General features: G+C 39.0%; 4 protein-coding genes across 5 annotated transcripts; all 4 read left to right on the top strand.

The window, feature by feature from the left end:
• Positions 1 to 6,794: 6,794 nt before the first annotated feature.
• On the top strand, positions 6,795 to 10,901 carry LOC110734186. Of its 2 annotated transcripts, none has more exons than XM_021914241.1 (3): positions 6,795 to 7,483; positions 7,697 to 7,776; positions 8,849 to 10,901. In XM_021914241.1, the coding sequence occupies exon 3, from the start codon at positions 8,886 to 8,888 to the stop codon at positions 10,626 to 10,628; it is 1,743 nt and encodes a 580-aa protein (XP_021769933.1). In that variant the 5' UTR covers positions 6,795 to 7,483; positions 7,697 to 7,776; positions 8,849 to 8,885; the 3' UTR covers positions 10,629 to 10,901. The 2 variants fall into 2 exon arrangements, with proteins under 2 accessions (XP_021769933.1, XP_021769941.1); XM_021914249.1 differs by having other exon boundaries at positions 6,795 to 7,237.
• A 4,570-nt stretch (positions 10,902 to 15,471) lies between these two features.
• On the top strand, positions 15,472 to 22,168 carry LOC110734202 (ribulose-phosphate 3-epimerase, cytoplasmic isoform-like). Its single transcript, XM_021914261.1, has 8 exons — positions 15,472 to 15,803; positions 17,065 to 17,069; positions 17,853 to 17,915; positions 18,018 to 18,124; positions 18,214 to 18,311; positions 18,422 to 18,514; positions 18,596 to 18,637; positions 21,702 to 22,168. Exons 1-8 carry the CDS (start codon positions 15,687 to 15,689, stop codon positions 21,849 to 21,851), a joined length of 675 nt encoding a protein of 224 aa, XP_021769953.1. The 5' UTR covers positions 15,472 to 15,686; the 3' UTR covers positions 21,852 to 22,168.
• Positions 22,169 to 31,062: 8,894 nt separating this feature from the next.
• LOC110734082 lies at positions 31,063 to 31,638 on the top strand. Its single transcript, XM_021914145.1, has one exon. The coding sequence runs from the start codon at positions 31,063 to 31,065 to the stop codon at positions 31,636 to 31,638; it is 576 nt and encodes a 191-aa protein (XP_021769837.1).
• A 3,068-nt stretch (positions 31,639 to 34,706) lies between these two features.
• On the top strand, positions 34,707 to 35,705 carry LOC110734087. The gene has a single exon (XM_021914149.1). The coding sequence runs from the start codon at positions 34,707 to 34,709 to the stop codon at positions 35,703 to 35,705; it is 999 nt and encodes a 332-aa protein (XP_021769841.1).
• The last annotated feature ends 36,384 nt before the right edge of the window (positions 35,706 to 72,089 follow it).

Raw genomic sequence — 72,089 nt, forward strand, 5'->3', positions numbered from 1 at the left:
CGGGTCACCACCGGCAAATCCGCCTGCTATGGTGTACACCGGTTCTTCATCAGTTTCGGCACTCACAGCAGGCCGGGGAGTCTTTTTCTTGGACTTCCCCGGATTTGCTTTTGAAGTCACTTTGGACTTCACATAGGACTTCAGTTGTCCTTGTCGGCCAGACGGTCGAGCTCCCGCTTGAGACTAAAGCAGTCGTTCGTGTCATGGCCAACATCCTCATGGAAATGGCAATGCTTGTTCTTATTCCGATTTTCAGTGGATCCTTTCATAGCAGTCGGCTTTTCAAGAGTTAGCCGATCCTTAATTTCCAAAAGGATGGAGCAACAGTCCTTGTGGAATTCGTACCTTGGGACGTACGGTTTCCACTTTTTTTCTTCTTCTGGGCCGGTTGATCAGAGTTATCAATGGCCCAGACTTGCTTTTTCTTTTTGCTCTCTTCTGGCTTAGGAGCCGGCTGAGCAGGCCGACTCTCTTTCTGCCGGTCGGACTTCTTATGGTTTGACTGCTTATTGGAGGAGCAGAGTTCGGTCGCCTGTATGTAGGCTTCCGCCTCTCGCAAGGCTCCTTGTAGGGTAAAGATTTGTTTGCGGACGAGTTCGTACTTAAAAGTAGACCCGTCCTTCAGACCCTTAAAGAAGTCTGTGAAGGCGACCTCATTAGACAGCCCATGAATCTGGATTCGGACCAGATTGAACCGCCTGACGTAGGATCGCAAACCTTCTCTATCTCCCTGCTGTACATTGCCCAAGTCAAGACTTGTCTTTTTGGCAGGGATGTTCATAGAGAAGTTTGATGCAAACAAGAACGCAAGCGTCTTGAAGCTATTTATGCAGCCAGCCGGCAGGTTGCCAAACCACTGCTGGGCTATGCCCTTCAGGGTGGCTGGAAAGCAACGACACCATGCGGCATCATCCAACCCCTGTAAATACATGAGGTGGGTGTATGCCAACAGGTGGTCCTCTAGGTTGGAGGTCCCGTCATAAGCTCCAACCAGAACGTTTTTAACTTTAGCCGGCTGCACGGCTTCAGTTATTTCTCTGGAGAAAGCAAAGGGTTGGTCTCCAAGGTGCTGCAGCCTAAGCTGCCAGTCCATCGGCTGATAGCCGTATGCCGCCTGTCCCCCCGTAGAGGGTAGGCTGCATGTAAGGTACAACTGGCGCTTGGTACAATGGTTGTGCCATGTACTGGGCGGACTGAATCACATGCGGCCCAGACTGAACCCTTTGGCTGCTTGCTGGGGTCTCATGTACAGACTGGGAACACCTCACAGAGGTATTCCGAAAGCTATCATGATAAGTCGACGTTGAAGCCGACTCTGATTGTTGGGTTCTCCTCTCCTCAATGTATTGCCGAGCGTCAGAGAACATTTTCTTGCTACCATCCGGCTGTATGTGCCGGATGGGTTTTCTTGCGCTCGTTTCTGGGAAACGGAGTCGATTGAGGTCAAATTGGGGCCGGGCCTTCTCCTTAGGAGCAGGATGAGGAGTCGGCTGACGGTCCCTGACCGACTTCTGTTTGCCAGCTTGGGCTGGCTTCTTGGCCGACTGCTCCTTTCTAGGAGTAGGCGACTTCTTTGAGGCGAGCTGCTTGATTTCACCCCTGAGGCTGCTCAGGAGTGACATTAGCTCATCCCGAGTGAAGGGAGTTGATCATGCCGCCTGGGAAGGATCAACCGGCCGCCCCGAGGGCTTCTTTGACTGACCAGCAGTTTTGCTTGGTCCTGCCTGAACATGGGGACGCTCTCGCCGTTCCTTACTGCGGATGCGTTTAGAGATGAGGGATCCATTTGGATCCACATAGGTTTCGACATCAGCGTCGTCACCTAAGTCATGGTCCGTTTGGACCAGTACATCATTTGGAGGCCGAATGGCCTCCGGATTTGGTACAGGTTCTTGTGAAGCCATTTCAGAGGTACTCTCCCCACAGACGGCGCCAAATGTTTCGGGGTTTTTGTCCCTCGGGAGAGTTACAACACTGAAACTGGATTCAACTGAGGACGCCTGTACCTGCAAAGCAAACAGACCTCCGGATGGTTGGGGGTCCGCCTCCGAAGATTAAGTCAGCATACGTTCGGAAATAAAACGTGCGGAAGTAAAGTTATCTGCTTGGATTCCAAGCTCAGGTAAAGTGAGATAAGTGACGTATTATCTCGTATTGCGTGTCAAAAATTCTCTCTCTGTCATAAATGACATAATGTCCCTATTTATAGGGTCCTTTTGAAAAGTGTGCCTTCCTAAGATCTGGTGACCTAGGAATTAGGTCACGCCGTTTTGCGGCGCCTCGTGATTTGGGCCTTAGAAGGCCGCCATCCCAGGGCCAATGCCTGAGTGACACGTGTCACTGTGCCCAAAAGGATTTTGAAGCACTTTTTGTGTGACACGTGTCGCCACCTGAATGGTCCCTGCTGGACCATCAGTCCACGTAGGACGGAGAAGAGTCCACCCTCCACGTGTCATCATTCCATAGGTCCAAATGACACCTATACGGAGGACACGTGGCGCTTTCTGATTGGGCCACCTGGCCGGGTATAAAATACCCAAATCAAAAGTAGTATATCAAATCTTGATTTTTTGAAACTCTACATGATGATCTGAAATAAGAAAGGAAAAAGGTTCAAATGTATGACATTATAACTCAATTCAAATTAATTGCAACGATTCAGGGTCTGTTCTCATACGTTGAAATTCAGTTTAGTTTAGTTCAGTTCAGTTCAGCTCCTAATTTCCTTCTCTTATAAAATATTCATTTCAGTTCAGTTCACTTCAGTTCAGTTCAGCTCAGCTTTGCTCAGCTCAATTCATTTCAGTTCAATCAATGAGAACAGACTCTCAATCTATCTAGTCGCCTTATTTGTATGCTAATTCTTAACATAAATAATTATCAAATAAGATGTCATTATACGGACTATTTATTTTTGTTTATATTGATGTGTACTTTTCAAATATGATACTTTCATAATTTTCTAACTTACTATATTAAAAATAATTAGTTATAAGTAAACAAAAATAACAAGATTTGATTTGATCTAATTCAATCATTTTTAATTCATAACGAACTGTGGTCATGCTAAAAAAGATTTGATTTGATCTAATTCAATCATTTTTAATTCATAACGAATTGTGGTCATAGCTAAAAATGATCGAATTGTTCATTATGAATAGCAAACTCCACCGTCATAACAAAATGAGAATGTAATAGAATTCCGAGATCCAAGTGTAGGGTAACCTGCGTGCTCATTTGGTAAAATTGGGTTAGAAAATCTTGCGAGAATCTGGTCCACATTAATATAATTGTGGACTTAAGGTTTATACATGTAATTGATATTATATTCAACATAGTGATCCCCCAATTTTAATATAGTAACCTTATTTTTAGCATATTAATCTTTTTAAAAACTTGTGTGACCTTCATTGTTATTATGAACTTAAAGTACGACATTATGTTGAACAAAAATTCTTAGGTGGACCTTTTTAAAAACTTGTGTGACCTTTAATGTTATTATGAAATTAAAGTACGACATTATGTTGAATAGTGACCTAGTTTTAACATAGTGATATTTATTATTCATATTGACCATTATATTAAAATTTCAGTAAAAAAATTAACCTCTTATAACTTTTATAATGTCACACCAACTTTTATTTCAATATAATAACCTTTTATTTCAACATAATAACCTTTATTTTAATATAGTGACTTTTTTTTATTAATAAAACAATCATATATATTGTCTTTAATATTGGAGGTTCACAATAAATTAGTGTGAACCAGGTCCATTAAGAATTTGTAAATTCGAGTCCTACAAAACAAAGAGAGTTAATGACCTGGGGGTGTTTCCTGAGAAAATCCCCTCCGACGGTCAAGTCAGTCAACCGTTTTAGAGAGAGAAGATTTGTAGAAAGTGTGGAGAAAATTCATTACCCGACTGGTCTTTATTAATCGGTATTTATGAAGGATGATATACTAGATTGATTAGGGTTGGGATTAGAGATTCCGGTCATCTTGTGATGTATTAGGCACTTTTGGGTCATATTAGGGTTTCTCGAGATGTGTGTCCTGGCCGATTCCGAAATATTCTCATTTTTGGGGTTATGCCAAGTGTATTTTGGTAAATTCATCCTTATATAAAACTGAGCCCATAGAGGGGGCCCAAACAGATGGGGAGAGAATAAATGCATCTAGTGATATAGAGTAGTATTGAAGAACATAGAAAAGAGAATACGTGAATTCACTGTTAATGGAGTAAAATTCCATCCATAACGCTGTTTTTTTTTCTATCAAACCCTTTAGTTAACTCCTCTTCTATCGAAGTACAAATATACCCTCAAACTATTTTGTGAAAATCCAATGCTTCCCATAAACTTAGATTTTTTTTTTATTTGTTTAAATAAGTTTAACTGAACATATTTAACATCACATTAATTTTTTGTCATAGATAATTCAAAACGGATGAAGTATGTTGCAAGCTAGGATACATGGACACTTTATCCAACTGTGACACCAACACTCGTTGGACACACGATAATACATTTCAGATCGTGTCCTACTATAATATGATTTATTGTGCTAATTGACACATCACCTTATCTTTTCAACCATTTTTTTAATGAGAAAATTTAGCAAAGTAAGATAGATAAAAGTAATAGTTTAATAATAGAGGTGCCTTCATATTAATTCATTGTTATACTACGTATGTGAAATTTTGAACTAAAAGAGTATTATGATATTGTTAATGTGATATATTGTGATCTAATGAGAGGATCGAATGACAATATACTGATATAGAATTAGAGAAGGAAAATTAAGAAATCAATTAGACAAGTGTTTTATACTTTTATGCCCATTGGTTATGTAATGTTGTAATATTTGCATTTATCTAACTAAAGTATAGGTCATATATATATATATCGTACGTAGTACGCACTACGTTTATTACAATAAGATTATATATTTTCTCAATACGGAGTAGAAGCTAATCTACAAGCTTCAACAATGAAATGCCCATATCAAATCAACTAATGAAACTTTTGCTATTTCCTTGAATTATTTATGACTAGATTATTAATCAATTAATACTATACTATAATTAAGAGTTAAGCTAAAATACGATCCCTCAACTTTAGTATTTATAGCATTTTGGTCCCTCATCTTTCAAACGAAGCAAATTGGTCCTTCAACCACCCATAACTTACTTTTTCGGTAGAAAAAAAGATGAGTCACCAAAGTTTAAGGACCAAAGTGCCCATGTGGCAAAATATAAAAATAATATTTTTAAAAAAAGTTTAGGGACCTATCCTAGTTAGCAAAAGTTTATGGACCATGATTCATTTTTTTTTTGGTCAGGTTTTATTTAAAAAGGAATAATCTTTTAACTGACATTATTTTTTTTTTCATCAACATTAATATTTTGGTTATGATTTGCATTAATAAAACTATAGAATTTTCGGGAAAAAAAAACTATAAGATTTTCCACCTTTTCTCACCCCACATCACCAACAACCTGCCACAAGCCCACAAACACACAACCCCATCTCCACCAGTCTGCAGCCTCACCACCGTCATTAATTAATCAACCACGCAACCCAAATCTCTGATTCGGCCGACCTATATTGCGCATGAATTTGTATAGAATTAATAAAATCAGGAGACCAAGATTTAACCACAAAATAAATCAAAGGCTGAAATACAAAGATGGTGATTGCTGATGATCGTTAATGAGGTGCAAAGTAGGGGATTGTTACCCCATTAGAGCAGCCAAACCAAAAGAGAAGAAGAGAGGGCTGACACCTTTTTTTTTTTCTTTTCCTATTTCCTTCTTTCTTTATTTTTCCTTTTTCTATTTCATTAATTTGAAGTATTTAATTTTTTTTGAAAAAAAGTCAAAGTATTTATATTTTTTAAGTCATATTTAATTTTCTTCTTTAATCCTTTAAAACATATACATACACATATATATATATATATATATATATATATATTTTATAAAAAAAACGTCATTTAATTTTTTAAAAAAGCAAAAAATTTGGGTAAGTCCATTTAACTTTTGCTTAGTTTTCTTTCATTTTAATCAAAGTTTGTACATAATAAATAATATATATTAGCAACTGATAAAAAAAAAAATTAATGATTTATAATCCCTAAACAAATGCTAATTAGGATAAGTCCCTTAACTTTTGCTTAGTTGGCACACACATTCCCAAACTTTGCTGACTCATAAGTTCCTCCACCAAAAATGGTGAGGCAAAGGTGGTAGAGGGACCAATTTGCCTCATTTGAAAGATGAGGGACCAAATATGCAACTAATGTCATAGTTCAGGGACCGTATTTTAGCTTATCTCCTATAATTAACTATGGATACTTCAATAAAACTTTCCAAGACCGGCACATGTTGATTATTATTAGTGTGATTTTTTTTTCCATTTTATTGATATGAATTTAACATACAAAAGTAATATTTTTTTTTTTGTATTAATTTTAAAAATAGTTATTTGAAATTACAATATAGTATTAATTTTAAAAATATTAATTGAAAATTACCATGCACAGAAATTAACCTAGTTGATCATATTATTACCTCCGTTACACATTATTTGCAACGATTTGACATAAAGTAGAGAGGAAAAATGTCTAATCGTTGCAAATAATATGTAACGGAGGTAGTAGTAAGCATGACATTTTGCTATTGGACATTTGGCCTATTGCCATATGTCACAAACTTTTATAGAAGCTAGTCATAATCAGCTGGACCCACAAAATCATGTTAAGCCCCCCTAACCCCTCAAAAGTATCACACTAGATTGCACCCCCAAAAAGTATCACAACAGATTTTAGATTGCAAAAAAAAAAAAAAAAAAAAAAAAAAAAAAAAAAAAAAAAAAAAAAACCTTCAAATCTTTCGCACTCAAAAGTCACAAACACTGTCATTCCCACCTTCCCCCTTTCAATACGGAGCAGTATATGCAACAAACAAACAACCAGATTCAAATCTTAAAAAGAGTTCAGAGTTCAAAAAACACGATAACCCATCAAATCACAATCTCAATTAATTGTAATCTAATAGGCTTTGGGTTATTGACGATAACCCATCCAATCACAATCTCCATTAGTCGTAATCTTATAGGCTTTGGATTATCGGGTATATACCGTATATCATCGGGCGTCCTGTCGTGTCGTGTCGGTCCCTCAAATTCAGTATTCATCCTCCATAGTTGGAATTGACCCAGCAACTGTACAAAAGGTTGCTTCCACGATCTCTTTCCTCTGCTTAGAATCCATCAAAACTTGCACTATTTACTCCAAATATACTACTTCTATATTTTTTCATACTCAAAAAAGTTTAAGCCTTTAAGCATTTTGAACGCATTCTTCCTTTCTTTCTAGTTTCTACCAATTTTTACACCCACCGCTTCCTTGCCGACCCTCAAAAAAATTTTTAAATTAGAAAATAGAAAAAGGGTTTTCTAATAGATTCTGAAGAAAATCGGTAGGTAGCTTTCTTTGTTTTTATTTTGTGCAAAAATATTTTTGTGGGGTTATAAAAAAAAATCTGGTTTATTAATATAAAGTTGGGTTTTCTATAAGTTTCAATTGATGGGTTGTTTTTTTATTTGCGTATGTATTTTCTGGGTTTATAGTAAATTTGTTTTTTTTTTTGTTTTTTGGTTTACTGATATTTCTAATTTTGCTGATTTTTTAGTTTGTGGAGTTGAAGAAGGCTGATTGTTTTTTCATCAACAAAAGTGAACTGGTGAAGTGTTTTTTTATTATAATATAAAGGTGAGATCTCTCTCTTTTTTTTTTTTTAATGATGATTTTTGGTTGAATATACTTGTAATTATTACTATGTGTTGAGCAATGATTTTGAAAATGAGAATGAAATTTAATAGAGAAATGTGATTGATGAACAATAATTGGGAATGTTTGTTTGCTTCTTTAAGCTCATTATGATTACTGATTAAATTAGTTTTGTTTCTATTTTTGTATCAGCAATGTGTTTTGATGTTTATTAATTTATACAGTAATTTGGTTACATGAAGTGAGGATTCATCATTAACTACAAATCAACAGTGAAATTATAGTTTCAGTAGAAATTTAAAGCTTGAATGCACATTGAATCATGATGAGATTTCTGATTCAATTCGCATTGCTGTATGACTTAGCTGACTCAGAATGTGGAAGGAGTCTAATTTTTATGATTATTATTTTTTCTTGGACGGTGTTGAGCGCTAAGCAAAGATTTTGATTACAGGTTGTCTAGTTTGAGGTGGTAAACACATTGATTGATTTCGGGATTGGTATATTGAATGCAGGTTGTCTAAGTTGAGATGGTAAACTAATTGCTTGATTCGGTATTGAATACTTGTGTACAGGTTGTCTAGTTGAGGCGGTAAACCCATTGTTAGATTTGGGATCAGATACTTGAATACAGGTTGTGTAGTTGAGGTGGTAAACCCACTGTTTGATTTGTGATTGGATAATTTAATGTATGTTGTCTAGAGGGGTAAAGAATGCCGTAAGCATCAACCTTGAAAACACATTTTCAGTTCTGTTAGATATGTTTTATTTCCTTTCTGAAGTTAAATCGGAGGCAGGGGCGATTATAATGCTCCGGTTTAACTGAATAATTAATGATCTTCACATACTTGGATGTCAATAGTTTTCTATGTGTTACATTCTTTCTCCATTTTTTAGTGATATTTTTGCCTTTTCCTCTTCACTTCCTGACTCTTGCTTTCTGAAAAATTTCTGATTCCTCTGTCTATGTAGTCAATGGATCTTTATTGTGATATTTGCTTGCACTTAAGAGTATGACTTGTGAATTTTCATTTTGTTTACACTTGTTTTTCAGATCATAGACTGTGAAGTTGTCTTGCCCTTCCTCTATAATGGCAGTGGAAAACGATGATGTTCCAGCTAGCAATGAAGCAAACAATAGCAATGAAGACAAATCACTAGATCACTCTACTGGAAAGCCTCGCACCACTAAGAAAGTTCCTCATTATCTTAGAGTGTCTACTGGTTCCTGCCATGATGCCTGCAAGCATGGGATTACCCACAATAAGCCAATTCGCCCTGAAAGGAGGAGAATGTCAGCACCACTTCCGCATGGAAAAAAGACAGTAAAGATTGAAATATATGTTGATAAAAAGGTTCAAAAAGCAGTTCAGTCTAACGACCTTGCACTTCCATCAGCCAAAGAGTCTGCTCCTGCTAACAATAAATTGATGAGAAATTTACAGTCATCTAGGAAATCCCCTGTCCATGATTCGTCAAAAGTAGCTAAGCTAGAAGCGAGATCATCTATCAAATCTTCTTCACCTGATGCTCCAAAAGTGGTCAAGAAGGTAGTTCCATCCTCTGGAAAGTCATCTTTGCCCAATGCCTTGAAAATCTCAAAGCATGAAGTTGCTTCAACTGCTAAAAAACCAGTTTCATCAAATCGGATACCTTTAAATCCTAGGGAAAGGAATGTTTCTGAGGGTCCTTTGAAACTGAACAGTTGGGCTAAGAAGCCATCACCTTCAACCAATACCATGAAGATCTCAAAGCCAGAAGTTGCCTCAGCTGCAAAAAAGAGTGTTTCATCAAAGCGGACTTCTATAAATTTTGAGGAAAGGAATGGTTCTGTAGGTTCTCCGAAGCCAAACGGTAGGGGTGAGAAGCCATCATCTTCCCTAAGCTCCTTAAGATTAAGGAGCAAGCAGACTAGTGAGACTAAAAGTGGTGCTAATCTAAGAACCTCTAGAGTTGCTGTCGTGAAGACTCAGGCTCCTTCAGCTGCCTCATTGTCTCTAAGGACTTCGAAAGTGGAGGTGAAAAAACTCTTGCATCCAACAACAGCTGGCGGAGGCCCTAAAGAACAGAACCGGAGAGGTCTAGCTTTTGTCAAGAATCAGATGTTAGCTAAGGTAGCTGAACCCAAGGAGCTTGCTGATGAGAAGGTTGAGGAGAAAACAGTGCATATGATTGAGACTGAGGATAATCCTTCAACTGCTCCTGATACAGGCCTCTTGATTCAATCTCCTTCTCCTTTGTCACCAGAGTCGCTTAATTCATCCTCCCAAGGAAATTCTCTCTCTTTCACTTCTCGTGAGGTTGATGACCGGTGTGAGTTGGATTCAGAGTATACTGATAGTGATGCTGAGGGCTCAGTCTCTAACTACAATAGCTCTGGTGATTCAAAAGCAGCTGATAGCTTAAAAGACGGAAAGGAACTGACACATGATTCTGAGGGTCGGGACCCTGCATCTTTAAAGCTGAAGTTTCGGAAGGCAAAGGTGGTTGAACAACAATCTGAAACCAACATTCCGAGAAGGCTACGATTTAGGAAAGGCAGGACCTTGGGTGATAAGCAAGATACTAATGGTAGGGCCCACCGGAACAGCTACAAGGAAAGGGCTGCTGAATGTAACAAAAAGGAGGCAGAAATTGGTGTGGCAAAGGTTAATTTGAAGCACCAAGAAATGGAGACTAAGAAAGATGAGCAAGTTTCATATAATAATGTGATCGAAGAAACTGCTAGTAAGCTTGTTGAGAAGAGGAAGAGTAAAGTAAAGGCTTTGGTGGGTGCTTTTGAAACGGTCATATCTCTCCAGGAACGCAAACCATCTGCTGCTGCTGATAGATGACACTTGACAACTTGACCATTTCTAATTAAATTTGTGTTACTGAGAGACTCATTGGTGCGAGTAACTAACAACGGTTTGAATGGGAAAGCTTGCAGGTTGCAGCCTCTATAAACTTTGATAGGTTAAAAATGTACTTCTGACTTTATTTTTAAGTCCCTTATGGACTTAGTTTGGAAGAGCCGATGACTTTTAGGCTTTTAGGAATGAAAATTGTAAATGAACTGATTTCTTAAATAAATAAATAATATGGTATGGTTGGTGATGGCTATGTAATTGCTGCTGTTCTGATATTCTTTCTGTTGCTAGGCATTTGTGTGGGATGTGTGATTCGAGATGAATAGATGATGATGCATTGCTAATGAGGTGGTTCAATGTTGTTGTTGTAGGGGGATTTGTGGGGCTCGTTCGTAAGGGAGAAGGAAGAGCCGGTGGTGGGTTGTGATGCTTGGGATGATGTGGGCTAGAAGCAAGTTGTATTGGAGCAATGCCGTGTTAATGCCTAGAGACCTAGAGTGCAGCTAGGAGATATAGTACTGCAGTCTGCAGTAGCTTAGTGTTGCTGGTGTGTGGTTGGTGCTTGTTGTGAAAGAGATGGCAGAAAGGCAAGGGTTTGAAACCCACAAGCAACAAATCTAAGCTTTTTTGGTAGCCTATGTCTATTGACTTCCTTGACCGAACTAGACTTTGAGTCACTCTGCTTGGACTTTGAGTAAACCTGGGCACGGGCCGGGTTGGCCCGCGTGCCGCCCGGCACGGCCCGAAGTCAAGCACGGCACGGCACGAAGTTCAACTTCCGTGCCACGGGCCGTGCCACAGACACGGTTGAGAATTCCCAGGCACGGCCCGGCACGAGCACGGGCATGGCCCGCCGTGCTGGCCCGCAGGCACGGCCCACGGGCCAACGGCTATAAAACGGCTAGTTTTTTTGCCAAAAATTCTATAAATACTCACCTCCATTTCATTCCCAAATCACAAAATCACAATCTCTTCTTCTTATCTCTTATATTCTCTAAATCTCTAATAATCCTTATTTTCTTAAATTCTCTAATTATTCTCTTAAATTCTCTAATTATTTTCCTAATATCGGAAAATTAAAAAGTTCGTAATCGTAATTAGTGGAGCGTTGAAGCACGGTTGTAAGATCTAAACTAATCTTAAATTTATTATTGTTTTATTGTTATTATTAGAATAATCTTGTTTAATTATTATTGTTGTTAATTGTTATTGTTGTTGTTATAATTGTTGTTATTAATTATTATTATTGTTACAATTGTTGTTATTATTTATTTTTGTTGTTATTGTTATTGTTATAGTTGTTGTTATTAATTAATATTATTGATATTTTTATTGTTAAAATTGTTGTTATTAATTATTATTATTATAGTTAACCACTTTTTATTAAAAAATTAATTGTTAATTATGGCATCGAACAACCCATCATCTAGGTCTAGGGGAAAGGCCGACTTATCCGTAGTAGTAGTTCTAGGGAACCACCAAATACAACGAGCCCCCAAATTACGAGTCAAACCAATGACCCCATTTACTTCCCCCCGGGCTATGAGCCATATAATACGTCGGGATTTCCAGCACCACCACTAAACCAATTTCCACTACCACCATACCAATTTCCACCTAATTATATCGGTAATCAACAAAACTATTGTTCTAGCCAAGGTAGCCAAGAAAGTACCCGAATTCCCTCCGGTTCTACCCCTTCTACTGCCACTCCCACTAGTCCCACTACTAACCATCACACACATCATGAATGGTTAACCGAAACTGAGATGCTACTTTTGAAAAACCGAAGGAGTGAGGTATGGCGTTATTTTGTCCTAAGTAAAGATGGTGAACAATGGGCAAAATGTAAAACATGTAATAGTGTATTCACGGCAGTTACCAAAAACGGGACGGGACACTTATCTAGACACATGAAAGCTTGTGCAAAACCAGCTAGTGATCCAACCCAGCCCAAAATTTCCCAATTCCATCCATACGGCTTTACATACAACTATGAGAGGGATAGGGATGAACTAGGAAAAATGATAGTACACGCCGAACAACCTTTTCTTTTCTCGGAAAGTGACGCATTCAACACCTACATTAACAAAGCACTACAACCCCAACATAAAAGAATCTCTAGGAAAACCGTTCGTTCCGCCGCAATGAAAAATTTCCTAGAGTACAAAGTCCGGTTACAAGCCGAATTGAGTAACCTTAACTGTAGAGTATCTTTAACAGCCGATTCTTGGGATAGTGGTTATAAATATCACTATTTATGTGTGACTTGCCATTGGGTAGATGATCAATGGATGTTACAAAAAAGAATAATACATTTCAAAATGCTGGAATACCCACACACCGGCATTAACATTGCTCACCATTTAATGCAAGCAATAGACGAATACAACCTTCGAGATAAAATGATGTCTATGACTTTTGATAATGCAACCTCTATGACATACACAGCTAATCTTATCAAACAAAACTTAACCAATGTACTATTAGACGGTGAAGCTCTTCATACTAGATGTGTTTGCCATGTACTTAACTTATGTGTACAGGATGGAGTTCGGGCAATTGGCCCATACTACAGCAAAATCAGATATGCTATTATGTCTATTAATAGCTCTAACATGAGATACCAAGAATGGAAGAGTTTTCTAAAACAACAAAAGATAAGGGTAATAAAAATTAGAACCGATTGCCCAACTAGGTGGAATTCCACCTATGACATGTTAACAAAGGCAATTGAGTACAAGGGCCCGTTAACATTATTTTACAACCAAAAATTTCCACAAAATGCTTTGTATGATGATGATTGGAAAAACTGTGAAAGATATATGCAATTTTTACAGTTATTATATAACATGACGTATTGTTTTTCTACTGTTTACAATCCTTGTGCTCAAAACTTTCTTTCTAATGCATGCTTACTCGCCCAACTTTTCGCTGATCATCGCGATCAAAGTGATTATGATCAGTATCTTCCAGCAATGGAAAAAAAGTGGCGTAAATATTATAGTGAGATTCCTTTGATTTATATTTTTGCTTCCATATTAGATCCTAGGCAAAAGTATGAAAACACATTTATGTTAGTTGACATTTACTTTCAATGCATGTTTCTTGACGATGATGTAGAAAACTATAAGACTAATGTGAAGGATCTGTTTTTTGCTTTATATAGAGTCTATGAAGCCAAATATGGCACCGTTCCTCGCTCAGGGCCTTCCCAACCATCCAAAAACGTAAGTAAGAAGGCCAAACATTTATTTTCACAAGCTACTAACTTGATTTCAAGGTTTTCAGGTGATTCATCAATCAGGAGAACGCAAAGCGACGTCTCGGAGTTGCAGATGTACCTGAGTTACGACTTCACCAAAGGCATGGACGACGATGAGATAAACAGCCTCGACCTCCTTGCATGGTGGAAACAACAAAGCTCGAAGCATCCAACTTTGGCGGCAATGGCACGAGACATTCTCGCTATCCAAGTTTCCTCCGTCGCCTCCGAACGAGCTTTCAGCGCATCCGGAAGGGTTTTAGACGATAGAAGAACAAGTCTAAAACCCGAAACACTAGAAATGTGCGTGTGTTTCAAAGATTGGTTGGATGCGGAAAATCGCTCACAAGACCGTTCTTACGACCACAACGACAACGAAGAAGGAACCTCCGCTTCCGGTTCGGGTTCGGCTAGTTCCCAATCTATGCAACTAGCCGATGACCTTGAAGGCGAAGGCGAAGACGAAGACGAAGACGAAGACGAAGACGAGCAAGAAGAAGGAGAAGAAGAATAGACAATTATTGTATATTGTACGATTTTAAAAAATATCAATTTTATCATTTTTCAATTTTTGTTTAATACCATCATTGTATGATTTTTATCATTGTTATCATTGTACAATTTTCTCAACTCAAGTAATAATAATATAAAGTACGCATTATTCACATCCAAAGTCCAATTTGCCTTTTTTCCCCGTTTTGTTACAATTTGTAAATTCATATTAAAAAAAAATAAAATTATACCAATTACTAATAAATCATAAACATTAAATTTTAAAGTAATAGTATAAAGTAAATATATAAATATAAATATTGAATATACAAATTATAAAACATAAATATTCAACTTATAATTATAAAATTCATAACTTAATAACTTATAACTTATAAGTTATAAACTTATAAGTTACCTTATAAAACTTATAATTAGATTTTTATAACTTATATACATTATAAACTTATTAATTTATAATGTTGTCATTAAAAAAAAAAAAATGAAAACTGCACCAGCCCGCACAGGCCAGCCCGCAGGCCGGCACGTGGCCGGCACGGCACGAGCCCGCCAGGCACGAGGGCCGTGCCGTGCCGTGGGCTGGCCTGTGAAAATGGCCGGCACGGCACGGCACGAAATCCTGGGCCCGCCGGCACGAACCAGCCCGTGGCCCGCCAGGCACGGCCCGCGGCGGCCCGGCACGGCACGGTGCCCAGGATTAACTTTGAGTCACTCGTGCTTAAACCTTGATATCATATGTGTTTATATTCATTTACAACCAAATTTGTGTCTTTATAAATATGCCGATCAATCCGTTGCGTTAAAAACCAATAACACCCATAACTGTTTCACCTTTTTATTGTACCTAAACTAGTGTGTAGCCTGTACGTTGTACCATGTTACGTGTTTTTTTTTTTAATCAAACCTTTTGATTTGCAATTATTTACATCTATTCTCACGACATAATGAGAGGTTGAGTAGGTAATGTGGTGTAATAAAAATAAGACATTCTTAGAAAAATAAGACATTCTTAGAAACGTCTTTTAAATACTCCAGATTAGTATTGATATGCCATTTTTGACCCTGGTGAACACGTTTTATTTCTCACACCAACCCCAACCTTCTCCAATCTCCCTTTTCTCCATTTCAAGCGTGAAAGGAATTCCAGAATCCCAGCAATCGTCTGAGTTTGGTGAACCAATTCTAAAAACCCTCAATTTTTAGAGTCCCCTTTATTAATCTTTGATCTTCCCAGAAACCAAGTGTAACAAAGTAATCCAATAATCATGGGTGTCCTCCCTAAAATTGCGCCATCGATGCTATCCTCAGACTTCGCCAATTTGGCTTCTGAAGCTCAACGTATGCTTGATTTTGGCGCTGATTGGCTTCATATGGATATCATGGTATTTCATTTCTTAATTTTTATTTTTCTGTGTTTTTTCTAGTAGAAATTTTATACTCCCTTCGTTTCAGAATAATTTATATATCGATCCGATTCTAACAAAACCCGTTTCTTTGATGTTTTATTATTATTATAAGTACAAAATTATTGGTAATTTTGGTTATTATGATTTATAAAATGGATGAAGTATTCTATATTAGTTTTTGTTTGATGCCCTCTTAGTTAATCAGAATAGACTACCAAGTTGGCTGAATTCCGCTTTAATTATAAGTCCTGTGCTAATTTGTACAATGCTTGAGTTTTGTAATTTTGTAATTTTTTATTTTTTTTGGTGGTCCTTTTAGCATGTTTAATGGAGCATTAGTTAAAGTTGTTAAAAGATTTAAACTTATGAAGGTGCCAGCATGTTTTTTTTCTTCCTTCAGAGGCTTTTGCTCAGATGATTAGAGATGGAATTATGAATTTGATTCAGTTGTTTGTGTGTAGTTGTGTGTGTGCGCTTGTGTTTGTTTGTGTGTAGTTGTGTATGCGCGCGCGTGTGCTTGTGTTTGTTTGTGTGTACAGGCGTAGAGCAGCTTAATTAGTAGTATTAAATTGAGGATTTGGAGTATTATCAACTTTCAAAAAGTAGTTGTGGTAGTGGTAGTGTTAGGTACTCTTTCATGTTTTCGGGGTCTTTGTTCATAAAAAGTACTATATTATGAGATTGGGTGGAAGGATCAGACCAAGAACTTGCCTTTTGAAGGAAAATGAAACTTTAACAATGAGAATATGTCAGAAAATAGATTTTGTTTTTTTAATTACTTCAAATTATGAAATTCATCTAGAGGGGAAGGGGAGTAAGTGTAAGTCAAGTGGAGAGTGAGGGGTAGGCATTACTACGTTAGATCTTAGAGAGGGGTGGGTTATAGCTTTTAAATTTTGTATTCTCTTATAACAAAATCTATGTGTGGTGTGACAGTGTGAGTGATTCTATTGACATGAATGACGGGTCATCTTGGATCAGATGAAGCGTCATCCAAGTCTGATTTGATCTCTCACCCGCTTTTCAATCATTATGTGGTTGTTCATGTCTCATTGATAAAGTTTCTCTTATCTAAGAAAAAAAAAAACTGTGGATGGATTAGTAATTAGTGCACTGCAATTGTTTCATTGAAGCAGATGTCAGCGTCCCATTGTTGCTATAGGATTTTGGTCATGAACTGCTTCCCTTGAAAACCTTTTAAAATTTAGCTGACGAATTTATTTATTTTTCTTTACAGGATGGGTATGTGAACATCTCAAACTACTGACTAAACCTCTATTGGATTGCTGTACTGTCCCATTACGGCATTATCTATTGCCTTTTTTGAGGCTTCTGTAGTCTTGTCAGGTGGCGGGGTATTTAGGGTATTATTATTTTAAACTTTGACGGTATAATCTATTTTATATTATCCTGAGGGAAAAAAATACCTGTGCAGTTTGGAAAAGCAAGCAATTTTTCATCCGACTATTCCGTATACTTTTGTGGTGATGTGGTTATTTTGTTGGTCTTTTAATTAGTTTATAATAAGCATTGAATTCTCCATGTATGATAAGATGTCCATTAAGCCTAGCTGTGCCATCTTCATATCAAGTTGCCTTATGTAAGCTACTTGTCAAATATTGAGCAGGAAAATCAGGGATTTGTAATGGTTTCAGAGTGTTAAGAAAAAATCAATAATTATTTTGCTATTTGTTGACTTTGTGCGATGTAAGATGATATGCACCTCACCTGCTTAATTTATCCATTAAGCATAGGAGTTATGAAATGCTCTATAGGTTGTTCTAGAAGATTCTGTGGTTTAGGGTTAAATTGTTTTGATTCTTTGGATTTTTGTCTATTTTAGCTGCTGTTTCTTCTTCAGTAATTGCTGTTGAACTACTGATATTATTTATTTATTATTTTTCAAGTTTTTAGTTTAAGTTCTCTGTGCATTGTTAGTTCATCAAAGTTTTTCTTTTGTTTATATACTAGTATACCCTTTGAAGTCCATTCATCTCTACATTTATATTTCTTTGTCTTTTGAAGGCACTTTGTCCCAAATCTCACAATTGGTGCTCCAGTTATCGAGAGTCTAAGAAAACACACTCAGTAATGCTCTAAATTCTCTGTTTCATTTACATTATAAAACCTGGATTAGAGCTACTGATGTTTACGAGAAAGTTTATATATTTTTTTATGACATGTCTGTAGGGCATATCTAGACTGTCATCTTATGGTCACAAATCCACTGGATTATGTGGAGCCATTAGGAAAAGCTGGTGCTTCTGGCTTTACGTTTCATGTTGAGGTCTCTAAAGGTGCTTACTGAACGCCTGAACTGCACTTGCTTTCCTTAATTATTATCATGTGTTGACGTTTGCAGTGATGCCTGTTATTGATTTTGTAGACAACTGGCAAGAACTTGTTGAAAAGATAAAGTCAAAAGGGATGAAACCTGGTGTTGCGCTGAAGCCTGGGACACCCATTGAAGAAGTTTACCCTCTGGTATATCTTTTGTGGTGAAGTTACTTTTATAAAAATGTTCTAGTTTACAGTTTTGTTGGGTGGAAGATTGGAAGGATATAATTTTCATCGTTTTGTACTTTGTACTGTAGTTGGAAGGACTTAATCCAGTTGAAATGGTCCTTGTTATGACTGTGGAGCCTGGATTTGGTGGGCAGAAATTCATGTTAGAAACAATGGATAAGGTAATAACCAAATTGTTGATTTTAATTTTTTAATGAAAACTTTTGATAGCCCATGTTTACATTTGTTGTTTGGCTATCTAGGTTCGTGCATTGAGGAAGAAGTATCCGTCCCTTGATATTGAGGTACCATCTCATGCTAGTTTTATCTGATGACAGTTTGTACGATTGGATGAGTGACCTAGTGATCAAGTATTATAATTGTTACATGTCATGTTCCTGGTGAAATGACTGATGATACTGGATCTGGGCTGTCTTGAAAAAAAAAAAAAAAAAAGATTTATCCGTAAAAAAATTGTAACAGAACAAAGAGATTAAGAAAACGATGTTGATGTGACCTTGGGGTAATGCCGATGATAATGATAAGATTGCTGGTGCAGTTTGGAAATAAATGCTATTATTTCATTTCTGTTTGGGGTTCAATGCTTTGAGGAAGTGAATATAAAGAGGGGAGCAGGGGAAAGCTCTAGGATATGTAGTAATTTCCTAAATCTAGTCCTATCTTAAAGGGTAAGTTGCTCTTTCTGAGGAATGATTTGAAAACAGAATCAGCCTTTGCCTGAACTGGCCAGCTCAGCTCCTTATACAAGCCATCTTCCCCTGTTTTCTAGCCTAGCACAAAGTAGTCAAGTCTATTCCAATGTCAGTCAAATATGTCCGGGACATAGCCTTTCAAAATGAAATGAGGATCTCTTAATGTCAACACACATTTTGAGGGATGAAAAGGTATTTCATTGCTCTTATTCCTAAAGGGGAAAGCCCTAAGACTTTAAGCCATATGTACTTGTTAATCTATACTTTTCCACTTACACATGCGTAGCTAAGTGATTGTCAAAAAACCTCAAGCTTGTCACAACTATGGCCAAGCTTTTTGGATGTTCTCAAAGAACTATTTTTGTTGGGAATACTGACGGGAAAGATTTATGGTGCTTACTGATCTCTTTTGTATCATAAAAACCAAGGGTAATCATGCATTGAAAATTGATGGACTGTTAAGTTCCAGGTAGTGTCAATGTATTCTCTAATAGTAAAGTTAACCTGGTAAATACAATTGTTTTGGATCTTCAGATTGATTTGGATTGAATTTAGGACCCTTTTGTCACTTAATCTGTTATCCTTCTTATGAATGGTGCTTTGGAGTATTAGATAGATGTAAATTGTGCGAGTAATAGGTAGATGAAATTTTGCTGTTATCCGTTTTTGTTCATTATTGTGTGTGTACCAAAAGCCTGTCCTGGCATGATCAACAGACCTCGGGCTGTAGGGTGTACTAAAATTGCAGTAAGAACATAATACTAACTTGATAATAGCCCTACAGTGTGTACACATCTTGACAATTATTTCAAAGGTTGTCGGGTTTACTGAACTTGCATGACTTTGAAAACAAAAAATTGTACGTTGCAAAAAGCAAGAGTGGAAACTAAAAGGATAATTGAAGGTCAGGTAAGGTAGCCATGAACATACCTCAGAGTCTGTCAATCAGTTTGGTTTGATCAACGAGAGAATGGAATAGTTTTAAGGGGTGGTGGATTCATTTTTTCCCAGTTACAGCTACTCAATTTGATGGTATTATTACTTTATTAGCTTGGGTGGTAATTCCAATTTGAATTCAACAACTATTAAAGTTAAGAGATGGGGGTCTCACCGTACATACAAGTAGGGTTGAACCTATGTTACTCCGATTCCCTGCTGCATGTCGTGTGTCGGATCCTCCAACACTTCGACATGATGTGACACTCAAGTATATAGTGGATTTTATAAATTATGGATTGTTGGACACGACACTCAAATCTGAGTCTGGGAAACATAGGCTTGAACATTGTAGTTCAGTGAGCAATTAATAACGAGCGAAGGGAAATTTTTTGGGGGAAAAGAACCAGTTCATTGAACTGACTTTTATGTTGGCAATAGGTGTGTGGAGCAGGTTCAATGCCCTCGATAGCCCTAGTGATATTGTGCCAGCTGTAGAAATTAAGCTCTGAAGGGGAAGTAATTTTCATGAACCCAACTTCTTTTAATGCCCCCTGTCCAAATATAAATCTATCAGTTAAAGGAAAGCTAGCAGAAAAAACATGGGATGAAAAGAATTATCATTATTCATTTGTATGCAAAATACTATTACGGTGTATGACTAGTACTAGTCCCAAAATTCTTTGCCTTGTTTTAAGATTTGTTAAGAAAATGAGGGAGTTAATGTTTTGATGATATGGGTGTAGTATTTTGTAAGAAATATTGAGGATTGGTTGATTAAGTTCCTTTATGTTTTGATATGTAAAAAGTTCTTAGACAGGTATTCATTTTTGAGCTAAAATTGGTTGGAATGGGTCTGTTGAGATGACAAGTTTAGATCTTAGTGCTGTTAGTAGTGAAAATATCACAGATGGATTGACTTGCAATAGTTATATTGAATGTGGTGGCAAATTTGAGAAGAGGAGATTAAACTAAGGAGAAATCAGAGACTGAAGCTTGTTGAGACTTGAGAATATACCTTCCTAGCATGAACGGCTTGTATGATGAAGGGGGAGTTCAGCGATAGTTATGGTCTTAGGCACAAAATCAAATATGTTTTGTTGAAGTAGATGGGACATGGGAGTGCTAATCTCAAGTGGTTCTATTTTCAATTTGATCTCATTGTTTTTATTATTTTTGTCCACTGTACACTGTTTACTCCAATTCCTTCCTAATATTCTCTCCTTTCACTTCTTTCTGTATGAAGATCATGTTTTAGAGAGGACGATGATGAGGGAGAATTTCTATTATCTAGTCCAAGGTTTAGAAATCAGTTTGTAAAATTTAAAACTAACCCAAAGGCTTTTGGAAGGAGTTAGGAAGGATATGAATCACACGGATTTGCATGAGAATGATGTATATGATCATAAGAGATGGAGGATGAAGATTTTTGTTGGATGACTATATGGAATAATCAATTTTGGTTCATGTAGCCGACCCCGCTTATGGGATTAAGACTTTGATTGATTTATATATTATTTTATTTGGCAAATAAATGAAACTTACATCACCTGAAAAATCATGAAATACCTTAAGAATTTTGCTATACCTTTTAGATAGTTGTCGTGGGACAGAGCGATATGCTACTGATTTGATTTGCTTATGAATAATCTCATAGTGGATTAGTTATCATAGATCCAAACACGAGGCCTTCCTAAAACATTTTTTTTACCTTGTGCAGGTTGATGGTGGTTTGGGGCCATCTACTATCGATGCTGCGGCTTCAGCTGGAGCAAATTGTATTGTTGCTGGGAGTTCAGTGTTTGGAGCCCCAGAACCTGCCCAAGTTATCAAGTTGTTGAGGAAGAGCGTGGAGGAAGCTCAGCAATAGGTGAAATCTGGAAACAATTATGCTAAGGCATTAAGCCCTAGCCGGATAAAGAATAATTTTAGTTGAAACTTCTTTTCGGATTGACAAAAGTGAGTCGTGAAAATTATACTTGAGACTACATAAATTTTGTACATTGCCAATACTATGTAGTGGTTGTATATCTTACAAAGTGTATGTGTATTTTCGAGTGTGATTGGGTTACGAAGTGGGGTACTAGCTTGAGCTTTATTTCTAGGCTTCTCTCTCGTATTTGTGGATTACCCTTTTTTTTTAACTCCAAATTGTTTATTGGAATAAGGATTTGCATCTTTTTTAAACATAAGTTTGATTGCTATTATATATATATGGGGAAAGAATTTTTTGAAAAAATTCTTAGGGCTTATTCTCATACGTTTATTTTCATTTCAGCTCAGCTCATTTCCTAATTTCCTTCTCTTATAAAATATTCATTTCAGTTCAGCTCAGTTTAGTTCAGTTTAGCTGATTTTAGTTTATTAGAACAGACCCTTAATTTTATAAATGATAGCATGTACTACCTCTGGTCCAAGTTACTCGTAACTTTGGGGTATTATTTGTGAGATATAAAATATTCCAAAGTTGCGAGTAATTTGGACCGGAGGTAGTACTTGATGAATTTGTAATCTTGATGTATGTGTAATGATTTCATAATATATCTACTTCCAATATTGTTTAATATTTATTTATAGTTTGTTTTGCATGGAATAATATAGAAAATTGGTTTAAAATAATACAATATCAATTATTAACTGTGTGTGCAAATTTATACAAATTTATTTATTTTCTATTAGTATGACCACCTTTTATACTATATGTGTAAAATAGTTAGGAATATTCCGTCTATGTATTTATTTGTTAGTAATTTTCTGTTTTCTTTCAAAATACATATTATTTAACAATTTTCTTTATGGAACAATCAAAATAATAATGCCCTACCCCTTTGTTAAGTTTTTTTTTGTAATTTGTTTTTTGAATTGTCAATATGACAATATGTATTTAATATTTTTTTTTCAAATAACTCTAGTAATTTCTGCTACCACACAATATTAAATACGGTATTTAAATGCGTTATTATTTTGATATAATTGATTTCAAAAATTGTTTAGATAATCCAAAAAATTCCCTAGATTTTAATTTGGTTGGTGAATGTGGAGAAATTTTAGATTTTTTAAATATTTATTAAAACTATTATTTCGATATGCTCAAAATAAAACTAATTATTTCCACATAATAATGCAATACCCTATATTTACTATTGTTTGATTGTAGGAATTACTACATGTTTTTTGAAAAAAAATATTTAAATACACATTGACCATTAAAAAAAAATCTAACAAAGGGACGGGGCATTAATAATTTTGATTATAAAGGAAATTGTTAATTAAATACGAATTTTGAAAAGAAACAGAAATTTAATAAAAATAAAATAAAATAATAATAAATGTAGACGAAATTTTCCTCGAAATACTTTTTTGATGACCGGCGTACTATTTTGTACATATAGTAAAAATTGTGGTACCACTAATAGCTGATAGTTGATTTCGTACTATTTTGCACACACCGTTGATAGTTAGTCTTATTTTCAGGGTGTTTTAAGGTGGGTCGACGGTGGAAATCCGGTAGAGGTAGTAATTTACAACATTGTACCTTTAATAGGGTAGTTTCTTATAATATTTTATCTTTTATAAGATAGTTTCTTACAATATCTTTTTATTAGTTAGTTTCTCATAAAATCTGACCGAGTTTAATTAGGTAGTTTCTAACAAGAAGTCATAATAATAATAATAATAATAATAATAATAATAATAATAATAATAATAATAATAATAATAATAATAATAATAATAATAATAATAATAATAATAATAATAATAATATGTTATGAAAATATCTAACACTACTACAAAACTTGGAAAAATAACCCCCAATTAAAGACCCGTTATTTAACTAACGGGTCTGTTTGATGTAAGAGATCCTATATTAATTGTAACGGGTCTGTTATGTATGTTAGGAAAAAAAAGAGAGAGATAAGAGAGCCGTTCTTTAATCTTGAGGGTCTCTTACCTTTCCCCCCTACCTACACTACAACTAGGGGTGAAAGTGAATCGGTGTAAAACCGAACCGAACCGAAAAACCGAACCGAATAAGGAATGTGGTTCGGTTTTTTGGGAGGGTGGTTCGATTTCGGTGTCACAAATAAAAAAATTTCGGTTTTCGGTTCGGTTTTGGTTCGGGAAATTGAAAAACCGAACAAAACCGAACCAAACCGAATTATAAGCCCAATCCTACAAAACCCCTGCCTGGCCCAAAAATAAATACCCTAATTCCTCTAATCCTCTCAGCCTTTCTCCACTCTTTCGTCCCCTCTCCTGTCTGACTGTCTTCTCTAAGTCTCCGACCACTGTCCAGTACACCAGGGCACCAGGCGACCACCGTCAACGGTCCACCTGCTTCTCTCTCTCCTGTCTTCTCCTACTAATTAAGGTATGCACTATGCAATTTGCGAATTCAATTTGTGATTTTAATTTGCTCTACTACTTGCTCTGCTAAAGTGCTAATCGTTGCTCTACTTACTTGCTTTCTCCTGTCTTCTCCTACTAAATACTAATCGTTGCTACTTGCTTAAATCGTTGCTACTGCATGTTCAATTGTGAATTGCGATTTTAATTTGCGATTTTAACTTGCGATTTTACTTGCTTAAATCATTTCTACTGCGATTTTAATTTGTGAATTGCGATTTTAGTTTGTGCTAATTTGTGGGAATTAATTTGTGGGAATTTTAGTTTGTACTAATTTGTGGGAATTTTAGTTTGCTTAATTTCTCTGCTACTGCATGTTCAATTTGTGGGAATTTTAGTTTGCTTAAAAATCGGTTTGGTTCGGTTTTTTATTCTGAAACCGAAATAAATATGGTTCGGTTTCTAAAGTAAAGTGGTGCGGTGTGGTTTCTAAAATCAAGAAACCGAATTAAGGTGGTTCGGTTTCGGTTTGGGCCAAAAACCAAACCGAACACCGAACTTTCACCCCTAACTAGAACGACCCTTTTTATTTTTGGTACTCTTTTTTAATTATTATTTTTGTTACCGTATATCATTATTTTTGTTAAAATTTATTCACCGATTCTCTCTTCAAAACCTTCGCCCAAGACAAAGCCCAACCCCAAATGAAAACCCTCATCCTCTTTTTATGGATCCGCCGTCAACCCTTCACTGACTCTTCCCTTCTCCATTGAATCAAAACACTGCATTTTTCTCCCATTTTTTCTCAAGTTTCAGAAATCGTCAAGTTAAAGGGAGATGTGGAAAAATAAACAACATAAACCAACAATTAATTCATCATCTCTACAAAAATTATCAATCATATTCAATGTTCCCTTATATTGAACCCTATTCAAGCTCTACTTCAATTTCTCAAAGGTAGAAAGAAGCTCAACCTCCTATGCTAATGGATCTGGAATTTTAAAGACTTGTTGTCTAATTGATGGCCTATCTTCTGAACAAAATTGAGGTAATAGATTTGTAAATTGGTTTTTATTTTATTATTATTGACTATGTTTTCAAATTAGTTTTCGAGTAGAATTCTTTATTACAATTGCTTCCATCTTCGTTGTGGCTGTAATCCTTTTTTCGGGTCTCGCTTGCAGGGTAATTTCTCTGAATTGGTTGATTAATGGAGGTTTTGCGGAGATTGTTGTTGTAGTTTTTTTGGAGTTCATTCACTTTTCAATGCAGAGTTGCAGGTGTTCTTCTTGATTTATTATGATTAACTGGGTAACTAAATAAGTATGCTGTTTATTAGTGTTTTAGCAGTACTATTATGTTATCTTAATCAATTAATGCTACATTATTAATTAGCTACATAATTTTTCTTATCTTTGTTAGATAACCAATTAACCATTATACGAGTAATACTAGAGCTTTTATAGCATTTTCATTAGATTGATTTTTTTTTTGGTCAGGTTTGCGTGATGTCATCAAACAATGGAGAAATGGAGTATTGAAGCCATTATTGATGTAAATTATTATAGTAAATTTCACTTAAAATTTTATTTTTTCAAATTTTATGTTGGATGATTTTCTTGTATCACGTAACTTTTAATTTATTCCATTATTATTTTCCATGGTCTTATATAGTGTACTCTTACAATTTACTTCGGTACTTCGTATGTTCCGTCAATTTTTGTATTGCATAAAACAACATTTTTGAAATTCAAATACGAGCCTGCCAAATAACAAAATAATTTAAAGCGGAAAATGATAGATTTCAAGGAGTCTCGCTCCGGAGAATAGGGTTTCCTTTCTTGCGGAGGTCAGAGGGGTGTTCTCTTGCGTGTTCAAGCTTGTCTACCCTTGTTTGAGGGTTGATTCTTGGTGCGATGGCTGAAGATTTTGTAGAGAAGTGGTCGAACCTGAAAATCACGGCAGAGGAAGATGACATTGCAGATTTGGGCGCCTCGTAGACCCTCAGGAGAACAAAATCGCATTATCGGTGGTGGGGAAGCTTCTGACGGTAAGATCGTATAATTTTGATGCTATGCAACGAACCTTGAAACAAGTTTGGCAATTGAAACGTGATGTAGTATTTCGTAAGATTGAAAATAACCTTTTTATCATTCAATTCTTTCATTGGCGTGATAAAGAGAAGGTCCTTGATGGGGCACCGCGGAACTTTGAGAACCAATTACTTTTGCTTAAGGACATTGCTGGTAACGAACAACCAGAATCAATTGAATTGAAATTTTTCCCTTTTTGGGTAAGACTATATAACCTACCCCTTGACAGTAGATCGAACGAGGATGTTCGGGTGATTGCGGATAAAATTGGGGCTGTAATTGAGGTGGAGAAGGACGAACTGGGGTGGGACAAATCTCGTAGAGTGCCTGTGATGTTAGACACGTCGAAGCCTTTGCGAAGGGTGCAAAAAATCAGAAACAAACAGGGGAATGTGACGATGATCCAATTGAAATATGAAAGGCTATCTACGTTTTGCTTTATGTGGGGTGATTGGGCACACTCAGCGTGACTGTTCTACTGTTGAAGAAGATGAGGAACTTGAAGAGAAGCAATGGGGTTTATGGCTCAGAGCCTCTCCCCGCAAAGGTCGCGCAAAATTGATTGAAGATGTGGCTGCTCTACAGCCTCCCTCGAGGAGGGAGTTGGTGTTCACTCGCAAACCAGCATCTATGATTAACAAAGATGGAGAAGGTGGGATGCAAGGAGGTAAAGGGTGTAAGGAGGGAGATGTGCCGGCTGAGCTGGCAGTGGCAGTGGTGTGTCTGGAGGGTGGAGTACAAGGTATGCAAAATAGTGAGAAGGAGGGGGTGATTGAAAGGGAAGAGGGGGGAGGGGGGTGAGGGAAATATTTCAGAGGTGAGTGTTGCAATTCCTTTATCGAAGGGGGTAGTGAACTCGGGTATGATATTTGGTGCAGGGGAGGGAGAGAAGGCGAGTAAAATAGGGGGAAAGGGTTCGAGGAAGCTCAAAAAAGGATGGCAGGAGAAGGAAAGGGGGGAGGTGAGTAAAATGGATTATGAGGGGGAGGTTTTACTTGGGAAAAGGAATAGAGAGGGTAATGATAATTTGATGGAGGTGGAGACTGTTGCTAAGAGAACTATGCTTGATGGCACTTTATATGGATGGCGAGAGGCGGAGGTAGCGGTGGAGCTACCCCGCCAAGCCCAATGAGTATTCTAAGCATTAACTGCAGAGGTCTGGGCAACACCGATGCAGTTAATAATCTCCGGAACTTAGTACGGAGAGAGGCCCCGTCTCTTGTTTTTATGATGGAGACGAAACTTAATAGTGGTGAAATGATGAAAATTCGTTCGAAATTAATTGGTTTTGATGGAATTGCTGTGGATAGCCGTGGTTGTTCGGGGGGTTTGGCTTTGTTTTGGAGAAAGGGGGTTGAGGTGGAGTTGCGGTCGATGTCGATACATCACATTGATGTTAATGTGAAGAAGGGTATTGGTGAGGTTCCTCCCTGGAGTCTATCGGGGTTCTATGGGTGGCTCGAGGTCCTGAACCGTCATTTATCTTGGGAATTGTTGGGGAGTCTTGCTAATGAGTGTGATGAGGCATGGGTTTGTATTGGAGACTTTAACGAAATTCTTCATGAATCGGAGAAGAAAGGGGGGCGTGATCGTGCGTTGTGGCAAATGGAGAATTTTCGAGATGTCATTGATAGATGTAATTTGGTTGATTTGCCTTACTCCGGCTATGAATTTACATATGATAATGGACAATGGGGTGAGGATAATGTTCAATGCCGACTTGATCGAGCTCTTGTTCTGCAAAGTTGGAGAATTATGTTCACAAATGCGAAGCTGTTACACCTTGAACGCGAATGGAGTGATCATGCTCCTTTGAAGCTCACTCTTTATGGGAATGTGGATGAGGTTAAGAGAAAGGGGAGGATTTTTCGGTTTAAGCAAGGCTGGACCGAGAATGAGGGTTGTGAAAAGGTGGTGGATAGTGCGTGGCTTGCGGGGGGTGCTGCAGTCGAGAGTAAAATAGCTTTGTGTGCTGCGGAGTTGGCGGCTTGGAGTGATAAGGAATTTGGGCATATTTTTAAAGAAATTAGAAAGAGAAGGAAGCGGCTGGGGACTCTTAACAAGGGGGGCAGATCCGAGAGTCAAGTTAAGGAGAGGAGGAAAGTTGTTAAGGAGATCACTAATCTCCTACATCAAGAAGAATTATATTGGAAGCAAAGATCGAGGGCTTTGTGGTTGGAGGTCGGGGACCGAAATTCTAGCTACTTCCACAGGAAAGCTTTTAGTCGAAAACAAAAAAATAAAATTTCTTGCTTGGTGTCTGATGATGGTATTGCGCATAGTGGGGAAAAGGAGGTGGAGCAGGTGGCTACAAATTATTTTCGGCATTTATTTACCTCGTCTAGCCCGGGTAATTTTGATGTGGCTCTTGAGGGGATTGAGAGAAGAGTCACTGATGATATGAATGGTATACTTGTTGCCCCCTATACTTCAGATGAGGTTTTCTGCGCGTTAAAACAGATGCACCCGTTGAAAGCCCCGGGGCCGAATGGTATGTGTCCACTTTTCTTTCAGACTTATTGGCATATTGTTGGTCCTGCTGTAACTAGTTTGGTGTTAGGAATTTTAAATGGTGATGATATTCCAACGTCTATTAATAAAACTTTCATTGTTCTTATTCCGAAAAAGAAAGCCCCGAACAAAATGGTTGATTTTCGGCCAATTAGTTTGTGTAATGTGGTGTATAAATTGGTCACTAAAGTTTTGGCTAATCGTTTAAAATTTTTTCTATCGCAGATTACTTCAATTAATCAGAGTGCTTTTACTCCGGGTAGATTATTTACAGATAATATTTTGGTGGCATTTGAGATGTTTCACCACATGAAACATTCTTCTAGTTTGGAGGGTTTTATGGCCCTAAAGCTTGATATGGTGAAAGCTTATGATAGAGTGGAATGGGATTTTCTGGGGGCGGTGATGACTAAGATGGGTTTTGCTGGGTGTTGGATTGATCGGGTTATACACTGTGTTTCTACGGTATCTTTTTCAGTGTTGATAAATGGAGCACCTTCAGGGGAGTTTACTCCTAGTAGGGGTATTCGGCAGGGTGATCCATTATCCCCGTATTTGTTTATTTTATGTGCGGAGGCTCTCTCGGGTTTGCTTAATAAAGCGGTGAAGGATGGTATGTTGCATGGGATTCATGTGACTCAGTCGGCTCCTTCTATCTCCCATTTATTGTTTGCGGATGATAGTATCATTTTTTCGAAGGCTAGTGAGGCGGAGGTGGATAAAATTAAGGAAATTCTGAAGACTTATGAAGGAGCATCGGGGCAAATGGTGAATCTGGGAAAGACGACTGTTTCTTTTAGCAAAGGTGTGAGTGAGGTGAGACGGGGAGAGTTGGCGGAAAGATTGGGGGTGAAGGTCGTTGATATTCATGATAAATATTTGGGCCTTCCAACAGTCATTGGGAGATCGAAGAGAGTGTTGACGAAGGATATTAGAGAAAAAGTGTGGAAAAGACTACAAGGGTGGAAGGGGGGATTTCTTTCTAAGGCGGGTCGGGAGGTGTTGATTAAGGCAGTGGCCCAATCTATTCCGACCTATGCGATGAGTGTGTTCAAATTCCCTGCTTCTTTTTGTGACGAATTGAGGTCTTTGGTAGCAAACTTTTGGTGGGGGCAAAAAAATGGGGAGAGGAAAATTCATAAGGTAGCGTGGAAGAAGATGTGTGCTCCTAAGGCTAGTGGTGGTCTCGGGTTTCGAGATTTAAAATTGTTTAACGCTGCATTGTTGGGTAAACAGGCATGGCGGCTTCTTCAACAACCCGAGAGCTTAATTGCGCAGATTTTGAGGGCAAAATATTATCCGAATGGTAGCTGTCTGGGTTCGGAAATTGGGGCTAATCCTAGATATACATGGCGTGGGATTTGGAGTGTGAAATGGGTGATACAAAGAGGCATTCGGTGGAGAGTTGGTGATGGACTGAGTATTCCGGTTTGGGGCAGCCCGTGGATTCCCGAGACTCAGTCTCGAATGGTGATTTCTCCTAGGGGATCGGCGAGGGAGGACATGAGGGTGTGTGATCTTATTCATCTCCCTACTGCTACATGGGATAGGAATATTATTGATGAATTGTTCTTGCCTTTTGAAAGGGAACGTATATTAAGAATTCCTATTAGCTGTCGTTTGCCGGAGGATATTTATTGCTGGGAACTTGAGAAAAATGGCGATTACTCGGTTCGCTCCGCTTATAGAGCTATCTTTGGGGATGTGGATGCAAGTGAGTTAACTACTGCTTCGAGTGGGTCAAATGTATGGAGTAAAATTTGGCATGCTAATACTCTCCCAAGGGTGAAAATTTTCTTTTGGCGTGTGTGTTGTGGAGCTCTTCCCACTATGGTGGGGCTTCATCGAAGAGTATCAAGTATGGATCCGTTATGTAGCATTTGTGGTTCGAATGAGGAAACTGATTTGCATTGCCTTCGGGATTGTGTAATTGCGCGATTGGTTTGGAATGAAAGTGGTATGAATGATGGGATTGAGGGTGGCTATAGGAGTTTTGGGGATTTTGCCTTAACTCGTATTGATTGTTTGCCAAAGAAGGAGCATGGGTTATTCATGACTGTTTGTTGGGCTATTTGAAATGCTAGAAATAGGTGGTTGTTCGAAGGGGAGGCTTGTGATCCTCGAAATTCAATGAATTATGATTGGAAGCTCATGTCTGAGCTGCAGCAAGAGGAAGATGCGGGTGTGGGAGTGCGAGTTTCTGCCCGTATACGTTGGAAGCCTCCTTCTGGTTCGAGGGTGAAAGTGAATGTAGATGCTGGAGTTTGGGAAGGCTTGGGGTCGAGTGTGGGGGCTGTGGTGCGCAGAGCTGATGGCAGTGCGTGTGCTGCTATGACATGGATGGTGGATGATAGGTGGGCTCCCAATATTGCTGAAGCTAAAGCACTTTTGTTTGGGTTGCAAATGCCCGTTGATCTTGGGTACAAAGATGTAGTCATGGAGAGCGATTGCCTTGGTCTGATTAATGCGGTTTCGTCACGAGAAAGAGGGAGTAGTACTTTTCACCTTATATTAGATGATGTCTATCATGTTAGTAGTTTGTTTGAGTCAATTAGGTGGAGCTTTGTTAGGAGAGAGGGTAATAGAGTGGCTCATGAGCTTGCTCATTGTATGCCTTGGGCCATAGGGAAGCAGGTTTGGTCTTCGACTTTTCCTGAGTGTATTGTTGCTTTGTTAAACTCTGATCTCCCAAGTAATGAAAGCTAAGTGCCAAGTTGGGACTTTCCATCAAAAAAAAAAAAAAAAAAATTTAAAGCGAAAAGAATTTTTATCTATTTTTTAAAAAAAGTAGGAGAACAAACGGACTCGTTATTTAACATAATAGGTTTGTTTGATGACACTAAAAAGACCCCCTAACTCAAACAACAGGTCTGTTTTTCTTCTAAACTATTAATTTCATACCTTACATAACATACCTGTTATAACTTACAATGGGTCTCTTCGTCTTCCTAAACAGACCCCCCTCAAGAACGGGTCTCTTTATCAAACAGACCCCTGAGATAGAGACCCGTTGTGAGGCGGTCTTTTAGGCATATTTCAACGGGTCTCTTTGCCAATTTTTGTAGTAGTGTAAATATGGATGACCATTATCCCATGTACCATCTAGAATACTCTAAAGTTGGGTATTTGGTCTTATCCGTTGATGGAACCCTAGGTAATGTACATGTATATATATCCCGTACTAGATGGAATATGAAATACAACGTAACAATTTTCCCTCATCTCTCTATATATTCTCTTCCATATTTAACACGTTATCAGCACCAGCTCTAGCTAAGTAAAAAAAAAAATCAAGACGAAGGGTTTGAACCCTATACGACGATTAGTTGTTAAAAATCTTGAAAGGTACGCTATTTTTATTATTCCATCAAATCATTGTAGGTTAATAAGTTTACATATAAGAATAAGAATATGTATATGTATTAGTCAAAGAGAGTAATTAATTCAATCGAAATCATATCTGACTGTTATATTCGTAGTATTATGCGCATAATGATTGTTTGATAGAGTAGGATTGTACAGGGTAGATTTAGTCTTTGTTCCCCATTAATAGTGTGTGCTAGCATAGCTTTCTTCTTCGATTATACAAGATCTCTAAGTGATTTGGTAAAATTTGTTAATTTGTGCTTTGTATAAATGATTTAAGTCTATTAATTTTTGGAATATTCTATATTATCTTTCTTTCACATATCTAATAGCCTAATACTATTGATGTATCCAATTTGCTAAGGAAAAATTGCCCGCAATAATCCGACCTTTTGCCCGTCCGCTGAAAATAACCCCACCTTTGGATTATTTTTTAATAATCCCACCTTTACCCCCCGATCTTTTTTATTGGTCCCAACCGGTTAGTTAACTTGTTATAGCAAGTTACTAGCCATGTGTCGGCACCCAATTAGTCAAAAAAATAAAATTAAAAAATAAAATAAAAAAACAATTAATTAATTTAGAAACCACCCACCACCCAAACCACCTCCCCTGCCACCAATCCGGCGCGCTGGCCTCCCCTGCCACCAATCCTGGCGCGCCGGCCTCCCCTGCCACCCCTCCCTTGAACCACAATCGAACCCCCTTCCCTGAACCACCCTCGAACCCCTCCCTCCCTCACGAACCTCCACATGAACCACCCTCGAATCCTCACGAAACCAAGCCAACCCCCAACCGGCCAACCCCATTCACGCGGCTCCGGCTTACCCTCCCCTCCCATGAACCACCAATCCTCTCCCTCACTCTTACCCCCATGAAAACCCAACCCTTAAACCCAGGCTCCGTCCGCGAAAAACCCACCAACTCCCTTAAACCCAGCTCCGACGCGCCGACTTCCCCCATCCCCAGATTCTGGTCGCGTTGCGTCTCCCCCGTCCACCGTTTCCAGCCGCGTCGTCGTCGTCGTCCACAGAGGAGGGGTTGTGTTAAATGGTTAATGTGGTTAAGGGGTTGGGTACTTGGGTTAATGGGTAATTGGGTTTAGGTTGGCTTGGCTCGGTGGGATTCCGGTCAGCTTGGTGGTTTCAGGTGTGGGTGGGATAGTGGTTCTAGGGTTTAGGTTGGGTGGTGGTGGCTGAATTGGGGTGGCTTAGGTGGCGGTGGTGGTTTTTTTTACTACTTTTTTTTTTTTTACTAATCAAGGAACGTGTAAATTCTACTTTAAAAAAAAAATACCTGCTCAATCGGTTCCAAGTAAAATGGGACCATTTATAGCGGAATGGGTATAAAGGTGGGATTATTAAAAAATAATCCAAAGGTGGGATTATTTTCAGCGGACGGGCAAAAGGTCGGATTATTCCGGGCAATTTTTCCTATTGCTAAATATTGATTAACTTATATATCTGTTTTAGTCAATATATAATTCACATTATAATTGCAAACCGTCAATTGTTGTTAGACGATTTTGTACTACTAATCGGGAAATTATTCTATACTTCACCAATATGACTAGTTTTTGTGTATAAATTGATTATGTTCATTTGTTGCCTTTTAATTATTTCTTGGTCGGTAGAACTTAGCGTACAGTATAGTCTACCCCAATTGATTAATTATACTCCGTAAACCTATATCGTTATGTGATTAATGTGCTAAGCTTATATTAAAATTGCATGCTATTTCTATATCTGAAACAAGTTAAATTTACTTCTGGATTGCATATTGATACGAAGGTTATTTGTATTCTCCATTAAAGATATATCATATATATATATATATATATATATATATATATATATATATATATATATATATATATATATATATATATATATATATATACATCCTACTTTTTCTTTCCAATTTAATATAATATGTATGCTAGTATGACTAGTGTTCTTCATGAAGTTATAATTGTGGATGTTTTTATCAAACGTTTCAATAAATCAGTGGGCAAATATGTATAAAGTGAGTACATGCTATCCCGTAGGAGTAATCCCAGAAAAGTATGATAATCAAAGAATTCTAAGATTAAGTTTTTTTTTTATCTGACAACATGATTTTTAACAAGATAAAATTTGTTTAAAATATTTGACGTAATAATCAAAAGCTAAAGTTTATGGTATAATCTAGTTCTTTAATGAAATATATCATTTGCTGTTTTAATTTTATTTATTACTCTTGAGTGAGATTGCTAATAATATACCCAGTAACCTTCTTCAAGGTTCAATACGCAGATTCTATTATAATTAATTACTTGAACTTGGTCTTAATTGAAACTTAGCGTATATATATATTATTATACAATTTTAGTTCCTAATTTATAATATTGTTTTATATATCAGTGAATCATGTCAAACCTTGCAAAACTCGAATTTGTTGCTCTTGATATTACTGGAAACAACTACCTATCTTGGGTGTTAGATGCTGAAATACATTTAAATGCAAAGGGACTTGGTGACACTATCAAAGAAAACAACACTGCAACTAGCCAAGATAAGGCTAAAGCTATGATATTCCTTCGTCATCACCTTCATGAAGGCCTTAAGATTGAGTACTTGACTGTTAAAGACCCACAAGTCCTTTGGAGTAATTTAAAGGAAAGATATGATCACCAGAAAACTGTGATATTACCAAAATCTCGTTATGATTGGTTACATTTAAGATTACAAGACTTTAAGTCTGTGAGTGAATACAACTCAGCCATGTTTAGAATTACGTCACAATTGAAATTATGTGGAGAGAAAATAACGGATGCAGAAATGTTAGAAAAAACATACTCTACTTTTCAAGCAAACAATGTTGTCCTGCATACACTATACCGTGAAAAGGGCTTTACAAAATATTCTGAATTGATATCTTGTCTTCTTATGGCTGAGCAAAATAATGAACTATTAATGAAAAATCATGAATCATGCCCAACTGGCTCTACTCCATTCCCTGAAGCGAATGCGACATCCCATAGTGGGAAAGAGCAAAAGGCTAGAGATTACGCCAGCAGTTGTGGTCGAGGCCGTGGTCGCGGCCGCGGACGTGGATATGGTCTTGGTCGAGGTGGTCATTTTAGGAACTCATACTCCCACCAGAAGTGGGACAAAAAAGATGGAAATAAGAATGAGAAGGATAAAAATGAAAATATATGCTATCGTTGTGGAGGAAAAGGCCATTGGTCTCGTGTGTGTCGTACACCAAAACATCTACTAGACCTTTATCAACTATCAATCAAACAGAAAGGAAAGAAAGTGGAAACAAATTTGGTGTATGAGGATGGCGAAGGTGATTTTGATAACGGTGATTCAACTCACCTGGAAGCGACTGATTTCTTTCCTAATCCTGAAGAAAACAATTGAATAAATTATGATCCATTGGCGAATAAACTCTATTAATTAGCTTGCATTTATTTTGTTTTTAGAATTTTATCGTAGTACTATGACTTTATGCTTTATGGGACATTTGTTTTTGGACAATTTTATGTTTTTGGGCATTTTATGTTTTCGTATATTTCATTATTATCATTTATTAATTTAAGTTATTTGATATTGTGAATCTTATATTGGTTCCTTTAATTCTATTAGAAAATGAATTCCTTTGGAGCTCAATCATCAACCAATGGTGAAGATTTATGTCTAGTTGATAGTGTTACCACTCACACCATACTTAAGAATAAGAAATATTTTTCGCAATTGATGATGAAAGAAATTAATGTGAGTACCATATCAGGTAGTACAAAAATTATAGAAGGCTCCGAAAGAGCAAATGTTTTATTGCCAAGGGGAACAAAATTGGAAATTATTGATGCATTATACTCCCCTAAGTCTCAAAGAAATTTACTAAGTTTTAAAGATATTCGAAAAAATGGATACCATATTGAGACAATTAGTGAAGGAAATAATGAGTTCCTTCAAATCACGAGTGTAAGTCAAGGCAATAAACTTATTATGGAGAAATTACCTACATTCTCCACTGGTTTGTACTATACAAAATCAATACAATTGAATCACATTGTATAGTAAACCAGAAGTTTACTAATGACTTTAAAGTTTGGCATGACCGGTTAGGCCACCCCGGTTCAATAATGATGCGAAAGATAATTGAAAATTCATGTGGACACTCATTGAAGAGCCAGCAGATTCTTCATAATAGTTTTTCATGTGCTGCTTGCTCAATAGGCAAGTTAATACTTCGGCCATCACCAGTTAAGATAAATTCCAAATCTATTACTTTCCTAGAACGTATACACGGGGATTTATGTGGACCAATTCATCCCCCGTGTGGGCCATTTAGATATTTCATGTTTTTAATAGATGCATCAACTAGATGGTCACACGTATCATTGTTATCAACTCGCAACCGGGCGTTTGCGAGACTACTTGCTCAGTTGATCAGATTACGAGCACATTTTCCAGATTTTCCTATTAAGGCTATTCGTCTTGATAACGCTGGTGAATTCACATCCCAGGCATTTGATTAATATTGCATGTCAATTGGGATCAGTGTTGAACATCCTGTAGCACATGTTCACACACAAAATGGTCTTGCGGAATCATTAATTAAACTTTTGCAATTGATTGCTAGACCATTACTTATGAAATCTAAGTTCCCAATTTCTGCTTGGGAACATTCTATATTACATGCAGCAGCACTAATTCGCATCAGGCTGACAAGTCATCATAAGTTCTCCCCATCACAATTGGTTTTTGGTTAGGAACCAAATGTATCCCATTTGAGAATATTTGGATGTGCAGTATATGTTCCAATGGCTCCACCACAACGCACTAAAATGGGTCCTCAAAGAAGACTAGGGATATATGTTGGATATGAATCTCCATCGATAATTAAGTACTTAGAGCCAACTACAGGTGATTTATTTACGGCTCGTTATGCAGATTGCCATTTTGATGAATCAGTTTTTTCCAACATTAGGGGGAGAAAACAAACAGCTGGAAAAGGAAATTAGTTGGAATGAATTATCATTATCTCATCTAGGTCCTCGTACTAAACAATGTGAGTTGGAAGTCCAAAAGATATTTCATTTACAAAACTTAGCAAATCAATTGCCAAACTCATTTACTGACCCAAAGAAAGTGACAAAGTCACATATACCAGCTGAAAATGCTCCTATTAAAATTGATGTCCCATAAGGACCAGCCCAAGTTGCAAATGATTCTAAAGCACGCCTGAAGCGTGGTAGACCTGGCAAATGGGTCATTCGGGTCGAGTATAGGTCGGGTCATTTCGGGTCGGGTCAAGTTCGGGTCAAAAGATTATCGGGTCAAGTTTGGGTCGGGTCGGGTCATTTCGGGTTTCAGGTTGATTTCGGGTCGACTGATAATCGGGTCGGGTCGGGTATCGAGTCAACAGTTCGGGTCGGGTCAGTTTGGGTCAGGTCAATTTTCGGGTCGGGTCATTTCGGGTCAGGTCAATTTTCGGGTCCAATTTCCGGGTCAACTTCTAGTCGAGTCATATTCGGGTGATTCATTGGGTTAAATTCAACTCTGTATATGTATTTATTTATTTTTTGACGAAAAACTCACTATATTTATTAAGGCTATTTTTTTCATGGATTATAGTAATTGTTTGACTTTTATTAACTTTTTTTTTTTTTTTTTGTGTTTAGAACTTTAGGCTAAGAATCACTTTCAGGATCTCCTGAAACTAAGAAGAGCAAATTGAGTTATACCTCACTCTCTTATTGATCTTAGTTTTAATACGTACTTTTATTACCATTGTCATTGTTGTAATAATTTCTTTGAATTATTCTGTACTCCCTTCGTCCCAAATTACTCTTAACAATTTGACATTTTGCACTATTTACACATCTCACTTTGACCATATTTTTTAGCTATTATATGAAAGTCAATGTAGTCATGTAAGATGTTGTTGGGTCTATTTTAATGTATAATTTCCTAATATAAACTTTTTATACTACCTCCGTTAACTTTTATTTGTAACTTTGGGGTATTATTTACTAAATTGCAAATAAAAGTTAACGAAGGTAGTAACTTATATAATTATTTACTAAAAGAAGTTAAAGGTCGGGTCATTTTCGGGTTGGGTCAACTTCAGGTCGGGTTGTTTCGGGTCTCGGGTCAACTTTGGGTCGGGTCATCTCGGGTCGGGTCATCTCGGGTTTCAGGTCAAGGTCTGGTCAGTTCCACTTCGAGTCGGGTATGGGTCGGGTCGGGTTAATTCAGGTTTTGGGTCAATTTCGGGTCACTGGTTTCGGGTCGATTTCGGGTCATGGGTCGGGTCATTCGGGTCAGGTCATCGGGTCAAGGTCAGGATTGCCAGGTCTAAAGCGTGGTAGACCCATCGGTTCCAAAGATAAATATCCTCGGAAGAGAAAGGAGAAACAATTGATAATGCCCAGACCGAGGAAGCTATTAATTTTGAAGGATCTCCAGAAGAGACCTTAGACATGATGGAAAAGGATATTCAGGTACCTGACAATGAAGAAATTTCAACAAATTTTATCATGTCTAGAATTACATGGAACCGAAACCAAATCGACGTCGATGATGTTTTTGCATGCAATGTGGCACTAGATGTTATGAATGATGATGAGGATCATGAGCCAAAATCCATTGATGAATGTTCATAAAGAAGAGATTGGCCAAAATGGAAAGAAGCAATTGAAACTGAATTGAAATCTCTCGAAAAAAAGGAGTATTCGGACCTGTAGTTCGTACACTTGAAGGTGTAATACCGGTGGGATATAAATGGGTCTTTATACGAAAAAGAAATGAAATGATGATATTGTAAGGTATAAGGCCCGATTAGTTGCACAAGTATTCTCACAAAGACCCGGTATTGATTATGAGGAGACATACTCTCCTGTGGTGGATGCAACTACTTTTAGATTTCTAATCAGTCTGGCAATAAGAGAAGGACTTGATTTACGCTTGATGGATGTAGTCACAGGTTACTTATATGGCCCACTTGATAATGACATTTACATGAAAATCCCAGAAGGTTTTAAATTGCCAGAAGCAGCAAATTCAGGTTCTCGAGAACAATACTCAATAAAATTGAATAGATCTCTTTATGGATTAAAACAATCAGGGCGCATGTGGTATAATCGACTAAGTGAGTACTTGTTGAAAGAAGGGTATAAGAATGACCCTATATGCCCATGTATTTTTATAAAGAGATTTGTATCAGGATATGTCATAATTGCAGTATATGTTGATGATTTGAATATTATTGGAACTCCTGAAGAGATTTCAATAACAGTAGAGTGCTTAAAGAAAGAACTTGAAATGAAAGATCTTGGAAAAACTAAGTTTTGCCTAGGGTTACAAATTGAACACCTTAAGAATGGAATCCTTGTGCACCAGTCAACATACATAGAAAAGGTTCTTAAAAGATTTTCTATGGATACATCATATCCATCGAGTAGCCCTATGGTTGTTAGAGCACTTGATGTAGAAAAAGATCCCTTCCGACCTCGGGAGAATGACGAAGAAATTCTTGGTCCTGAAGTACCATATTTAAGTGCTATAGGGGCATTAATGTATCTTGCTAGTCATACACGACCTGGCATATCATTTTCAGTAATTTGTTGGCAAGATTTAGCTCATGCCCTACCCGAAGGCATTGGAATGGGGTTAATCATGTACTTCGTTACCTTCAAGGTACGAAAGATATGGGTTTGTTTTTCTCTAATATATCCAAAGAAGGTTTGATTGGTTTTGCAGATGCAGGGTACATGTTTGATCCTCATAATGCTAGATCACAAACTGGATATGTGTTTATGTGTGGAGGTACTTCTATTTCTTGGCGTTCTATGAAACAAACAATTACAGCTACCTCTTCTAACCATGCAGAAATTCTGGCAATCCATAAGGCTAGTCGTGAATGTATATGGTTAAGGTCTGTAATTCAACATATTTAGACAGATTGTGGCATAAACTCCGAGAAAGAAGTTCCAACAGTTTTATATGAGGATAATGCAGCATGCATCGCTCAGCTTAAGGAAGGGTATATCAAAGGAGATCGAACGAAGCACATTTTACCAAAATTCTTCTACACTCATGATCTCCAGAAAAATGGTGATATAAAAGTCCTTAAGGTCCGCTCAAGTGAAAACTTGGCAGATTTGTTTACTAAGGAGCTCCCAACAGCCACATTCAAAAAGTTAGTTTACGGCATTGGATTGCGTCGTCTTAAAGATCTCAAGTGATGTAGTCATGAGGGGGAGTTAATGCGCGCTGCACTCTTTTTTCCTTAACCATGGTTTTTCCCACTGGGTTTTCCTGGTAAGGTTTTTAACGAGGCAGCATCTTATGCGCATTATAGTGTATTATTTTGTACAGGTTTTATAGTAAATGTTAGTTATTTTTTTATTCAATATATAGTCATCCAAAGGGGAGTGTTATGAAAATATCTAAATATGGATGACCATTATCCCATGTACTATATAGAATACTCTAGTGTTGGGTATTTGGTCTTATCCGTTGGTGGAACCCTAGGTAATGTACATGTATATATATCCCGTACTAGATGGAATATGAAATACAACGTAACAATTTTCCCTCATCTCTCTATATATTCTCTTCAATATTTAACATAATAATAATAATAATAATAATAATAATAATAATAATTTTAATAATAATAATAATTGATGGTTTATTATTGTTGTTGTTGTTGTTATTATTATTATTATTATATTAATGGATTATGAAAGTTATGAATTTTATAAAGATAATAAAAAAAAATACTCAAACCTTTAAAGGTAATTTTGTATAAAACAACCAACAATCAAATAGCCATATAAAAAATCAATACAAACAACAAGTCAGATTAGCCCAGCCTACAACCAATTGTTAAACAAAACTTTAATTTAAAGGGAAAAAGTTGCACTAGAAATTACACATGTATCAATATAGATTCTTAGTACTTTGGGAACAAGCCAATTCTCAAAGGAGCTTTATTAATAAAGAACTGGAAATAAAATTGCTTCATGGACACATAATGATCTAGAGGGCATAAGTTACTAATTCAGTCATCATATGACGAAGTTTCGTATGCTGAAAGATGTTGAAAAACAACACTATCATGACACCATCAAGTAGTATTTCAAGAAGACATAGAAACACCAGAGGTTGGAATCACCATATAATTAATCTCTACATGTAGTATAGAATCCATCTTATGCCATTGGTTTCCTCCAAATTTAAATTGATCTTCAACATATGTCTCTTATAATGAGTGATTTGAGTGAGGTTGGTAGCTTTGACAATGACTTAAGAGCTTGGCAACAATCAATCTGTACATCCACTAGAGATCGATGTAAGATTCTGTAGCAATGGGAGATCAACCATGTTCAGACAATTTATAAAATTAAGCTCAAGAAGATGTAGCAATGCATGCTACTTGATTCCTGTCCTCTCTGCAAGTGTATATATCTTTTGAAGCCAAAGGGATTGATCACCTATCCATTGAGGGAATAAATAACAACCATACCTTATTATTTTTAATTTTTTCAAGTAGACGTGGGGTTTTAGGCCTTCATGCACATCTTTGGAAATGGAATTTTTCTTTGATGAATTCTTTTGTTTGAGTGATGATTTTTTGTACGACATAACCTTTTCCCAATCCCTGACATTCTTTAGAGCGAATTGAGCCTTAAAGAGTAATCATATCTTGCAATTCTGTAATAGAACATCCTTCTTAGCTTAGAAAGGTTTCCAATATTCCGTGGTAAAAAAAAAAGAAATGGAATTGCATGATATAATATATATATATATATTTATTTATTTATTTATTTTTTATAACAAATTGCATGAGGATTGAGGTTTTGGAGAAACCTCATTAACTGACTCTTAAATTATATAAAGTCGAAGTTATTTGGAGGTTTTTTTTTTTTTTTTTTTTTTTTTTTTTAAAGGGTGGAAGTTATTTGAAGGATATTGCCAAAAAATAAATAATAATAATAAAAATAATGGAATTGCATGAGTTTTTTTTTTTTTTTTTTTTTTTTTTTTTTTTTTTAACAAGTTGCATGAGAATTGAGGATTGAGGTTTTAGAGGAATCTCATTAAGTTACTCTTAAATTATATAAAAGATTGGGGTAAATAGATCGTAAACCACAACATCCAAATTTTAGGTTGAATATGAACATTCTCAAATCACCCCAACTAACAACAAGAAGATGACATTTATTTATATTAATAGAAACGTATTAACAAAGAGACAACCAGATTTTCAATCTGAACTTTTGGAAAAGTTGTATTAGTTGAATGCTACTCCTTCATCTATCAAATTTAACTATAACAAAAAAATACTTTTCTACTAAACAACGAGGTATTATCATTTATCATAATTTACAAAAGAAAAAGTCGGTTTAGACAGAAATTAGTAATAATAGAACTGAATGTTTAATTTGATAAGTTGAAATATCTTAGACATGATTTGTATTTTACGAAGTATATATATTTAATTTTTGAAAGAAATTTGTATTCTATATTTGGTGATGAACTGTAAATCAATAAATGAAAAAAAAATATACCTGAAACTGTAAATTCCCCTTGTCTTTTTTTTTCCCTGAACCTAAAGAAGTTGGTCTATCCTTGTAGCTACAAAAAAATCTTGATAGTAATGAATTTTCTTCTAGGACTACTCCCTCAAAATGGGTTTCTACTTTCTACCAAATGTGTGACAAATGGTCAAATAATTGTCAACAAACAAAATAAAAACAAAAAGAGGTTAAATCAGTGTGAAGTGCGGCCTTAGCAAATTTCCAGGGCAATTGGGCAAAATATATGCTTTATGCCGGATTCTTGGTGCAGGTTTGGGGTTTTAGGTTGGGATGTCAGTGAGGAGACCTGCCCCTTCCCCACCCCAGCGGGGCACAATAGGTTCTAGTTTAGCGGGTGGTGGGGCGAGGATAGGGATAAACCATACCCTCCAGTCCGTCATGGGTGGATTTTAGGTTGTATTCGTCTCACTTAATATGTGCGTTATTTTAAATAAAATTATACCCCTTCGTGTTTTAATAAGCGTTACATTTTGACCAGCACATAGTGTTAGGTGATAAGTGGTTTATTTGACCACTTATTATGGTGATTTTAACCCGGTTTTGCTATCCTTTCCCCTCTTTATAACCCGTTATCGTATATAAAAGTTGTGTCTCGGCCTTTCCCCTTCTCTGCATGTGTTTGACCATGTTTTTCAGGTGTTAGACTTAATTTGGCAAGCAATCAAAAGATTGAAATGACATTCATGGCTTGAAAACAAAGAAAGGAGAGCACACTTTTGGTGGTGTGCTCCATAGCCGGAGCAGGCGCTCTTAGCTTCTCCAAAACTTTCTACAACAATCTGAAGAACAAGGGAGCGGCGTGCACCCTCCATGGAACGGGCGCTCCTCCCCGAAGTTTTGGATTCAGCCTTCTTCTGAAGCCAGCAGGAGCGATCGCTTCTAGCTGAGGAGCGAGCACTCCTCATTATGAATCCGTTTGATTTTGACGGATTAACCTATGTAATCCGGGGAGTATAAATACTTCCCTTTTAGTTCAATGGTAAGGAAAACAACAGTAGCATAGTATTTAGCATTCCCTTTTAGTTTGAAACAATCCACTTTGATAACTTAGCTTAGTTTTCATCAAATTAATCATTGTAACAGTGAGTTTCAAGAATTATTCTCAAGGTTTGGCACATTGTATTCAACATTTGAAGCTTCAATTAGTAATTTCTTCCACCTTCATCTACTAAATTTCTAATTTTATTTGGTATTTGCATGTTAATTGAACCTCTTAAGTTCTTGATAATTTGTTGTTGGATGATAGTTTATTCAATAGTTAATCACCTTTCCCCAATTATTGAAGTAATTAGAACCCTAACCTTTGTTTGCATGTCACATAAGATGAGTTGTGAGTAGTCTTTCTTGCTAGGGGTTGGGGAAGCTACCTATTGGTTAGTTATGTAAATAAGGGAGAAGCATTGATGTTTGTATTGCAATTAAATTGATTGTATGATATTGCTTGTTATTTCTTCATGATAGAATTAGCTACCCTTGATTTAGGAGCTTGATAGCATGGTATGATTAGTTCGTTTGACATGGAAATGTGAATTGAGTATGTCATTACTTATTGAAATTTGATTATGTATCTTCTGTTTAAGGTAAAAATACCCCTTACACGTAGTCCGATCCCATAGTCACACGTGGCCCAATAAAAGGGTGACATGTGTCCCAATGGGAAGATGACACGTGTAATAAGCTCACAAAGAGCACCTGAAATGAGATAAAAAGGGTCTTTCTAACATCAGAGCCCAAATCCCGAGACTCCTGTAGAAAGCCGCAAAAAGGCGTCCCTAGTTAACACGTGTCAATACCTGATTGCGCAGCCAATCAGGACACGAAAATTTAGGGCACAAACCCTAAAGGGGCACAAATTCCCACCCCTATAAATACCCCAATAATTTGTGATGGGAGGGGTGGATTGTGACATAATAATTAATAGAGCACTAAAAGCTCCAACATCTCTTTACTTTCTCTCTCTAGCCTTTCCGTTTTCCGGTTATTAACTTAATGACGAGAGGAAAACTAGGTTGTTATCTGATCTTCCCTCGGTCAAACTAAATTTATAAACACTTAACAAACCTAAATACGAGTATAGAGGAAAGTCATGGGTCGAACCTTAAGGAACGGTAATGTCCAAATGCTTTCGATTTGGGTGCCTAAGTTAGGTCAAAGCCAAAGATAAAAAGAGAATACTAACAACTAACAAAACAAGTAACCAAGGAAATAAAACACTAGGAACGGGGATCAACAAGTAATCATGTCAATAGCAACAACTTGGGAATATCATGCCAATTAAAGGTTGTGGAGACTAATGATAAGAACAATCAATTGGAATCACAGAGCTATCTCCTAATTGTTAAGCTAGGGTTCACTATGAACAACAAACTAATTTAAGAGAATCACAATCAAAACAATCGAAAATTGTAATTCCTAAATCAATTGTTTGTGTCATTAGCAATTACAATGCAATCTAGCATAATTCTCAAGGCCTAATCGAATTACACACATACAAACCTTCATTAATTACTTTAATCTCAACAATCAATCAATACAATTCCCAAATTAATCACAATTAATCAATCATACATGTTTCGCCCAATTCCTAGCCAAACAACTATTTAAGAATCATCATCTACCAACAAACAACTATAGAAATCAAGAATAAACAATATATCAAGAACAACTACACTAATCAACCATTAAACATCAAAATCAATTCAAACAAACATGAAATTGAACAAAGCAATAAAGAGGAGAGAGAGTGAGAAATCTTCATTGATCTTCAATACAATTGTCATCTTGAATCTTCAACCTCTCAAATAGCCATTGAAACTCCTCACTTTCTCTCTCTAAAATCTACTCCTAAAACTAACCCTAAAACTAGAGAGAGAAGCTCTCAACTAAGCTAAAAGTATGTGGTCTAATTTTTGATCTAAAAATTGTTCTCTCATTTTAACCAAAAAATGGGTATTTATATTAGAGAAGTAAAACTAAGTAAATAAGGCTAAAAAGGAAAAATAAAAAATAAAAGAAAAGGAAAATAAAGAAAAGAAAAGAAATAAAATGAAATGAAAAAAAAATAAAAGGAAAAATAAATTAAATAAACAAAAGAAGTCAATCATCTTTTTCGATTCTTTAGCTAATCTTGTTTGGGATATTATCCCCTACTTCGCTCCATTAAAATAATGCACCATCGTCATCGTTCGATCATCAAAATTAATCAAGATCAACGGCTCAAAATCAAACCCAGTTTGCGCATCTCACTTGGAGGTTAAAAGGGTTGCTAGGTGCGGTATTTGCGGTGGAGAAAGGTGGCCGGAGCAGGGACTGATTTATGCAGCTGGAGGGTGGTGCGAATGTGGTAGTTTTTGCGGGCTGAAGTGGCAGTGAATTGGTGATGTATAGGTTGCCGGAGATTGCTGTTGCAAGAAGTTTGGTGGTGCGTTAACTAGGTTAGAGTGCAGGGTTGATTTGGTGTTAATTGCGGGAGTAGGGGAGGTGCGTGAACAGGGCCCCCGCGGTGATGGAGCCGCGCCCGCTGGTTTGGGGCCGCGCCCGTGGTGAGCCCGCGGCCAGACTGCGGTGACAAACTGACTGATTTATGGCTTTTTGGTGTACGCGATCCCGCGCCTGCGGCTGCTATGCTGTTGCGGTGGTGGATTTAGAGGCTCGATTGATAGGCTGTTACGAGGCTGGTGGTGATGCAGTGATGGTGGCTGATTGGTGTTGCTTTGGGGGGTTGCGGGGGCTGCTAGGAGTTGTGGTTGTTGTTCGTGAATTGGGGAAATAGGGAAAGAAGCTTGGGTTGACTTGTGTAGTTGTTTGCTTGATTATGACCCAAAGCTTCAAACATTACTTCAAATTAAGGCACATACCTCGATCCAAACCACACCTACATACAAGCAAACCCAAGAGGATAAATCAAGACAAATAAAATAAAATAAATAAAGTAAAATAGAAAATAAAAGAAATAAACTAAAACTATGAATTAAGGACTAAAATCATGAAAAACTCACAAAAACTAATCAAAACTCAAAATGAGTTATTAAAATGGAAAAACAAGGAAAACTAAGAAAATTATAGGAAAATAAAGAAAGAAAATATAGAAAAAGGAACTAAATCTTATTCTATTGAGCGCCATAAATGACGCTCATTAAATTCCCCCAAGCTAAACTTTTCCTCGTCCTCGAGCAAAAAAAAATCAAACCTAAGGGAAAATGATGACATTATTCAAGCAAAGAAAGAAACAAGAAAACTAGAGAGGATGGGAATATACACTAACTCACTTTCGTAGGAATCACGGTCAATTTTACCAACTAAAGACAAGCCATTTAAACCCCTAGATCGCCCTAGAGGACGAGTGACGTTCTCTAAAAGGTTTCCTAAGATATTAACCTATAACTATCGTAATAATACAAACAAGGCAAAGTATGAGAAGGAAATCAAAAGAAAAGAAGAGCAAACACATGTTCATGAAAGGACTTTTCCAAATGTACAAGCACAAATGAATGCAAATCTTTCTAAACAAGTAAGGTAGTGCACGTTCCAAGATACCCGAGGTTGATTGAAACATAAATATGCTAAGCATAGGAACTAGTTTTTGCAATCCACTTTCATCCCAAACGGTCTTATCGTGTTCTCCTTACTAGTTTCATATCTTCCCCTAGTGAGCATCACAAAAGTTCCACGAAGGAACCGGAAAAAGAGATAATTTTGGGCTACTCGACGTCTTGACAATGCATCCCCTCTCCTTAGGATTTAACTCATAATGCCCTCCCCCGATATGCGACTCAACCTCTAGGTCAAAAGGACTTTCCCAAAGGTTGTAATGCAAGGGCAAAAGGTTGAGGGTAGGCTTAAAATTTAGAATTTGGTGGTATTCTTAATTAGTGAAGCAAAGGGTGATCAATCCTCAACACCATAATCAAGTATCACTAAACAAAAAGAGACCAACACCCCCAAGCTTATTCAAAGCTATACTCACAAACGTATATGCAAAAAGCGTGAGAATGCTTCCCCCCAAGCTTAAATGGAGCATTGTCCTCAATGCTCTAAATAGGGAGAAGGATACTCACATCAAAATATTTTTGCATTTTTTTCATTTTTCAAATTTTTTTTCTTTATTAGTGCTTTGTCCTCGCCTCTTTTAATTTTGGACGGCTTTTTCAACTTTACCCTTGCTTTTTCCTTGCCTTTTTTTAACTTTGGACGACTTTTTTCATTTATTCATTTGCCATTATTCACACAAATATACAAAACACAAGCTTGCTTACAAATATGAACCAATATCCAAACTCATATACCACATACTCCAATAAAATGATCATTTGCTTCACAAAAACCAAAAATGGAACAAAAATGAAACAAAGGCTCAAAATTCTAAAGATGTGGCTTTAAAAGAAAGGAAAAGGATCAAATGGTTAGCAAGTAGGAAAATTTAAACCCAAAAACCAAAAATAAGAAAACTATCCTAGAAAAGAAAAATTACCACCCCAAAAAGATGCCTTTGTCCTCCCTAGATAGTTCGGTCTCGAGTTTGAGAATTATGAGTCAAGATTCTAGATTAGGTCCGCAATAGTTAAGGATCCATGTCACTCATGAAAATATATGTTGAAGGCTTGAAAAATAATGAACCTCACATGGATGTAGCAAAAACTCACTATTGGTGTTAATTTGACTATAGGAAGCAACTACCAACATGCCACAAACAAGTAAAATTCGGTTTCATGGTCCTACTAGTTCTAACCAACTACCTTAGCATGCTTTATCCTAGAATCAACCAAGCATACTCTCAAATCGTGCACACCGTTACCATTTAAGAAGAAAAGCATTCAACTATACAAGTCCAAAAGTATTATGTCCAAAGCAAGAACAAAACAAAACACATTGCAAATTTGCCTTGATAGAAACAAAAATCTTTTTGGGATTTTTCAAAATAAAGAACATGGAAATGCATATACAAATATGCATGGCATATATGGATCAATATCCCAGCAAACATGATAGAATTCCCTCCCCCAATCTTGAATGAGACATTACACTCAAACATAAATCAAATAATCCATTGGAGGGGAAAACAAGGAGATTAATCCAATCAAACCAATATATATGTCCAGCAAGTCATCAACCACTTGAGCAAGAGCAAGGAAGGATATTACCGGATATTAGGTGGGTGTAAATACCCGCAATGACCCAATTAAACCTTTCAAAGCTAATTTCCTTAAGAATTGAACCTTGCCTTCCATATGCTAGCAAAAATAGGAGTCAATCTTCCTTGATTCTTGATTCAAACCAATGCACCAAAGTATATCATCAAGTCATGTACCTAGCAAAAGGCACACAAAAATTTCCATGAGAGAAATTCTATTCTAAAAAGAAAAGAAAATGAAAGCAATAAAGCACGGGTTACTTCCCGAGAAAGGCTTGCTTAAGGTCCAAGCTTGACCGCTCTAGAAAATAATAATTCAACGAACGCAAAAGCTTGTCAAATGCACTACTACACGTTTCATATGATAAAAAGTAGGCAAATGATATTAGAAGACCATGCAACAAGATTAGTGCACGCAAAAGAAAATGAAGAGGGAGTTGCCAAGAAGAAGAATCAAAAGAAAATTCAAGAAAATAAGAAGAAGAATAGAAAGGCAAACTCTCTTCACAAAAATATTTTTGGGTGGAAAAATCACCCTTTTCCTCAATAGGGGACGAATGAGGCACATATGAATCATCATAGACAAGGGGGTCCCTAATAGGGTCATTAACAAAGGAAGGGAGGGAAGTAGGAGTGTAAGGGATATGGTCAAACCACCTTGAAAAAGGGACATGAGATGAGGGAATAGGGGCTATGGTCTCACTAATGATCTCTTCCTCACCACCATGCCTCAAATCACCAATAAGAGCATGAAAATCAATCATAGAATCCTCAAAAGAAGAACATTCATGATCTCCATCTCCCTCAAACATCCAACTTCCAAGAGGAACTACATAATCCCCTTAAGATCACTACAATCATGAACAACAACTCCCTCAACTTCCTTAAAGCCTAAAGTCTCAAAGCCATGCATGAATGGATGTAAATTCATTTCAAAATCATCTCTCTCCCATGAAGTATTCTTAATGAACTCACTCAAAAGGCTATGAGTTTTCATTTGACACTCAAAGAACACATTGGTCATAACCTCAATCGAGTCCAAATACTCATGGATAGAAGAATCACAATCATGCATAAGAGACTCATCAAGATGGGAAGTAGGTTGAGGTTTTGAAATTAACACTATCTTCATTGTCAACTCCTTCTCCATCACTCAAATGCTCACCAATGGGATCCTCACACTCTGTTGGTCGCTCAAAACCATCATCATCATCCTCAACACACACATTAAATTGGGATTTTTCACAAACAAGCATCAAGGATGACAATTGGCTTTCTAACTCTTCTTTTCTTCTCCTTCCCTCCTCAAGACGCTCCTCATTATTTTTCATTATCTCTAATTGACCTCTCATAGAATTAAGAATCATATCTTTACTAGGACCAAGCTCATTATCAAGCTCAATGCGCCTAATTTGAGACTCAAATATATCACCAACAGATTCAAAAGATGTAGAAGGTTGAGGCTCAACAAGATATGAAGAAGAAGTACAACCAAGATTGGAAGAATCAACATTAAGATCATGAGCATATACATCACATTGGGGAGTGGGGCCACAATCAAACACATGAGATTCATTATTAAGGGAAAGAAACACATCACAAGAAGGCATGGTAAATAATGAAGAATATTGAAACACACCATTAACATCAACTTAAGCATGCACCTCATCATCAAGAACAAAAAGGGAAATAAAGTTGAAATCATTTGTTCTAGGTTCACTTAAGGGATCATGTAACAAATCATGGGAATTCATACTAATATTAGAAGAATCAATACATTGCATATCAATATTAGAATCATGATTACCCCTATCATAAACATCCCTAGAAAACCAAACATAAAAATACCAAGCATTATCAATTGACAATGCTCTAAATTCACCATCATGCATCCGTTAAACTTCATTCCTAGTTTGCTCATTTAAACCAAAATAACAAAATCACAAGCTTCCCAAATATTACAACAATTATAGTCCAAAATTCCCTCAAGTCTATTGAAATATTCACAAAAAGGCTCATTGTCATATTGAGGAAATGATAGACATGCCATTTTTTGTTTTTACAAAACAAACAAAAATCAAATAAAAGAAAAGTATAAACAAAGACCTAGACTCAAGCAATAAAAAACACTCAAACATAGACACCGTTCCCCGGCAACGACGCCATTTTGACGAGAGGAAAACTAGGTTGTTATCTAGTCTTCCCTCGGTCAAACTAAATTTATAAACACTTAACAAACCTAAATACGAGTATAGAGGAAAGTCAAGGGTCAAACCCAAAGGGACGGTAATGTTCAAATGCTTTCGATTTGGGTGCCTTAGCTAGGTCGAAGCCAAAGATAAAGAGAGAATACTAACAACTAACAAAACAAGTAACCAAGGAAATAAAACACTAGGGACGGGGATCAACAAGTAATCATGTCAATTGCAACAACTTGGGAAGATCAAGCCAATTAAAGGTTGTGAAGAGAGCAATCAATTGGAATCAAAGAGCTATCTCCTAATTGTTAAGCTAGGGTTCACTATGAATAACAAACTAAGAGAATCACAATCAAAACTAATCGATAATTGCAATTCCTAAATCAATTGTTCGTGTCATTAGCAATTACAATGCAATCTAGCATAATTCCCAAGGCCTAATCGAATTACACACATGCAAACCTTCATTAATTTTTAATCTCAACAATCAATCAACACAATTCTCAAATTAATCACAATTAATCAATCATACAAGTTTCACCCAATTCCTAGCCAAACAACTATTTAAGAATCATCATCTGATCTATCAACAAACAACTAAAGAAATCAAGAATCAACAATATATCAAGAACAACTACACTAATCAAGCATTAAACATCAAAATCAATTCAAACAAACATGAAATTGAACAAAGTAATAAAGAGAAGAGAGAGTGAGAAATCTTCATTGATTGATAATGGAGATCTTCAATACAATTGTAATCTTGAACCTTCAACCTCTCAAATAACCATTAAAATTCCTCACTTTCTCTCTCTAAAATCTACTCCTAAAACTAAACCTAAAACTAGAGAAAGAAGCTCTCAACTAAGCTAAAAATATGTGGTCTAATTTTTGATCTAAAAATTGTTCTCTCATTTTACCCCAAAAATGGGTATTTATATTAGAGAAGTAAAACTAAGTAAATAAGGCTAAAAAGGGGAAAATAGAAAATAAAAGAAAAGGAAAATAAATAGAAAATAAAGAAAAGAAAAGAAATAAAATGAAATAAAAAATAGAATGAAAAATAAATTAAATAAATAAAAGAAGTCAATCATCTGTTTCGATTCTCTAGCTGCTCTTGTTTATGATATTATACCCTTCTTTGCTCCCTCAAAATCACGCACCATCGTCATCGTGTGATCATCAAAATTAATCAAGATCAACGGCTCAAAATCAAACCCAGCTTGCGCATCTCACTTGGAGGTGAAAAGGGGCTGATAGGTGCAGTTATTGCGGTGGAGAGAGGTGGCCGGAGCAGGGACTGATTTATGCGGCTAGAGGGTGGTGCGAAGGTGGTAGTTGTTGCGGGCTGAAGTGGCAGTGAATTGGTGATGTATAGGCTGCTGGAGATTGTTGTTGCGAGATGTTTGGTGGTGCGTTAACTAGGTTAGAGTGCAGGGTTGATTTGGTGTTCATTGCGGGAGTAGGGGAGGTGCGTTAACAGGGGAGCTGCGCTGGCTAGAGCAGGGAACAACGGTCACGCCCACGGTGATGAATCCTCGCCCGTGGGTTTGGGGTCGTACCCGCGGTAAGCCCTCGGCCAGACCACGATGACAAACTGACTAATTTATGGCTTTTTGGTGTACGCGATCCAGCGCCCGCGGCTTTTAGATTCACGCCCGCGGCTGCTATGCTGCTGCGGTTGTGGATTTAGAGGCTCGATTGATGGGCTGTTACGAGGCTGGTGGTGATGTAGTGATGGTGGTTGATTGGTGTTGCTTTGGGTGTTGCGGGGGCTGCTAGGAGTTGTGGTTGTTGTTCCTGATTCAGGGAAATAGGGAAAGAAGCTTGGGTTGACTTGTGTAGTTGTTTGCTTGATTGGGACCCAAAGCTTCAAACATTACTTCAAATTAAGACACATACCTCGATCCAAACCACACCTACATACAAGCAAACCCAAGAGGATAAATCAACACAAATAAAATAAAATAAATAAAGTAAAATAGAAAATAAAAGAAATAAAACTAAAACTATGAATAAGGACTAAAATCATGAAAAACTCACAAAAACTAATCGAAACTCAAAATGAGTTATTAAAATGGAAAAACAAGGAAACCTAAGAAAATTATAGTAAAATAAAGAAAGAAAATATAGAAAAAGGACCTAAATCTTATTCTATTGAGCGCCATAAATGACGCTATTCACTTAACCGTTGGAGGCGAATGTTTCGGTGACAGAATATTTGTTGTTTTGCAGGTGTTAAGTCTCGTTTCCGGAAGTACGTGACCTGTGTCCCGAGGTATTCCAAAACAAACCCCGAAACATTTGACGTCGTCTGTGGGGATACTCGTCCGTAATGACAATAGACGAGCGGACACTTAATGCAGGCCCTGACCCTGGCCAAGAAGACCATGTAGAGGACATAGCCACAACAATCAATTCTAATGATCCTCTGATCGCCACATTTCATGAGGTCGAGGATCTACTAGTTACTGCTGCCTCCCTTAAGGTCGCTCTGAATAAGCTTCGAAAGGAGTTGGAAGAGAAGAGGTTGTCCACCTCCAGAAAACCGTCCAGAAGGGTGGAGGATGGCTATTAGAGAAGAAATCAGAGCAAGGCAACTAACATTGAAGATGCTGAGAATACTCCCTTTTGCCGGCCGCATGGCAGGTCTCCTAGGGTGCCACGAACGAATATGTCAAGGCTCCTAGAGAGAATCTAGTCGGCTGGGGGGTAGACCAGACAGCCTCGAAGGGAGGATCCTTAGCCGTCTCGACGTTGGAGGGATGCTAGGGAGTACATCCGGCACAAGCGACGGGAGCGGGCTGCCTAGTCGGACACGAACTCTACTCCCACAATGCCGGATGAATTCTCTAACCACTCTCTTTCCCAACATACCAGCTCGACTTGGACCAGAAGGAGCCAAACTGCCCGTACTCTAACTCCCATTCATGTTCAACCAATTCAACCAGTTCAATATCAGATTCCTCAGAATTTTAATGCTTTTCTGCCACACAATCTTAATGTCCTCGGATAATATGGACAATTTGCCCAGCCGTTCGACCATATTCTTTAACTGGGGAGATCGGCCAGACAGCCCCAACCCATTGATTGGCAAATGCGTCTGCTTAATCTTGGAGACAAGCCGCCTCCGTTCTCTCAAGAGATCCTTAGTTCTTCTCAGCCTGCAAAGGTGAAGAGTGTACTCGTGGGTGCCTATGATGGTTTAGGCAACCCAAAAGAACACGTTACATCGTATTTGATGTACTTGCAATGTGTTGATGATGCCACTTGGTGTAGGTGCTTCCCGACCACCCTTAAGGGCGTGGCACAAGACTGGTTTAACAGCATGCCGGGCGGGTGCATAAATTGCTTCACTACTGTAAGTATGCTGTTTGTTGGAAACTTTTCATACAACATTCCCCCAAGAAAGACCAGTCTTAACTTGGCTACAATTGTCAAAGGAAAAAATGAGGGGTTGCGTTCGTACGTCCAGAGGTTTAACTAAGAAAAAGCCCAGATTAAGAATCTTCCGGATGAAATGGCGTACTCTAAATTTCTCTGGGGATTAAGGCACAATGGTTTTAAGTTCGATTTGGTTAGAAAAAGGTTTGGACATACGCAGGTGTTCTGCGGGAAGCCGAAGCCTATATAGAGGCAACTGATTTTTGTTCGCTCACCAAAGCAGAGCATCCGGCCAAAGGAGCTTAAAAGAAGCCATCTTCTCAGCAAGGCTCGGTCGGGAAGAAAAAAGAAGGAAAAAATTGAAAAGAAGTCTGGGTGGCGAATGATCAGCAACCAAAGTCAAAGAAGGTTAAGGCGTACGAGCCACATTTTGAGTTCACCAAAGATTGTTACTTAATCTTGATAGAGATTAAGGATAAGTTTGAGTTCGAGATGCCCCAACCGATGAGAGGCTCGGCTCTGTATCGCAATAAGAACAAGTATTGTCATTACCACAGGGACGTGAGACATGACGCGAATGATTGCATTAATTTAAAGCGATTACTGGATAAGCTGGCCGAGAAGGGCATGCTGAAATCATATGTTTTGAAGTCAAAATTCCCTTACACTAGGACATACAACAACTCCGAGAAGAAAAAGCAAAAGAAAACTGAAAAAAATGATGGAAGCGGTACTGATTTTGGTTTAGTTACCGTAATATCAGGCGGGTTTGCTGCAGGCAGCCCTACCATGAAGGGTATCAAGAAGGACGCTTAGAAGCTTGGCAAAGTGATGCATACCAAGGTGGTCAAAGTTGAACCCTTCCCAAAGGTAACGGTTAGTGAGGCCGACCGAGGGGAGGTCACAGTCTTGCATAACGATCCCATAGTGTTCATCATGAAGATAAACCAATCTGAAAGTTGGCCGGATCCTAATAGATACGGGCAGCTCGTCCGATATTATCAGGTTGACCGCACTGAAAAATTTGAAGTTCCCAGAAGATTCTCTTAAAGACATCATTCACCCCTTAGTGGGATTTGGGGAAAGCATCATTCACCTAGTCGGACAGATAGACTTTCCCGTCCGATTTTGGCAGAAAAGGAGAAGGAAGGGACATGGTTGTCCGATTCTTGGTGGTAAAAGAGTTGCCTGCCTACAATGTTATACTCGTCTGTCCCACCCTAAATGCTGCAAAACTGTGATCATCCCCCATCTGATGCAGTTAAAGTTTGAAAGGTCGGACGAAAAGATTGGTTCGGTTCAATTAAGTTAGAAAATGGCAAAAGAATGTAATCAGCTTGCTGTGAAGCCAACAACCCGCGGACAGGGAAAGCCGTTCGAGCCAAAAGGGGAAGAACCCCCACTCAAAGCATACCAGGTCGGCCAAAAGAGAATGTAGGCTATGGTCGACCAGGCATAGCAATTAATGACCATTGGCTGGCCAGAAGAATTGAGATCCCAGCCGACGGTCAATCATCAAGATGTAGTGCTGGACCCTAATCAACCAGAACGGACAGTCAAGGTCGGTACTATAGCCGCGGGTTTGCTTGAATATGACTTAATCAGTTTATTGAGAGAATTCAAGGATGTGTTTGCGTTCGAAGTAAGAGAAACGTCGGGTATCATCCCAAACCTGGCTGTACACAAGCTTGCTGTTAATCCACTTGTTAAGCCCGTCCAACTGAAAAAGCGGAATCACGGGAAGGAAAGGAATCAGGCGCCTGCAGCTGAAGTAAAGAAGCTGCTAAATGCTAGTTTCATTCGGCAGTGCTTCTATCCAGACTGGGTGGCCAATGTTTTGTTGGTTAGAAAGCCGAATAGAACCTGGAGGATGTACGTGGGCTGTACCAATCTCAACAAGGCATGCCTGAAGGATAGTTTTCCCTTGCCTAAGATTGACCGACTGGTCGACTGTATGGTTGGATATGCTCTCATGAGTTGTATGGAAGCATACTCCGGATTCCACCAGATCCCATTATGGGAAGAAGACCAAGTGAAAACAACATATGTGACCGAGCAGGGCCTGTACTGTTACAAAGTTATGCCATTCGGCCTTAAGAACGCCCTCTTACCTTTCATAGACTTGTGAACATTGTTTTTACAGATCAGATTGGCCAAAATATGGAGGCATACATTGATGACATGATTGTCAAGTTAAAGGAGCCGGCCGACCATCTATAGGATCTCCGAGAAACCTTTACCGAAGGCGGCATAAGATGATGCTAAATATAAAGAAGTGTGTCTTTGGTGTTGAGTCCGACAAATTTCTCGAATTTTTGATTGATCAGCGAGGAATTGATGCCAACCTTGAGAAAATTCAAGTTGTCTTGGACATGAAGTCGCCAAGGAAAATTAAGGAGGTGCAAGATTGACCGGCTGTTTAGCCGCCCTCAGTCGATTCTTGTCAAGATTAAGGGATAAGTGCCGATACTTTTTTCAGACGATCAAGAAGAAAGCTATGTTTGAGTGGAAAGAGGAGGCCGAAGAAGCCTTTGTTCAGCTGAAAAGCTATTTGCATACATTGCCTCGGCTCGTCAGTCCACTCAAGAACGAGAAGTTATATATGTACCCAGCCGCCAACAAGTTTTCAAGGAACTTGTGAACCGTTCACGGATCATTTAAGGCAACCACGATAAGAGACAACGATAGGCAACAACGATTAACCCGTGAAGGTTACACCCCATTCATAATCCATGAGATTACTAACTCCATATGGTTCGGAACCACGAAAGGAGGATAGGGGATGATGGTACGAAGTGAGTCATGGAGTCACATTCACCCGTATTGGCCTCTACTCGATTCTTATAGTGAAAAGTATTCCTGTGATCTCAAAGGCATGCAAACAAAGATTCAATTTGCTCCAAACTATTATCAAGCTAAATTGGTTTAATATTAATGCAACATATAGTTCTAAATATCGTGATCACTTGATTAAACAACAAGATTAAAAAGGAATCTAAACCGGTTGTCCAAATTATCTTATTAGGCGTGATTTTCAATTACATATTCCCTTTAACATGCAATATGGTGATCAACAAATAATAATAGAATAAACATTAATATTGGAAGCAATATAACAATAAATTATTAGTCAAATCGAATGATAAAATAACCTAATCATGATACTAGCAATATTAAAAATAAAATAAGAGTAATTAAACTAATTAATTACTCACATTCTGTGCGTTCCTTTAAATTGCTACATCATGAATAAACTGTTAGTAACTTCAATAAAAAATATAAAACCAAATGAAAATTAAATTAAATAAATGTAGATTTGATTTGGTCCAAACCCTCAGTTATTTGTACCTTTCACACCTTGCACTACGTGAAAAAATGAATTTGGCACCGGTTTGAGCCGGTGCCAATGTGGGGGGTGCCAAAAAGTGGTTTAAAAAGGCACCGGTTCAAACCGGTGCCAAAACTCGAAATTGGCACCGGTTAACCGGTGCCAAAAGTGTCAAAAAATTGTTTTTTTTTAAACTTAAAAATTAAATACACTAAAATAAAATGAGAATACAAAATATAAATGGCACATCACAATCAATATAATCAAATCTGTTCAATATATATATAATAAAAAAATTACAATATAGATCAATAAAAAAATTACAACATATAAATCAAAATAAAAAAATTACAACATATAAAAAAAAATTACAATATAAATCAAAGTAAAAATTTACAACTTCACAATAAAAAAAACCCATACAACATCTAAATCAATATACTTGCATCTTGATTCTTCAATTTAAGATCTAAATCCATGTACCTGTACCAATTAAAACAACCAAAATAAATCGATTAAAATGATTTAATTAAGCTGCGAAAAAAATTTCAAAAAAAAATCCGGAAAATCGAAAAAAAAAAGAAAATCAGTTGAAAAGAAAAAAAAACCCAGATAATCTATCAGTTAAAACAGAATTAAACCCAGAAAATAAATAAAATTAAATTCGATTAAAAAAACCCAGAAAATAAATAAATTTAAATTTGATTAAAAACAAAACCCAAAAAATAAATATGACAAAATTCGAATAAACCCAGAAAAAAATAAGAAATCGAAAAAACTTAAAATCGAAAAAATCCCAGTATTCGAAAAAACCTAGAAAACAAAAAAAAATTGTACGAAAAAAAAATAAAAATAAAATAAACCCTGGTGCATGTAAGAAAATAAAATAAACTTCAAGCAAGCAAGAAAGCAAGTGATGCATGCGTGCCATCTTCGACCTCATCTTCGAAAAAAAATTTGAAATTAGAAAAAAAAAATCAAAATCGAAATTGATTAAAAATTTGATTAAAACAAACGTGAAAACAAAAATAAAATAAACCCAGAGATTGAAAACAAATGAAAATCGCAAAAAAAAAACCCAATTAAAAGAGAATTGAAATAGAAAAAAAAACCCAAGAAAAAACCTAAAAATCACGAAAATAAAACCCCAAAACCGCATGCAACTTGAAAAACAAAATCAAAAACACTCATATTAGAGCTGTAATTATTTGGCATTGTAATAAGCTATCCTAAATATTTCTATTCTCAGCTTGTAACTATAGGATACACTGTTAGAAGAATCGTTAGATTCATAACTTTTATTTGCACTCGCGATTTTTAGAGTGTGATTGTTAAAACACTCATATTAATAGTTACTTCATAAGCTGAAGAACAGCTATACAGCTTACAAAATTTCTGCCCTGTTTTGCTGACAAGAAAGTCATTAGTTCATGAATTTCTACAAGTTCGATCAGGTAATCGAAAATTAACAACCTTCATACTTCGTTTTTTTTCCTTTTTTTTTTTTTTTTTTTTTTTCATATGCCAACCTTTCCTAAAACGGGGAAAGCATAATTATATCAACATCATCAATAAAGTGAGTTAAAGTAACTATCATGTCGGATGGATAAATGTTATTGCTTATAAATAGAGCCAATGTGGATAGGGCTGTTTCGGGGTTTTCTGATGTCCTGCGGGAGAGTTACAATTCCGAGACTGGAACCGGACGCCTGTACCTGCAAAACAACGGAGGCTCCTGGTGGTGGGAGCTCCGCCTCCAACGGTCAAGTTAGTACTTGATTAAGGAGTAATTAATGCGGAAATTAAAGTGATTGGGTCTCTCTAGGTGAGAGGGTTTAATGTAGGTAATCTGCTTTGTTAGCGTTATCAGCCTGTTATCTCTGTAATCCCCCCTTAATGAGGATTAAGGGAGGTATTTATAACCTTGGGAAACGTTCCAATCCTAGGTTTAGGTTAACCTAGGGCTGATTGGGCTTCCCTCGAAAGTTGGGCCTGGGTGGCCGGTTTCTCCATTAGGCATGGAGTATGCCACGTGTCATGACATAATAGGTCCAAGGTGGTTGAATAAGCGCGTGCCACGTGGCAAGCCTTGACAGTTCCAACTGGGGAACACTTGGCAGGACCTGATTGGCCCACGTGGCGCATTCCGATTGGTGGGAGCAAAAATCCCCTAATAATTTGCCCCTCACAGGTGGCACGTGACTGGTCACGTGTTACCTGTGACAGGTGCCGCACTGTAACAGGTGACGACCTGCTGCAGGTGTCACTCGGCGAAAGGCCGAGAGATTCTCCCGCCCAAATTTTGAATTCTGGAAGTGACCCTTCGCCTATATATAAGGGAGTGTTGACTTCAGTCATTCACACTTGAGAAATTTGTGAGAGAACATTCGGACCCCTGAACTTGCTCTGACATTTTGGACTCTTTCTGCCTACCGCCTGCTCTGACAAGCCGACTACAAAGGATTTTCAGAACTTCATCAACCGTCCCTCGTTCAGGTAACCGTCGGTTCTCTTACTCTTAATTTTCTCTTTTATTCTTTTTTTGAAATGGCACCACGGAAGCACACGACACGACCTAGGTTAGTGATCAGCCGGTCACCGGGGACGGCTGAATCTAGGACTAGGAGTGCCGCCTGCCCTTTTTTGGACCCATCTTTGCCCTTTATACAAAGTCCGACTGTATCTGTGTCTATGCAGAGCATGATGGCCAGAACAAAAAAGACTGCCAGGATCTCAAATTCAGACGGCTCCTCCCACAGGGTGCCGATTAGTGAAACATCTGACCAGGCGCCAGATGTGGAAGTGAAACAAAGCGGCTTGAAAGCCGGCTGTTCTGAGGGAGGAATCAAAGTGACCCCTTCCCATTTCACAGTTGACAATTCTTCATTCTCTCCTGCTCCTTTTAAAGGAGAGGAGGCGGGCCCCTCCGGGAGAGGGGAGGAGTCGTCCTCTTCGGACTCGTCAGAGGACGATTCCGAGTCTAGCTCTTCTGGCCATGCTTCTCTGGACACAGAAGAGAAAAACAGTCGCCTGCAAGAGGCGAGACTTTCTCACGCAGTTGAGAAGGGGGACAATTGGGCGGAGCCATCCGCCTCTTACCGAGAGCAAAATACCCCCTACTACTGCACGGTACCTCGGGGCCGGATCACAGCCATGCAAGAGAAAGTGGAGAGCTTTATCGCAAAACACACAATGGGCCCTGACTTTTTAGTGTTTGTGCCGGATCCAGAAGACACAGTCGTCTGGCCGGCTGGTACCAGTTATGATAGCGCCTGCTTTGGCTGCTACGAGGCAGCCATCAAGGCCGGGCTGCGCTTCCCATTACATCCGGCTGTTCAGCGGATCTTGGATGGGTATGAGTTGGGGTTATGGCAGTTAGCCCCGAACTCCTGGGTCAACGTACTCGGCTATGTGGCCGGGTGCGAACTGCACGGGGTGGAGCCGAGCTTCGAGGCTTTCGCCCACATGAACTACCTCAGCCAGACCCCTAAGGCAGGCGGTACCGGCTGGTATCAATTGACGAGCCACAGGAGCTACCTCATGACGAGAGGTAAAGCAAACAAATGGAAGGACTGGCGGTGCACCTTCTTCATCATTGAGAGTTCAGACACAGAGCTGAACAAGCGCCTCAACAGGTGGAACAGGAATCCGCCCCTTCTTGCAGGCGGCCGCAGCATGCCGCCTGTTCCCCCCAAAGCTAAGAAAGAGATCCTGGATAAAGGACTCTTTAAAGTAGAGTCGAGGGTCGACTCTACTTCAGGGGTACGAGAGCAAGTACCCCTGCACTGCGTCCCGAGCTTCAAATGGCTCTATGACGAGTACTTTTTGGCCGCCTGTGGCCTCAGCAGTCGGTCCTCAAGAGGTAGTCGGCCTGTCGAATACTCTGCTGTTCCGTGCATTTTTGTTATAACTTTTATTAACTTTGCTGTTTGTTTTTGCAGCGGACGCTATGAGCAAAATTACCGCCTCCAAGACTGCGGCGGCCATGTTGCGGGCCTCCATCATGCAAAAAAGCTTCAACCGACTCCCCCAACAAGGGGGCACCCTTGGTGGGCTTCGAACCTTTCACCCTCTTTTTGGAGTTGTGTTTATGCATATACTGACTTTTTTCTTCTTTTTTAGACGGGCGCTCCAAGAGCTTCTTCTTCCCAACAGCCGGACCCCAAGGCCCGGAGGACGACTGTTGCGAGCTCTCCTGGTTCTGCCAGGAAACATGCGGCGGCTGAGAAACAGCCGGCCACTTCTTCTAAAACTCCAGCTGGGCCGCCTAGAAGTATGAAGTTGTCCTTGTAAATTTTAGACTTGCTCCCTTTTTTACTAGGTCTAATCCGTTTGTTTATGCTTGATGCAGCCGACCCTCAGGAACCTGACTTGGTAGAGGTGGCCAAGTCTATGATCAAGGCCGTCCCTCTAGCTGAAAGGGAGGCGGTCAGGGGTGTCGGCACCCTTGACCTAGACGGGATTGCAGGGGTCCTTGCTGAGGTATACTTAGCATATTTTTGAGTATTTGAATTCCAGGACGCCTGTTTTCTTTTTGTTTGGAAACTGACGCCTGTTCATTTTTACTTAGGCCCTGCTCCGAGTGAACGGCCTTCGCAAGCCGCTTAACCGGAAGAACAAAGAGGTAAAGGCTGCAAAAGCTATGGCCGCCTCTGACTGTGATAAGGCAATGTTTCAAATTGCCCAAAATGAAGTTCTGATCATTGATATTCTTTATTATCAGGCGCAGGCTACCGTCGCTATTCGGGCTCAGTTAGAGGCGGCCCAGAAGAGGAATGGCGAGCTGGAGGCGACCATCAACAACCTCAAGGCCGAGCTGAGACCTCTTTGCCACAAGATGTCCTCATACGAAGCCTTGGAGAAATCCTTGGCCAACGTAAAGGAACGCCTGGTGACCCAGGAGAAGAGTCTTACTCAGGAGCTCTCAGAAAAGGCCGAGCAAGAAAAGAAAGAGCTGGTCCGGGAGATGATGGAAGACTCTGCTCAAATCCAGCGCATGACTTGGGGCCGCCTCTTCCCCAATGCCGACTTTGCCTCATGGGAAAAAACGTACCGCCAGTGTTCTAACACATATAATCAAGAGATCCTGGCGGCTGCTGAGGAAGAGGCGTTGGAGGAAGCGTTGGAGGAGGAGGAGCCGGTAGTGGCGCTTGTGCCACTTGGGGGTAATGCATCAAAGAAGGATGCAGCTGAAGCCGAGTCCAGCAAGAAGAGTGCTAACCAGGCGGCAGCTACTAATATTGAAGATCTGCCCCCTTCTTAAGCTTTATTTCTTTCCACGGCCTGCGTGCCGTTTGTTTTGTATTTACCCGGCCAGGGGGCCGGGGCTCTGAATATTTTGCCGGTCTTTGATGACCGGTTTCTTTTTAATGAATTTTTTGTTTTGCTTCAAATTTGTTTAAGTATTGAATATTCTGATATCCAATTGTACATTATACTGACTGTTTTACATGGCCGATAGTTGCAGACATGTACGAATAGTTAGTCACGCCGCCTATGCCCCTAGACGACTGGTTGTCTGTTTCCAGGATAGACGATCAGTCGGCCATTTATCCAATCGGTATTCGAACCATTTTAAAGACTGGATCCCCTTTAGGTAGGCGGTCCTGTCATTTGTAAAATTTACCAAGTAGGAAAGTGGTTTGACCAAGTAAACATGATTGTTACCTAGTTGCCAAGTAACTGAGTAGTAGAGGTATCAAGCGGTTGGTACCGGTTGTTCCCCTTTATTCGCCAATGTTTGTTGGCTTTTAACTTAGGTTGTTAACCTAGCAGGAGTAGTGGTTGAGAGTCCCTGTTTGCTAAAAATAGGCGGACGACTCATACCTTTTAGGCTCCATACTAAGTTTGAGGGAGTGACTAAAGTCAACATAGGAGTTACTTAGTCTCCGTCACACTGTAGCTTGAGTAGTAAAGGCAACAGGCGGCGGAGGCCGGCTGAACCTTTTGATTCGCCAATGTTTGTTGGCTATTAACCCGAGTGGTTACCTAGTAGGAATAGGGGTTTGAGTGCCCCTGTTCGCCAAAAAACAGGCGGTCTACTCAAACCTTTTAGGTTCCATACTAAGTTTGAGGGAGTAACTATGAGTTAACGTTGGTGTTACTCAGTCGCCGTCACTCTTGCTTGAGAATTAGAGGTACCAGGCGGCGGAGGCCGGCTAGACCCCTTGATTCGCCAATGTTTGTTGGCTATTAACTCAAGAGGTACCCCCTGCATTTATCCCAAGTAATACAGGCGGTCATCTGACTCAGATGTCAACTGCTACCACTGGTTTGGTTAGTGATACAGTTATCCTTGTCTCAAAATCGGCTACGTGGTTGCCCTTGGGAGCAGTCGTATAGGTGTCGTGTAATTAGTTTATAGAGCAATGTTCCACCCAAAAGGGAGCTTCTCTCTGCGACGAATTTCATCCGGAGGGATGCCACCGGACGCCTGCTATGATGTTGGGACAGGTCGTATTAGTTTTGAAGATTTGATCAGTTGGCTTGGCGCCTGGTCTGATCATTCGGCCTGTGGCCTTGGTTAGTTCTTGGTGAACGTAGGTGCTAAGTAAAAGGAGGGTAGCCGCCTGTTAGGCACAGGGTCGGCCAGGCCCTAATCTTTTTTAGCTAAGTATAAGGGGGGTGGCTGTGTGTTTGGAACCAGTCGGCCCTCTTCTATGGAGAGTAGCCGACTATATGTCCAGACGGCATGCCCTTATGGTGAGTAAAATACTCGATGGAGAGTAGCCGACTGTAAAGGTACATGCGGCATGCCCCTCTGAAAATAGAGTAAAACTCAATGGAGAGTAGCCAACTGTAAAGGTACAGGCGGCATGCCCCTCTGAAGATAGAGTAAAGTACTCAATGGAGAGTAGCCGACTGTAAAGGTACAGACGGCTTGCCCCTCTGAAGAGAGTAAAATACTCAATGGAGAGTAGCCGACTGTAAAGGTACAGACGACATGCCTCTCTTAAGTAAGAATTTAAACATGGATAGTAGCCGACTATTTGTTAGTAGGCGTGCCCCTCTTAGTACAAAATTGAATATTAAGTGCAAACTTTTATTAAGTAGCCCTTGATTATTTACATCATTCAAAAGAAATATTTCTTAAGATTATCTACATTCCAAGTTCGAGGCAACGGTTGTCCGTCTGGTGTTTCCAGCCAGTAGGTACCGTCCCTGACCTCTTCACAGATTCGGTAGGGTCCTTCCCAGTTGGGAGTTAGTTTTCCAGACTCATTAGCCCTACCAACCGCTTCCATTTTTCTAAGTACAAAGTCCCCCACTTTGAGTGGACGCCTGTGTACTTTTTTGTTGTATGATCTAGTCATTCTCAGGCGGTAAATTTCATGGCGCAAGACAGCATTGCCCCTCCTTTCAGGAAGTGAGTCTAATGCCAGGCGCATGGCTTCCCAGTTTGCCTCTTCGTCATATAGCATTACTCGAAGAGTCGGCTTGTAGTGTTCTATTGGAAGAACAACTTCCGCACCATAAGTTAGGAGGAATGGAGTTTCTCCAGTCGCCCCTTTTTCAGTCGTCCTAATGGCCCAGAGAACATGTGGTAATTCATCCGCCCATAGGCCGCCTGCTCGTTCAATCTTTTTCTTGAGACCGTCTGAGATTATTTTATTAAAGGCTTCTACCTAGCCGTTTGCTTGTGGACGGCCGATAGATGCAAAGTAGTGTGCAATTCCTTGGTCACCCAACCAGCTTTTGAGAACAGGCGTCTCAAATAGGGGACCATTATCAAAAACCATAGACATGGGAACCCCGAACCGAGTGATGACATTTTTCCAAATGAATGAAATTACATCCTTCGTCTTGATTCCCTTTACAGCCTCCGCCTCTACCCATTTAGTGAAGTAGTCGACGGCAACAAGTATGTACCTCCTTCCGCCTGTATGGGAAGCACAGTAACCAGAGTGAAGATCGTCTAGTATCTCTCGTCCCTTTTCTGGAGTAACACACTTTAAGAAGGGTTGAAGGTACCCCCTTTTGTGAAGTTCTCCCTTTATTATTTCAAAACTGGTTGCTCGTTTTTTCAGTGCTGCCGCCTGTTGATGATCATCCGGCAGGGTACCATTTTGCCAGATATGCCCTGATTGGATCCATCCAGGTTGAGCTTCTGTCTAGGATTCCAATAGGGTCTTCCTCGATGCTTCTCTTCTCCATTACTTCCCAAAAAACAGTTCGAGGAGTATCAGAGGAGGCGGATGATGCTAATTTTGACAGTGCATCCGCCTGGTTGTTTTCTGATCTCGGCACTTGGATCAGATGGAAATCCTCAAGGGAGCCGACTGCTTGTCGGACCGCCTGTAAATACTTGATCATGGCCGGATGGGTTGCTTCATATTCGCCATTGTACTGACTCACTATCAATTGTGAATCGGAACAGGCGTCTATTTTTCTTGCCCCTGCCGCCTTGCACATGCGGATTCCAGCTAGTAAAGCTTCATATTCTGCCTCATTGTTTGAGGCCTGCAAACTGAAGCGTAGAGCATACTCGTACCTGTCGCCCTCTGGCGACTGACATATGACGCCTGCTCCACAGCCATTTGAAGTAGAGCTTCCGTCCACATATACCTTCCAGACTTGGTCTGGAACTTGAGAGTCAGGGGGACGAGTCATCTCAACAATAAAGTCAGCAAAGGCTTGCCCCTTCACTACTTTTCTAGGCTCGAAAGTAACTTCGAGGCTCTGAATTTCTATGGCCCATTTGATCATTCGGCCTGACGACTCCATGATGGTCAGTGGCCGCTTGATAGGTTGGTCTGTATACACGACGACTGCATGTGCCAAAAAGTAGGGCTTCAATTTTTTAACAGCCATGAAGAGTGCAAGACCAAATTTCTCCACTAAGGGATACCTCAACTCGGCATTTTTCAGTACGTGACTGACAAAGTAGACCGGGAGCTGACATCCGTCTCTTTCAGCAAGGAGAACAGCGCTTAACGCATGATCAGAGACGGCCAGGTACATGTAGAGTACTTCTTTGGGCAAAGGGCTGACCAGCCTCGGCAAGGAATGCAAGTGAACTTTCAATTTCTGGAAGGCGGCCTCAGCATCCGGCCCCCATTCAAACCTTGCCTTTTTCTTAATTGCCTGGAAAAAGTATACGCATTTGTCGCCTGATCGGCTTAGAAATCTTCCCAAGGCCGCCAGACAACCTGTTAACTTCTGAACCTCTCGGATGGTACGAGGCGACTACATGTCAATGACCGCCTGCACCTTCTCAGGGTTCGCCTCTATTCCTCTCTGATTGATAAGGAATCCGAGAAATTTCCCAGACTCAACTCCAAAGACACATTTCTTGGGATTGAGCATGACATGGTGTCGCCTGAGTGTGGCGAAAGTTTCTCGGAGGTCCGACAGATGATCTTTCTGAAGTTTAGTCTTGACAATCATATCATCAATGTATTCCTTGACGTTTCTCCCAATCTGATCAAAGAACAAAGTGTTTATCATTCGCTGGAAGGTAGCCGGGGCATTCTTAAGACCAAACGGCATGACCGTGTAACAGTATAATCCCTGATCAGTGACGAAGGCCGTCTTCTCCTGATCTTTCTTCCATAAAGGAATTTGATGGAAACCAGAGTAGGCGTCCATAAAGCTCATCAAAGCATGGACGGCTGTTGAGTCGACCAGGTTATCAATTTTAGGCAGAGGGTAACTGTCTTTGGGGCACGCCTTGTTTAAGTCTGTGTAGTCTACACACATTCGCTAGGTGCCATTCGGCTTTTTAACAAGCACCACATTTGCAACCCAGTCTGGGAAGTAACATTGCCGAATGAACCCTGCATCAAGTAATTTTTTAACTTCGGCGGCTGCTGCCTGACTTATTTCTTCGCCATGGTTCCGCTTCTTCTGCCGTACCGGCTTCTTTTTCGGATCCACGGCCAGTTTATGTACCGCCAGGTCAGGACTAATGCCTGGCATTTCATGGACTTCGAATGCAAAGATGTCCTTGTATTCTTTCAATAGTTTGTGAAAGTCGTCACCTAGGACTCTTAGAGCAGTCGTCCCAACTTTGACTGTTCGGTCAGGACGTGAGTCGTCTAGGATCAGGTCCGTATGCTCACCAGCTGGCTGAGGGCGGAATTCATCCGACCGCTCCTCTGCCAATGATTGCTATTTTCTGTCCTTTCGTGCGGTCCCTGTCTGGGATGCCTTTCTCTTCTTGCCGCCTGCTTCTTGAACAGGCGCACTCTCCTTGACATTGTCAAGGTCTGTTTGTCCACCACTTGACCCAGTGGCCATAACAGTGGGCTTGACATCCGAGAGATAGCACTCTCGGGCCATCCTCTGATCTCCCCTTAGGGACCCGACTGTTCCATTATCCCTCTTAAACTTGAGCAACATAAGAGATGGGATTATAACAGCCTTGGAATTATTTAGGGTTGGTCGTCCCAGAATCATGTTGTAGGCCGAGAGTTCTTTTACTACCAGGAACCGGACTACCATGTGTCGTCCTTCCCCTTTTTCGCCCATGCGGATGGGTAAATCCACTCGTCCCACTAGGTGGACGACTCCTCCTCCAAACCCTACTAAAGGGTGGGATGCCGGATGTATGCAATCAGTCTGATATTTTAGTTTCGACAGACATTTGCTACTGATGAGATCTGAGGAGCTTCCGGTATCTATGAGGATTCAGCGAACTCTCTGGTTGGCCACTTTACATTCAATAACGATAGGGTCGTCATGCGGCCCTCTTACCCCTCCTAGATCTTCTTCAGTAATGACAATCTCAGGAAATGAATATTTGGAGGGCCGTTCTTGGTGAACGAAATTTACATCTAACCGCCTGATATTGTCTTTGTTGCCCCTAATAGTGGGGCCGCCTCCTGAGAAGCCGCCTGCAATGGTGTAGACGACTGCATCATCTGTATCGGAGCTGTCGGCCTGTTGATTCTTTTTGGCCGACTGCTTTTTTGAGGAAGTGTTCCCCGTAGATTTCTTGACATAAGTGTCAAGATCACCTTGCTCAACCAGGCGGTCCAGATACCGCATGAGACTGATGCAGTCATTGGTGTGATGACCAACATCTTCATGATAAGCACATAATTTTTCTTGGTTCCGGTTGTTTGCAGAACCCTTCATGGGGAACGGCTTCTCAATTGAGATCCGTCCCTTGATTTCTTTTAGGATAAACTGGTTATCCTTGTTAAACGCATACTTTGGGGAGTATGGTTTGAATTCTTTTTTCTTTTTCTGGGCCGGCTGTTTAGAGGAATCAGCCGCCCAGACCTCTTTTCTCTTCTCATCTTTGTTTGACGACTGTTTCTGTCGTCCTTCTCTTTTGTCGGACCTTTTTCCGTCCGACTGTTTTACCGTACAAAGATCAGTCGCCTGTATATAGGCTTCCGCTTCAATCAAGGCCTCTTGAAGAGTCGCCACCCTCTTTCGGACCAAATCAAATTTGAAGGTTGACCCGTCCTTGAGACCTCTGAAAAAGTCAGTATAGGCTACTTCATCCGGTAACCCTTGAATCTGTATTCTCATCAGGTTAAACCGCCTGATGTAAGAACGAAGCCCCTCCTTCTCGCCCTGCTGAATTGTTCCTAAATCAAGGGTCGTCTTCTTCGCAGGGATGTTCATGGCGAAGTTGGAGGTGAATAAGTAAGCAAGCGTCCTGAAGTTATTTACACAACCAGTCGGCAGGTTTCCGAACCATTGTTGTGTGATTCCTTTGAGAGTCGCTGGGAAACACTTGCACCAGGTGGGATCATCCAACCCTTGAAGGTACATCAGGTTGGTGAAGGCCATAAGATGGTCTTCTGGGTTAGTAGTGCCGTCATAGGCGCCTACTAATACATTTTTCACTTTTGTCGGCTGAGCGGCTTCAGTAATTTCTTTGGAGAAGGCCGACGTCTGTTCACCAAGTCTAAGCAACCGTAGCTGCCAGTCCATAGGTTGGACGTTTTTTGCTGTATGTCCACCAAACGGAGGTGGCTGTAAAAAATACTGTTGTTGCGGCACAAACGGTAAGTTTGGTACCGCCTGGTCGCTATGAAAGCCGTACTGACGGGAGGTGCCGTCTGACTGACTCTCATGATACGACTGCGTATGCCTCATTGAGGTATTTCGCAGACTTTCTTGGAAGTTTGAAGTAGAGGCCAACTCTGACAATCGGTCACTCTTCTTCTGCTCTAGCAGTAGCCGAGCGTCTGTGTATGATTTCCTCGACCCGTCCGCCTGAATATGACGAACAGGTTTCCTATTTCCTGGAGTAGGAAAACGGTATTTTGTGAAATCAAAGGCAGTCGGCTCCCGCTTCCTAGATTTAGGATGAGGAGTCGCCTCTCGCCCTTGAACTGGCTTCCTCTTCAGTGAAGTGGAAGGTTTCTTAGCCGACTGCTCCTTGTCCGGAGCAGGCGGCTTCTTGTTGATCAACTCTTGAATTTCTCCCTTGAAGTCCCTCATGAAGGTCATGAGTTCGTTCCTTGTGATGGGAGCAGACCCATCAGTCGGCTGCTGCCGAACAGGCGGTGCGCCTGCTGGCTCACTTCCAGTTTGAAGATGTTCCCGTTCCCTCCTTTCGGTATGACGGGTACGTCGGGCCCTTAGGGTCCCGTCTGAAGCTGTGTGAGCTTCAACTTCAAATTCACTCTCAGTATCGTGGTCCGACTGAACTTGAGGGTCGTCTAGGGGACGCCTCTCTTCAGGAGTCGGTACAGACTTGGATGCCATCTCAGAAGTACTCTCCCCACAGACGGCGCCAAATGTTTCGGGGTTTTCTGATGTCCTGCGGGAGAGTTACAATTCCGAGACTGGAACCGGACGCCTGTACCTGCAAAACAACGGAGGCTCCTGGTGGTGGGAGCTCCGCCTCCAACGGTCAAGTTAGTACTTGATTAAGGAGTAATTAATGCGGAAATTAAAGTGATTGGGTCTCTCTAGGTGAGAGTGTTTAATGTAGGTAATCTGCTTTGTTAGCGTGATCAGCCTGTTATCTCTGTAATCCCCCCTTAATGAGGATTAAGGGAGGTATTTATAACCTTGGGAAACGTGCCAATCCTAGGTTTAGGTTAACCTAGGGCTGATTGGGCTTCCCTCGGAAGTTGGGCGTGGGTGGCCGGTTTCTCCATTAGGCATGGAGTATGCCACGTGTCATGACATAATAGGTCCAAGGTGGACGAATAAGCGCGTGCCACGTGGCAAGCCCTGACAGTTCCAACTGGGGGACACTTGGCAGGACCTGATTGGCCCACGTGGCGCATTCCGATTGGTGGGAGCAAAAATCCCCTAATCATGTGCAGAGTACGGTCTAGACCGCACCAAACCGCAAAGCAAATTGCAATTTTGCGGTTTGGTGCGGTTTGCGATTTGGAAATTACGGTGCGGTTTTCAAATTTGACCAAACCGCGGTTTTGCGGTTTGGTGCGGTTTCAAAAAAATTTCAAACCAAACCGCACCACAAACCGCAATTTAATGCAAAGTCTCTTATATGGAAAGAAGACTCTTATATTGTATTTATATGTACTGAATTGTGTGGGTCATTATTAAGAAAACCAAAGTTTTTCTTTCTTATTACTCTCCGTTTCTTGTGCTTTGGAGTTGTAATGGAGTGGTTGTGGTTTACTTAATGATTTTGCTCCAAGTTTGCCTTGGCATGTTATTGGGTCAGTATTAACATTGAAGTAAAGCACTACTTTATTGAATTATTTGCATAGTTGTACAATTTCCAAGTAAAAATTTCATAACAAAAGATTAGCAAATAATCATTATTTGTGAGGTAAAAAATTATGGAAAAACCGCAAACCGCACCGCACCGCACCAAACCGTATTTTGCGGTGCGGTTTGGTACGGTTTGTATCGAATTGCGGTTTGGTGCGGTTTGAAAAAATCACAAACCGCAATTTTGCGGTTTAGTGCGGTTTCAGATCCAAACCGCACCGCGCACAGCCCTAAATGTGGATTGATGTTTAGCGGTGAATTGATTACAATATTTGCAAGTGGATTCCACTCAACTCAATTTTTTCATTAATTTAATTTGTTGCTTTACATCTAAACTACACTTAGTTATCAATTAGTCGTTTGCATTAATTTGTCTTCCCGCTTAAATCTAATATATAATTGTAGAGTCATTTTTTAACTTTTCACCACAACACTTTAAACTCTAAATCCTCAATTTTTGTCAACTTTACCTTTTTTTTAGGAAAAGAAAAAAAA

The sequence above is a fragment of the Chenopodium quinoa genome, unplaced genomic scaffold (assembly GCF_001683475.1).
Source record: "Chenopodium quinoa cultivar QQ74 unplaced genomic scaffold, ASM168347v1, whole genome shotgun sequence".
Taxonomy (NCBI): domain Eukaryota; kingdom Viridiplantae; phylum Streptophyta; class Magnoliopsida; order Caryophyllales; family Amaranthaceae; genus Chenopodium; species Chenopodium quinoa.

Bases quoted from the DNA above. Each gene is read 5' to 3' on its own strand.
- LOC110734082 (XM_021914145.1), top strand. From the start codon at position 31,063: ATGAATTATGATTGGAAGCTCATGTCTGAGCTGCAGCAAGAGGAAGAT.
- LOC110734202 (XM_021914261.1), top strand. From the start codon at position 15,687: ATGGGTGTCCTCCCTAAAATTGCGCCATCGATGCTATCCTCAGACTTC. The intron at 18,312-18,421 runs GTATATCTTTTG...TTTGTACTGTAG, and splicing joins TTGAAGAAGTTTACCCTCTG to TTGGAAGGACTTAATCCAGT. The intron at 18,638-21,701 runs GTACCATCTCAT...TACCTTGTGCAG, and splicing joins ATCCGTCCCTTGATATTGAG to GTTGATGGTGGTTTGGGGCC.
- LOC110734186 (XM_021914241.1), top strand. From the start codon at position 8,886: ATGGCAGTGGAAAACGATGATGTTCCAGCTAGCAATGAAGCAAACAAT.
- LOC110734087 (XM_021914149.1), top strand. From the start codon at position 34,707: ATGTCAAACCTTGCAAAACTCGAATTTGTTGCTCTTGATATTACTGGA.